Source organism: Hyperoodon ampullatus (assembly GCF_949752795.1).
Source record: "Hyperoodon ampullatus genome assembly, chromosome: 18".
NCBI classification, from domain to species: Eukaryota; Metazoa; Chordata; class Mammalia; order Artiodactyla; family Ziphiidae; genus Hyperoodon; species Hyperoodon ampullatus.
In genome coordinates, this window is record NC_136931.1 from 42,076,455 (window position 1) to 42,147,895 (window position 71,441).

The 71,441-nt window shown below is 47.9% G+C and overlaps 1 protein-coding gene across 2 annotated transcripts; it reads left to right on the plus strand.

The window, feature by feature from the left end:
- The first annotated feature begins 24,137 nt into the window (after window positions 1-24,137).
- On the plus strand, window positions 24,138-32,978 carry POP4 (POP4 homolog, ribonuclease P/MRP subunit). Of its 2 annotated transcripts, none has more exons than XM_079723733.1 (7): window positions 24,138-24,278; window positions 26,014-26,102; window positions 27,730-27,953; window positions 29,341-29,418; window positions 29,598-29,659; window positions 31,352-31,453; window positions 32,448-32,978. In XM_079723733.1, exons 1-7 carry the CDS (start codon window positions 24,272-24,274, stop codon window positions 32,582-32,584), a joined length of 699 nt encoding a protein of 232 aa, XP_079579859.1. In that variant the 5' UTR covers window positions 24,138-24,271; the 3' UTR covers window positions 32,585-32,978. The 2 variants fall into 2 exon arrangements, with proteins under 2 accessions (XP_079579859.1, XP_079579860.1); XM_079723734.1 differs by having other exon boundaries at window positions 26,014-26,066.
- The last annotated feature ends 38,463 nt before the right edge of the window (window positions 32,979-71,441 follow it).

A 71,441-nucleotide genomic window follows, 5' to 3' on the forward strand; every position in this document is an offset into this window, starting at 1 on the left:
ATGGATACCTTGGTGGAGGAAGGCAGGAAGTGGGTAGGGAGAGAAGAGCCCACAGGTGGACGTAGCTGATTCTCATGATCCTAGTTTTCGAATTGAGTGGTGGGGTAGGGAACTTACTGTATTATCTTGAATGAACGAATGATGCCATACAGGAATCAATGCTGAGAGCCTATCATAAACAAGGACAGACCTTCTGTGCAGGTGAAATTAAAAACAAAAGAAGCAGAAAAGACTGAGACCTATCAGGGATTTACATTAAAACCAAAAACAAAATAACTTTCCCTTTCCAAGCCCCCAAGACAAATGTACATATTAATCTCCCACCCAGAGGTTGCAAACTGGCAGTTCGTGGGCCACAGAAGGATGTTTGGCCTGCACAAGGATTTTTATTATTACTTTACAATATTGGGAACTCTCATGTAAAAATCAAATTTCTGGCTTCTCTTGAAAAAAATCATAATATGTGGCCACATGGGGCCCACATTCCCACATGGTGAATGTGTGGGTGCCAAGCAGTAGCTGTCCCCTACAAAAGGACAGTCTCCCCACTTCCCTACAAGTTCTACCACTCCCCATCACCTAACGCAGCCTGCTGTATGCAGATACACAGTCTGTGAGAAACTGCAGGAAAATGAGTGTGCACCCAGGTCCTTTGCCATCTCCATCCCGCCTCTCCCCTCAGCAGCCTCTGACAGCTGTGGTCACTTACAGGACCAGAAAGCAGCCATTCAGAATGCTCCTCAAAGAGGCTGAAGCAAGAGAAGATTCAGGGTTCACAGGAATCCCATTCCCAAAGCAGGTAATGGATGTTTTCAAGTACCATGTATCTAGTTTTTTATTTAAGCACACAGCAAAGTTCAATTGGATTGCAGATAACCTGAGTTTTCTTTTCCTTGCAAATGCTAATTTTTCTGTGCCTCTTATTTTTAGTAAATTCTAGTATACAGAATTTTCCATTTTGCTTTGGAAGGTCTGCGGTGTGTCTGCAACACAAGCTACCAACATACTTTATGTAACTAATTCGGTTTGCAGCTGAACAGATTCCTGCTCCTTGAACACCAAAAGCCTTGGTCTGGTTATTCCAGCTCCCTCCACTCACCCAGCTCTAAGCGCTTCCACGGTGAAAGTTTGATCCCTCCACCACCTCCTTCCGCAGCTTCCCCGAACTGGGCCCTCACAGATCATCGGTGCTTTTAACTAAGGCAGAGCACAGTCACTTCTCAGAACGTTAATTCCCATAAAATGGAATGTCAGTTTTACACAGAAGGCTCTCCTTTATCAGCAAAAACTGATTCCATTTGACTGATTAATTGTCCTTAGAACTGTCAAGGCTTCCAGACTAGAGGTGATGGCTGGGAAGGAGGCGGCCACGCAGTGTTGTGATGTGGGCACTCCTGGCCTGGGGAAGCCAGGAGATTACAAATGCACAAATAATTAATTCAAATCAATACAACGAGGGGTTCATGCTGAGAGACATTCAATTATATTGTTCAAAGAGAAGATGCTCATCTTTAGCTAGTCTGCTCCATGCTGCAAATGATAGAACATTTTTAATTTGTACGGCAGGGATGTTAATCTTTTGCCGTGTAATCCAGTCCTTGGGGCACACCATGAATATGAGGCACTGAGTGCATGAGGCTCCCTGAGGAGGGCACTCAATCAAGCCAGCGCTGGCTTCCCTGCCTGTCTTTTTATCTCAATCTCTCAACACTCAGGAAATATACGATAAGCTAATAGATGATGGATGACGGATGGATGGATGGACGGATGGATGGATATGGAGGCAGAGATAGAGATAGATATTTTCAAAAATTATCAGACACAAAACCCCCCAACCATAAACAGTTTATGACTTCCAGATTTTGCCTGATCCAGTAGCACAAATAAATCCCAGAGGAATTATTCACATCCCAAAAGGAATCACTTTAGAATTCCTTTAAATAGCAAGCTCCTGTAGCATGTTTAAAATAGGATTTGAACCCCAACTTTATTACACAGAGAAAGTGAAGCACACTGCAAATATTACGTTTGGAAGGTTATACATCAAGGAGTTAAAAGTTTATGTCTCCTTGGTGGGTGGGATGATGTATAATTTAATGCCTGACTGTGAGGTTCAACTTTTCTGTGATGAACATTTATTACTTCTGTAATAAGATAAAAGCAATAAAATATTTTTAATTAAAGAAAGGACAATTTCACACACACACACACACACACACACAAAGGAAGATTCAATTATGAAGGTGTAACTTCCCAGTGGTTTTCAGAAGAACGTTTACTCTATGGAGAGGCTCTGCAGGAATGTAATTTTTCTCACACCTGGCTCCTTGGTGGCTGAGAGTGGAGCAGATAGCTGAGGCAGGGAGCCTGAGGCACACCTGGGGTGGGTGATCTACTACACCTGCCACCGCCAAAAATGGATCTGTTTGGCCTAAGCAGGGGAGAGGTGGCAACCAGGACTCAGAGAAAGGGGAGTTTAGGGATGTGGGGTGTCCTGGGGGCCAGGGACCCACAGGGTCTGAAGGACCTGGACATTAGCTACTTGTATTCGTTCAACAAACACATTGATTATTATTCTGTAAACTGCCCCACATAACAGAAAGAGATGACTACGGAAGCATTCACCCCCACCCCATAAAGGAGCTGGTGGTCCAGCAGGAGGGATAACACATCCACAGTTAACTGGAATTTAAGTTGGACCATGATAAGCACAGAAATGGGGTAGAAAGGGGCCCCGAGGGAGGAATAATTAATTGCGAGGAGATGTGGGGGAGGGATAGCAAGGACTCATCAGACGTTAGTGGAATTGAATTGAAGTGACATTTGAGCTGAGACTTATGAGGCCTCCCTCCCTCTCCCCAGTGCTTGGAGAGTCCTATTAGACCAGACACAGCTGGATTTCCCCTACCACCAGAGCTGCTGTCATTTGGGCAAAACTCAGTGCTTTTTCACAAATGGCTGTCGCCAGAAGTAGAGACCTTATTACATCTCTTTCCAAGGTGTGTTGAGATATGGAAACAAGAACCAGTGAGTCTCAGGGTGTCTGAGCAAAAGGCAGCCATGTGGGGGTCTCAGAGCCCACTCATGAGCCTGGGTCTGGACAGGGCTGTGACAGGCAGCAGGTGCAGAGTTGAGTCAGGCACAGGGAGTGGGACCCGTTCTGAGCCATTCCAAGCAGGCAGTGCCTGGGAGAGACAGTGCTGCGCCGCGTGAATCAGAAGGCACCTATAATGATGCAGACAGATGTGGTGGAAGCCAGGCACACCACAAATCAAAAATAACAAGGAAAACTCCAGACAAATAAGACTGAAGGAACGTCAGCTCTTCTGCTCTTAGCTTTGCCAGAGCTGGCCAGTCTGTGCACAGAGACTCATCTGGGAAAACAGAAACAAGAGCCACGTGGAAATTTTGCAAATGAATAGACAGATCCAGGTCCAAAGGATGTATTTGTTGTCTTTGTAGAAAACGAAAATCAGTCAAATAAATGAGAAATTTGCCACTTCCCTCCTAAATTTTTTAAGACAGGGACTAAGAAAATGATCTATCAGGCAGGAAATATTTTAGCAGTTGGTTTTTATTTATTAAAGAGCTGCACGGTGTTTGGCATGCTACAGTGTGCATTTTCTACAAAATAGAAATCGTAGAAAGAAGTCCATAAAACCGGGGAGAAAACTCAGAGATTTTTGTCCTTGCTTGTTACTATAAATAAGTTCTCAATTTCCCAATTTATGCCGTTGGTAAAGATGAAAAGGGAAGTTTCGCTGGAAGATCATTTGCAAATTCCACTTGAGGTGATAATTTCAGCCATTCCACTTTGGGAGCATCTAGTACGTTCCCACACCTGGGTTACTTAGGCACAGAGGGGATGGAGATGTGACTGTCAGTGGGTCCTGACTGTGGCGGGTACTTTCTGGGTCACGTAGGACTTTGCCTCAACCCTCTCCAACTTCACACAGCTGTGGTGGATGCTTCCAGACAATGACTGAGGCCCCACCTCAAGGTGCAGCCTGTGCTCTCTGCTTTTCTACCAAGGGCTTCCTCTAAGCTGTGGAACATGTTTCCATCAAGAGCAGACACAGTAGAAGCACACTGGGGGTGGGCAGTGCCCTGGAGGATCCCATGGGTGAATGCCCCTGCCTCACCATCCTCAGGCGGATCATTCCGGAAAGCATTCTGCCTGCTTCTCAGTGTACAGTCAAGCTACGCATTGTCAAACACATCTGCTTGTCTTCTCTACCAACTGGTTCCCTTTGCTCAGGGCCCTGCAGCTGGTGAAAGTACACCTATTATACATCCACTTACCCAAGGAGAATTTGTATCCCCGCCCCCTGTCTCTCTCTCTCTCTCTCTCTCTCTCTCTCTCTCTCTCTCTCTCTCTCTCACACACACACACACACACACACACACACACACACACACACACACCAGTCCTATTCCAAATTCCCAGAGAAGGGCTCTGATTGGCAAATCTTAGGTCAGATGACCAGCCTTAATCTAAGTGAATGTGACAAGGAGCTGGGGTCATGGTATCCAGTATGGCTGCCAGCCCTACCCCATTCTGCTGGTGAGGGAACAGGCTGCCACTGTGATCTGGTAAGATATTACAATGGATCCATTATTTCTGTGCTTCTCACACTTCTCTGTGCCACAAGCCACTGGAGAATCTTGTTAAAAGGCAGGTCTGGGGTAACAGGTGGTACTGATGTGAGTGCACAGTCCATACTTTGCATAGCCAAGAAGGACACACTCAGCCCTCTGCAGTCTCACTAAGGGCCCACCCTCCCCACACCCAGCAACAGAAATCTCTTTGCTAAATAGCAAAGGCAGAAAGGAAGACTTCTTACTGTTGAGATATGGTAAGAAGTGAATTGTCAATGACATTTTGATGGGCCTTGTTTTTACACAGGGACATTTAACTCAGCCTACAAACCAAACCACTAAACTTATAGCCAAGTAATTACTTTTACCAAGTAATGATCAAATCAGATAACATCAGACCCTGGGCCTGAGCCTTACCCCATAATCTGCCAGGGATCGTGATGGGCACATCACTGATTAATTAAAAGCAGTGATTTTACATTTCAACATAGCACTTTGGGTGCGGTCACATCAGCTGGCCAAGTCAAAGTGATCTGCTTCATCTGTCCCCTTTACCCAGTCCCACGAGTGTTCTCAGCTGTCCATCCTGGCCCCAGCCTCTGGTAAATCTCATTCCCCTACAGCCCTCCTTTGCCTCCATCTGCATCTGTTCTATCCTGCCCTGTCTGTGGCCTCAGTGACAACCAGTACCAGGTGCTCCTATTTCACCTGCTCTTCTTGGCTGTGGCCACATGCCCCTCACAGCCCTTTCCTTCTTAATAGCCAGTCAGGAGATGGCTAAGTTCTCTGGCCAAACCACCATGGGGTATAGGGGGTGCCCATTTAGGGCAGCAACACAATCTCAGTGGAGAGGCTACCACCCAAATGCTGCAGAGCCTGTCTGTAAGGCTCCACAGGGGCCGGGGAGGACCACCTGGCACTGTGCCCCATGGGTGAGGCTGCAGGAGCAGCGCGGCCTTGACACCTATTACTCAACATTTCACATTGCCCCTGTACCCCACCTTTTTGTGCAAACTCTTATATACCTCTCTTCTAGGAAAAGCCACCAAAGGCAAGTTTCCCAGTTCATAGAGTTTAATCTTTTGTAGGCCTGGTACCAGAGCCAGGAGTTTTCTTCTCAGTAACCACACCCAAGAGTAGCCTACACCTCCATTAAGAAAGCCATTTCTGAGAAGGGAACCCTGTACTCCCCCAGGGAAACCCTCTTCCCAGTTCAGCAGCTTGGTCAGGACTGGTTCAACTGCAAGTAACAGAAAAACAACTCATGTGATGAAAAGTGCAGGCATGACCTAGGGTCAAACACCATTACCAGGCCCTATGCTCCCTCCATCTCCCAGCTCTGCCTTCCTTGAGGCTCACATGCATCCTGGGCAGGCCCCTCTCCACGTGGTAACTCCTGTGGCTCCCAGCCTGCATCCCACTGCTTTAGCAACCTGTGGAAAGAGACCACCTCTTTCCTTAAAACTCCAGCAAAAATCCTGGGGTTGCCTCTCATTGGTCTGGGTTGGGTTATATGCCAAACCTAGAGCCAACTACGGTGGCCAGGAAGATATGGCACTCTCACTGGCCAACATGAGTTATAAGCCTCTCACTAGAGCTGAGGACAGAGGGTGGGAGAAGAATGTTCCTGAAGGGGAAGTTGAGGGACTGCTCCAGAAGAAGGCAAGCGCATTATAATTTGGCTAAAGCAACTAGACCTCTGGGGACAATGCATAAGTTGTTATAATTGTAATTATTTTACATAATGTTATATAAGCCATTATCCAACATGCCCAAGAAATAGCAGGTCATGGATAATCCTATATTTCTCGTTAATATGTTGGGACCACACACACAACATCCCCAGATTACAGAATGTCTTAGTTTGAGTCACCCCAGATTCAGCTACTTGGATAAAGATGTGAGCAAAAGTAGTTTGTTTGGGAGATCATGAAATATCTATAGGGGAAAGGGAAAGGGAAACAGGGAAGGAAGGCTGTCGATAAAGGGTAAGTTATCAGGCTAGTTACCATGATGGGAGATTGAAATTAATCTCACTGGGGAACTCTGGAAGACAGCAAGTCACACCTGAGAGTTATCCCACCCAAGGAATGAGGGAGCTGCGGGTTTTAGACACCAACTCCTGTTATTGTTGAGAACTGCTCCCGGAGCTCTTCTGGCTTCTGGCAGTGCCCAGTGACAAAGGAGTCCTCCAGGAAAGAGATGCAGGCGCTGGCTACTGAAAACGAGGCTCACATGCACTAAAGTGAGAAGGGTAACAGGACATGAGCAGGGAACCAACAACATCCGCAATTTCCAAAGGCTGACTAGACTGAACTACATTGTTTTGGAGGTACTAAAGTCACTTGAGAATGTTTCAATTCCTCCAGGTCTGTAATAGTAATACCATGTACCACTGTATCAGACCCTTTACAAAAACATAGTAGAGATTTTTCATAGGTAGAATGTTGAGTAAAGTCACTTTATGAGCTTTAAAAGTTAGAAACGTCTTCCTGAATAATGATACTTTTTTCCTCTTTGATATTACTCTAAGAATTTCAAAACATTTTATAAATAACATGGTCTCTAAGCCACCCCAAGAAGGGAAAACTGAATTTCAAGGTTTTTTTTAAAGTCAGTTTCTTTCTTTTTTTTTTTTTTTTTTTTTGCGGTATGCGGGCCTCTCACTGTTGTGGCCTCTCCTGCCGCGGAGCACAGGCTCCGGACACACAGGCTCAGCAGCCATGGCTCACGGGCCCAGCCGCTCCGTGGCATGTGGGATCCTCCCGGACCAGGGCACGAACCCGTGTCCCCGGCATCGGCAGACGGACTCTCAACCACTGCTCCACCAGGGAAGCCCCAATTTCTTTTTTTAAAAGATCCAAACTGGTTGCATAATCTTCTGGAGACAATGTAACTGACAGATAGATTTTTGCACTTTTAACCCAGTTGTTCTGACTTTTAATGAGATGCCACCATAACAGATACAGAATTTAGCCTCTTGCAGACTACCTGGGCCAGTCCCCAGAGCTGGGCCCCAACTGTCTTCATCCCAAAGAGGTAAAAACTGGAGTTAAAGAAGGAACACGTTGCCCCCAAAAAGTCCAAGCCAAGGGTTTGGTCATGACACCTAAGAATCTTCCCAGGTGTAGGCCATTAACCCACATGCACAGGGCACTTTACCATTTAAAAGGCATGTGACTTGTGAGATGGGAAGGACATGGATTGTGAGTTCCACTCCACAGACTTATCCAGGCAAGGGAGTTATCAGGGTCAGTGGAAGAAGTAGAAACCAAACTCGACTCTAAACCCACCCAATCCTGGCATATAGCTCTTTCCAACTACACCATGGGGCCCCAGATGTTTGGTTTCCCAAGCGTTAGTAAAATTATTAGATTGAATCATCCAAAGTTGCCATTCTTATTGGTCAAATGATGAAATAAAAGCAAATTTGCCATCTTTATAGGTCAAAACAGTCAAATATTAGCAATTTCACATGATTCGACTGAATACAAAACAATCTGGGTAACTGACTTTAGTAAGCAAGACCATTGGGGAAAAAAACTCCATTTCAAATAGGTAAGACTATTTTAACCAAAAATATAGGAAGGTTTCTGTCTCACAATGCCATGAAGCACTTGCTGTGCTGTCTGCACTGTGCTCATCAGACAAGCTTTGGGAGCCAGGGACCCACGTCACTCTGGAGTCTCCAGGGCCGACTTTCTCCATCTTGACAAAGAATGCCAGGGAAGCCCATCCTGGGGCCACTGCCATGGAAACTCTGTGCTCCAGGCATAAAGCTCTGCTTTAATGGCCCCTCCTCCATTGCACTGACTCAGCACCGCCCTCTCCCACCTCCCCAGAAGAGGGAAGAGGGTAGAAAGTACAAGGTAACTGTCATTGGGTCCCCAGGCACTGCATGGCAAAGCATCAGAGGGGCTGCACAAGTGGCAAGAGACATGATCTGCCTGTGGAACCACCCCCACTGTACTGTGGGGACAAGCAAAGTGGACACCACGAGGGCGAGACCCCGATGCATCTCACAGCACAAAGCTGCCGGCTGAACAGAAGTGATGACTCATAAAACCCACAACTGTTTTGAGACAAATTCCTGTTTATGTAAAAAAAAAAAAAAGAAGAAAAAGAAAAAGAGAATTATGTCTGTTTATTCTTTCTCAGCACTGAGCTCAATATTTAAATGAAGCATTTTTATGAACGAGCCCCACAGATCATCATCTCTGCTGCATTAGTTCTAATTGCAGTATTGCTTAATTGCAAAGCAATAGAGTGTGTAATTTGGGAGCTGTAGTGCCTGGGGGGCCAAGAATGATTTAACTGTTCTTGCAAAGTCCAGAGTTGGGAACACTGTCCTGAGGACAGCATCGAGAGTCCAGCATCTCTCTCCAGCTGCCTCATTGGACAGTTCAGCTCACTCCACATCAGGGAGGTGGCAGAGAACAAAGATCCCTTGGATTGTACCTCATGCTACCCTTGCAGCAGAACCTCATGAAGGGATGCAAAGTTTAGGAACAGTGTGTCCACTGTATGCCTGCTGCTGGGCTGCATGAGCACCTGGGATGCACAGATGAATGTGGCTTAGTTCCTGTCTGAAGGAGAGTCAGTCCAGTGAGGGAAAACAGACATGTCAACAGAGCCACTCAGTGATGGAGATGAGCTGAGGAGGTTTCTTCACGAAGAGAAGCCTAGACCTGAGTCTCCAAAAGAAAAATTTAGGTAAATAAGGAGCTGTGAGACTGAGTAGGTGCTCACCAGTTCTTGCTTCTCTTGAATGCAATTGATTTGTTGAAAATATGCTGCTGAAGATGCTAGTAAGGAGGTAGGGGGGAAGCAGGGTAGAGAAGGGGAGAAGGCAAACAAGAATGTGATTGATGTGACTGCACATGAAAGTTCCAGACTCAGCCTGACCCATGGGAAGCTCTGGAGCATAAATTACATCTTGGAGTTTGACCTGCCTCAAGGCAAAAATGCTGGTCTTTTCTTCTCCCACAGCAGTCAGTCATGTCTCATGTCACACAATATTCTCTAGATATATGGGAGGAGGTTCTGGTAAACAAGAGCAGCCCACAGAAGGTTGCAGGTGCCATCTGTAAGCAGAAAACAGACAGATGCTCAGGGATAGGTGCATGGAGTTGATGAAAGTGACCCAAGAGGATCAAGGTGGGCCAACACCCAGTCTGTAACATGAAGTGACTCGACTATGGCAACAAGATGTGGATGGAAGGAGATTTGCCAAATCCAGCCTGGCCATAAAACTCCAGGCACAATTAGCCATTTATCTGCTTCCTTTCCAGTTTGTGCAAGTACTCCAACTTTGTTCATCCTTTTAAGAATTATTTTAGCTATTTTAGGACCTTTGAAATTCCATACAAATTTAAAAATTAGCATGTTGGTTTCTTTAAAAAAAACTTCTGTAATCTTGATTGAATTTTTGCCATGTTGAATCTATAGGATCAAGTTAGAGAGAATTAACATCTTAACAATACTGAGCCTTCTGATCCATGAACATGGTATATCTCTCCCCATTTATGTAGGTCTCTTAATTTCTCTCAGCAGTGTTTTGTAAGTTTCAGTTTACAGGCTTTGCACTTTTTTTTGCCAATCTCTAGGTGTTTCAAAATTTTAATGCTAATGTAAATTATATTATTTTAAATTTAAATTTATGATTATTGCTAGTATATAGGAATACAATGTACTTGCTAGAAGTGAATAGAAATGAAGAGAAGTGCATAGAAATAATAAGAACGGACGTCCCTATCTTGTTACTGATCTTACAGGGAAAGCAATTTGTCTTTCACCATTAAGTATGATGTTAGCAGAAGGTTTTTCATAGAAACCCATTATCAGGTTGAGAAAATGTCTTCTATTCAGTTTACTGAGGATTTTTATCATGTTTGTTTGTGGATTTTATCAAATTATTTTCTACATCTATTGAGATGATCATATGATTTTCCTTTTTAGTCTGTTTAAGGTCAATTACACTGATTTATTTTCAAATGTTAAACTGCTTGCATTCCTTAGATAAGCTCCACTTGGTCATGATGTATTCTTTATGTTTTGCTGGATCCAATTTGCTAAAATTTTGTTAAGAACTTTTGCATCTATGTTCATGAGAAATCTTAATTTGCAGTCCCCTTTTCTTGTATTGTCTTTTTCTGGGTTTGAAATTAAAGGTAATGCTGGCCTTACAGAATGAATTGGGAGGTGTTCCCTCGTCTTCATTTTCTAGAAGAGTTTGGATAGAATTGATATTATTTATTCCCTAAATGATTGGTACAATACCCCACGAAAGCCATCAGGGCCTGGAGTTTATTTTGTGGGGAGGTTTTTAACTACAAACTTAATTTCTTTAATAGATATAAGGCTCTTTGGGTTATCTACTTTTTTTCTTGAGTGAGATTTGGTAATTTGTGTCTTTCAAGAAATGTGTCTATTTTATCTATATTGTGGAATACTGAGTATTTTTCCACTCTGGCCACTGGGAACATGACCTATTCTGTATCAGTTCCAGAGATTGTTCTACCTGTTTCTTCCTGGTGGTTCTTCCAGTGGCCTCAAGTACTTTCCTCACATTCACACACTGACCAATACTCAACTAAAGACTTGAGCAAATTTCCAGGGCCCTCTATCATGCTCTCCCCATCTCTTCTCTGGTATTCTTCCCATAAATTCTAGCTACTTTGCCTCCCTGAATCCTCCACTCACCCTTTCAACTCAGGGAAACCACTGGTCTCTGTGTGGACTCTGTCTCCCTGGAAACACACTCCATGCAGGGAGCTCAGGCAATCTGGCCTCACCTCATATGTCTCCCTTCTCTCATAGATCACTGCCCTGTGCTGCCTTTTATTCAATGGCTGAAAGCAGTTGTCACATCCATTTTGTCTGTTTTTTTTTTGGTTTGTTTGTTTGTGATAAGTTCAGTCCTTTTGCTCTGTCATGGTCAGAGGCAGAAGTCCATTTTGGACATTTTGAAATTGAGGTTCCTGCAGAATACCCAACTGCAGATATCTAACCAACAGTTGTAAGTAATGGGAGAGGTTGGGACCAGAGATAAATATTCGGGAGCAAGCGCATAGAGCTAGTAACTAAAACCATGAGTGCCACTGGAGAGAGTCTGTAGCAGAGGAAGGAGAGTATCTTAAAGGCAAAACCCACAGAGGCAGGAACACAAAGGAGACCATGAAGTAGAGAAGTGGAAGAAAGAGAGAACTAGAAGAAAACTCATCAGAGAATGAGGTCATGGAACCCAGGGCTTGGAGAGTTTCAAGTAACTGAAGGGCTCCAAATATCCAATGCCCCAGAGACCTACACACAGGCACATACACAGAAGGGCATACACAGGCACAAAGCCACCCACGCCTTGAGTACATTATGTGCTGTGGTTTTGTGTATGCTGTTTCCACTGATTTTGCCAATATGGCAAACTGGTCCCCTTTACCAGAGAAGATTGCAGTGGGGGTGAGTGAATGAAATGGGAGGAAGTGGTATAGACCATATTTTCAAGAAACTTGGCTGACAAAGGAAAGAGATTAGTAGCTAGAGGAAGTCAGGACCAAGGCCAGGGTAGAGGACACTTTCTGCTCAGTATCCAAGTCTTCAATCTGTGCATGGGAGGAAAAGGCAATTAACAGGTAGAGCCTGAGAGGTGGAAGAAAGGATAATTGATGGAGCAAGATCCCAGACGTTGGGAAGGAGAAAGGAGGGAAGAATGGGTACCAAAACAATGAAGGTTTAAGACTAGAGAGAGAACAAGTCTGCAATCCAAGTACCACTCTCCCTGTTTGCCAAAAGAGGTTGACGAGACACAGACAGGTCACATACTAGACTATGACAGCCTGACCACAAACCTCAGTTTTGTTTCTACCCGCCCAAGGCTACAGTTCTGAGACCTGTCCTCAAGTCTGGTGGCAGATGTCCCATAAATGCATGGATGCAGTGGACATCCATGCATGGTACTCAAGACCACAGTTTAGGACTATCTTGGGTCACTCAAATGGTGTGACATACAGACACTAAAGAAATCCATTCTCCACAACACCTGTACCTGAAGCATCAGGTTCCACGTAGGAGAGGTGGACCCACCTGATCTCTAAGAAGTAAAAGTGTATCATATTGCCCGAATATGGCAATCCAAACTTGTTCAAGCCAAAACAGAATATATGGGCTGGATTTGGCTGCAGCTGGGTCCAGAGCACAGAAGCATTAAGGCCTGTCCTCTTCTTGCTGTCTCTCAGGTCTGCCTGATGCACAGGTGGCTACACATGGTGGTGAGCCCATGGCAGCAGGTCCACCAGCTCAACAAAAGTACCGGAGTTGGCCTGGCCTGGATCATATGCTCATCGGAACATATCGCCAGGGCCAGCGGGACTAAATGTGCTGGTTGGGTGAGCCCAGGGTGGACTCACCTTCACTGGATGCACATGGGCTAAGAGCAAAGAACAAGTAAGTTATTCCAAGGAGGGAGGCGCATGCTGGGAGGCATAAATAACTAGTGTCCCCTACAACTAGAAATCTGAAGGGGCCTATTCCAAGGTGTCAGCTCTGGAGGGACTGCTCCAGGAATGGAAAACACAGACACAAGGAGCCATGGCCTACATGTGCATCTGTGATGGAATGTAGTCCTCATAGGATATGTGTGAGAAGGAGAAAGAGTAAGCCGCAAGCTTGGAAAACAACAATGTCATTCTAGAAACACTGCATTTTTCAGATTGTGCATCATGTACGCTTAGAAAACAGTGTTCATTAGCTTCTCCTCAACCTTTGAGCCTGCTGCCCCTTTCATTTCACTTCCAATGAACCCATAATCCCATCTCGAGAATTCAACTGGAACTAATTCCTTTATTTAAAAAAACTTCATTTGGGGGCTGACTGTCATGGATCTTGGGAGAAAATGCATCTTGCTTTTGCAGAGACCAATCTAGGTCAGCAATGCAAAACCTTGTTTTAGAGAGGTGAACCTCAGCTTAGATGAAGGGCCGAGGAAGCTTCCACACTGACGGTGCAAAGTGAAGAAGAGGGAGTAATCACATGGAAGCCAGCTCAGGGGGCAAACAGAGTGCACAGCCACCTGCCACTTCCCCTGTGCCCTCCAGGAGCGCCCTCTGAAGCAGGGGCATCTGTGTTCCCGAGCAGGCACCAGCAACACCTCCAGGGCAGACTCAGAGCTCTCCCCACTGGCAGGGACCTGAGGCAGAGGTTCCAAAAGTAGTCCCTGCAGAGGCTGTCAGTTTGATCAGGAGTAAGAGTAGACAGGGATGAACCAAACACTTAAAAATGGTTAAAATGGTAAATTGTATGGTATGCATATTTTATCATTAAAGTAAATAAATAAAAGAGAAAAAAATAGGGAAATTGAGGGCTCGGTTCTCCAGTCCCGGTGCCTCTTCAGGCAGGAGACAGCCCTGTGACAGCCAGCCCCCCAGATAGTCCCTAATGACCCCTGTCTCCTGGTATTGAGTAGTACTGGCTTGTACAATCAGTTCATTGCAGAAATGATGATGTCCTTGGAGGGTAGGTCATAAAAGATACTTCAGCCTCTGCCTTGCTCTCTCTTGCATCATTCACTCTGGGAGAAGCCAGCTGCCATTTTGTGAAGAGACTCAAACAGCGAGTGGAAAGGCACACACAGCGAGGAAGCAGGGACCCCCCCACCCATATCCATGTGAGCCCTCCTGGGAGCAGGTCCTCCAACCCGAGTCAGGCCTTCAGATTACCGAAGCCCTGGCTGACATCTGGACTGCAAGATGAGAAACCGTGATCTAGAACTCCTCAGTTAAGCCACTCCCAAATTCCTGACCCACAGAAACTGAGATCATAGATGTTCTTTGAAGCCACTCAGTTTGGGGTGCTCTGTTATGCAGTATTAAGTAATATAACTCCACTTCCAGTTGCAGGCTAACAAGTCTTGTCTCCTTGCTACCTGTCTCATGTTTGCAGGACTTGCTCTCCCTCGGTGCCACGACCCCTCCTTGCTGGAAGGACACTTCTGGAGGGCAGGGACCAGGGTGTCATTAATGCCCTCTGCCTCTCTACATCCCCAAGTTCCCTGTGCACTGTAAATGCTCAATAAACATGTACTAGATTAACTTAAATTTCTATCTTTCTGTAGGGGAGAAACCTTGTGAGCATAGTGTTTCCTTCTCCCAGCAATCCCTTTCCGTAACTCAAAATGAGAAATGCAGCTGTTTAATTAACAGAAAACATCTGAACCCAACAAGTCAGATCTCAACAAATTTGATGTGATTCAGGGGCTGCATCTTGCAGAGACAACAGCTGCTTGCAAAAGAATCCACAAGTCAATGCAATCAATTTCAGGAAATTGTGTCCAACCAGCAACTTCAATACCCCAAGAAGGACCTCACTGTGGCACAGATCAGCAGCACACGTCTGCTTCACCGTCCCTGCCAAGTCACAGGCTTCAAACAGCCCATCAATAAGGACTTAACACGTTCCCACCACCACCTGCCACTCCACCAAGGTGTCAACGCAGAGCCGTTGGGAGAGATATTGGGAGACAGTTCCTCATGGGCCTCTCACATTTCTGCACATCTGGTGACAAGAGACCCTTGAACTCCAGGTTTTACCCTGCTGGTTCTTGAGCAGGAAAATTACATATGTCTTCAGCCATTGAAGAGTGTCACTGAGAGCATAGGAAAGTGTTTTGATAAAGGGTCATTGATTGATTGGGTTGGGTTTGTTGGGGGTTTTTCCCCAAGATATACAGACATCTCTTAAGAAAAAAGTTAAATTCCTTGGATCTTTTTTCTTAGCAGGAGTTAGGTAAGAGTCTACAGGGCAGAGGGGGGAGGAAACCTGGTGTGCTCAAGCAGAACTAGAGAAAAGTGCCCGTGACTGTGATCCCACTGAAGTCTCTAGGACACCTGCCTGGAGGGGTTAATCAAATTTGCCCAACCTCCAAAACAAAGAGACTACTGACCAAATCACCATGTTCCTCTGCAGACACGGTAGTCTGAACCTCTTTGAGCAGTATCTTAGTCTGCTTGGGCTGCCACACAAAATACCACAGACTTGGTGGCTTAAACAACAGAAATCTTCTCACAGTTCCGGAGGCTGCAAGTCCATAATCAAGGTGTCTCCATGGTTGGGTTCTGGTGAGGACCCTCTTCCTTGGCTTCTAACTGTGTCCTCACATGGCAGCAAGAGAGGGAGCAAGCTCTCCAGTGTCTCTGCTCATAAGGCTACTAACCCCATCATGAGAGCCTCATCTAAACCCAGCTGCCTCCCAAAGTCCCCATCTCCAAATACCCTCACACTGGGGATCAGGGCTTTGACATATGAATGGGGCGCAGGGGGTGTGTGTTGGGGGTGGTGGAATTCAGTCCTTGAAGGCAGCCTGAGGTCCTGATCCCCAAGAGCTCTCAGGACACCCTCACAACTACTGATTCATCCTACAGCACTCCTGGACTCCTCAAGCCCAGGGAACCTTGAAAACCACCTGTCATCGGGTGGGGAATAGCAATATTATCTATGGTAGGTGGCTGGTTATTCCATTTTTTAAATCTCAAGGGAGCAGGAACCCTCCTCACCTTCTCTCAACCACTCACTGTACCCTGATGGTCAGATTGGTCAGATCATCTGAAGACATTCCCTTTTGTTTTCATCTAAACCCAATTTCCTGACATTTTGGTCTCACTAAAAAAAAAAAAACCACACTTGGTTATTCTAACAATAATTTCTGCTTAAAACCCCTCTAAATTGTTTTAAAGTCAAATAGGCAGTTGGAAGAAGGAAATGTGAAGGCCCCCCCATGACCAAGAGTTGTAAGCTAGTCTGCCATTATAATTCAACATCAGGCAAAAGCAGTAAAGAGGTGAGATGTCACAGGAAAGGAACCTACTCAACTTAGTGTCTGAGAATCCAGAAACTTCAGCAAAAACCAGGGACTAGAAAAGCTACTATAGCAAAGGCCAGGCTGGACTAGAGTCTTCGAGTCAACTGGGCCCGCCATCTATGGCAGTTCCCCCTCCATCACAGGGTAGCACAGTCACTCCATAGCAGAGGCTTTGACACTTGAGATTCCCAGAACCCCGGGGAGACAGTGCTTCCTGATCCACTTCCTGGCCAGCTGTCTAGAAACGTTGCACCTTCACTCACACGATAACAAGCATTTCTCAAGAAGGCGAAAATAACTCGGGCCCAAAAACACACAAAAAATGACATTAAAAAAAGCGATAGGTCAACACTCAGACTAAAACCCTAGAAGCCTTGACACAGTTGTCATCTTTCACAGTAAAGTTTTCTCACAACGGTTACTAGATATGGGGCTTAGAAAATAAAACATGCTGGAGGGGAAGAAAGAAGAGGCTCACATCTGGGGTAGAAGGAACAAAGGCTTTCCTAAGCTCTGCTATGTCATTTGTCCTTCTCAGCACTAGAGGATTGGAATGGCCTTTCAACTTGTCTTCAGAGTCCACCTACCATTTTATTATCTGATGAATAGGTTGGTAAAATCAAATCTGGACACCCTTCAAGGGCGTGGTTTACAGGTCTCACCTGGTGATACACTAAACAGGTTTATCCCTTCCAGTTAGCACCTGATGCAGTATCGATGTACTGAAAATTAACATCACTGATCTTCAACCAAGAATATGGTCAACAAGGCATAATTTCTTCTGATCAACGCTGCTGATCAATGACCTAATAAAAGGGGGTAAAGAGGAAGGGCTTCCTTGGCATCAGAGTGAATTTATGTGCCTCCCATGCAGCACTTATATACCTCAGGACTGTTCTCTGCTGAGGATTCCGCCTTAATAACAGATGACTTTTCAAGCCCAATGACAAATTTGTGCTGTGTGTTTCAAGGAAATCATGTGTGTCTCCAGGAGGGAGAAGAAGTCAGCACCTCCTGAAGCAACCAGCCTCGGGGCAAACAGAACTTCAGGCCTGCCACTGCTGGGTAAAGCAGAGTGGCCCACGGTACAGAAGAGGCAGGCACTGCTGGCCCCCACACTTGCCCCTGAGTAGTCTTTGCATACCAGTAACCAGAACCTCCATGGAGAGGAGCCCAGGGATTCGTAAAGAAGGAAAACAACTGACTTCTCCCCAGTTACATCCAAGTGAGATAAGTCAAGCTCTCAGAACGCTCCACATCAGATGATATTCTAGGTCCAGGTTTTCACTGTGAAGATAAATGGGCAAATCAATCGAGTGTGTGGTCAGTCCCAAGTCTCCCCACTTTTTAGGTCTTCTCTATGCCCTCGTCTCCCACCCCATCCTGACTCCTCAGTAATGGCTCAGCTGCCCCTAGAGTTCACCTAGTCACCTGGCAGGGTTAACCCCAATGGGGATATTTGCATTTCAAAATAAAACTCTTGAGAAAGCAATGTTCTGCCTAAAAGAATGACTCTCCATTGTTGGAATTCCAGGCACTCTGATTCCCTGGGGGCAGGAGCTTGTTTGTTACCACAGTGTTGGGGGTGGAAGGGTGGTGCTTTATGGTGCCCCTGGAATCGCACTGCTTAGGAAGCCACCTCTTTGGCCTAAGCATGAGGTGGCCCCTCTCTGTGCCTTTCAGTTGATTTCAGACTTTCAGTCATTCATGCCTCCTTCCACAAATGCTCTCAAGTGCCGCGTCCAAGCACTGTGGATGCACGAGGTCCTGACACGCCTATCGGCCTCTCCTCCACAAGCGCTGGCTGTCCCTTGCTAAGAAGGAGGGAAAGTTGCAATCAAGTGGTTCCTAACCCAGATGTCATGAATAAATGTCACCAGATAGTTTCTAGCGTAAAAAATAAATTGGTAGCAATTCTGCTAAGTAACTTCGGCTCCCTTTGTCTCAATGTCTACCTCTATTAACACAGAAAAGGACACTTTTCACATGAAATTCATGAGCTCATGTCTATACATCACTGCCCAGTGTCATATTATTTGCTCCTCAGGTATGAGTGTCTCTTTCCATGGTAATAACAAGGTCACTGGGCAGATAATCATTTCATAGTAAAAGGAAAAAGGGACACCTCCAAAAACAAAACCCGACAGGAGTGGTACTCCATCCCTCACCTTCCTCTAGGCAGCCCAGTCGGGAACAGGGTCTCAAACTTCTCTCTCCTTTAAACTTCTATCTTATTTAAACCACTTGACCCTGTAACTGTCCGTACTGGCAGAGAGGGTGTTGATCAAAATCAACTGTTTACAGAGAAATAATCCTAGCTTCTGGATGTCGGTGCTTTGTAGTACCACAGGCTGCAGTTCTTTGAAGTGGCCGGTAAACCGGATTTTTAAGGGGCTTGAAGGGAAATAACTCCAAGACTTGAGGAAGAAGTGCCAGGCCACTGATTCAATCCTTGTGTTAGGCTGCCATCTAGTGACAGATGGGGATATCTGCTGCGGACCGTGGGCGGCTTTTACCTCCGACATCCTAAGTTGCGGGAGAGGGGAGTAAACCTATGAATACTAAATGCCAATAGGACCTGTTAGAGGCCAAATGGCCAGGTTGATTGTCAAGCCATTCTTCTTCAAACGTCAAGAAACAGAATCATATAGGAAAAGAGATTTCAAAGCAGACTCAATCGTTGTCAAAAATCCGAAGTATGCCCTATCATTGGCACCTCCAGCCACCCCCTCCCTCAGGTTCTCCCAACAGTGTCAGATGGACTGAGGCCCTCCTCTTGGCTCCTATGGGCAAAGCGTGGGGGCCTCCCTCACAGCCATCAGTGCTCCAAAAGCCAAGGTCAGCAGGCTTTCAGGTGTGTGTGTTGGAGATGTATCCACCATCACTACATTTAGCTCCTGGGGGTCCCCACTGAATCCAAAGACCTGAGACAAAGGAGCCACTCCACGCTCACAAAGAGGGCTGAAGCCCCCCACCCCCGAGTCCTGACTGCTCTGAAGACCAGCACCGTGGATAAAGTGGGGCCTGGTCACCAATACTGCACTGACAGGCAGAGATGGAGCCTCATGAATGTGGGTACTGAGAAGATGGAAAACAATTGAGAGTCCAGCCTAAATGTGGAGCCACTCTCCCGTTGGCAAGCTCCGTGTCCCAACTTTTCTGATGCCTGAGGCTGCTCAGAGGGCTTCTGGCCAAGTAAAGCGGCCCTCAGGACCCAGAGCACACAGAGAACCTTTCCGGGACCTGACCCCTCTAGCACCGGGTCATACAAGAGCTGCAGGGAGGCTGGTAAGAGTCCCCAGGGTTCCCTCAAGCAAGACACAGGGGCCTAGAGAGGCCTCAGGGCCTATGGGAGATAAATATTTATCAGATGATTTAAAAAGAAGGGGGTGTGTGGTCTGGGACCGTATTCTCAGTAGTTATGAAAATGTTAAGTTTGCACATGCAGGCAATCACAGTTGCCATCACAGGGAACAATGAAAGTCTTTTTCAGCTCAGAGTTTCCACGTCTCAGCTGAAAGTCTTCATCTTTACACTCATCTTGTCCCTCTTTTTCTCTAAGCTCTTTGATGTATTTATTGTATAATAGTATTTTAAAGGCCTTGTCTTTCAGTTCAAACAGCTGGGTCATCTACAGTTCTGTGGTAGTGACCATTCTTTTCTCTTGATTATGGTCACAGTTCCTGCTTCTTTGCATGTCATATATACTGGGTTGTTTGGGTTTTTTTTTTCACATCTTAAGCTGTATGGTGTGTATTAAAGAACAGAAAAGAAGAGAGAAGACTATCTGTCCCCTACCTCCCACAGGGCTTTGACTCAAACAATACAAAACCAGGTCTCTTCACTTTTCAGCCCATCCCAATTCCAGTTTGGGGTGATTTTATATCAGCTCCTTCTCCCTCCCACTTTCCCATATTTTGGACCAGAATGGACTCACACATATATAAACACACAGCTCTTTGGCCAGAAGCCAACGACTGCTTCCCCAAAGTTGAGCAAAGGGCAGAACAGGCGAGGAGAAATAGGAGCTGCATGTACACAGGCCCCATGAAGCCTGCAGTGATTTCCCTGTAAATCCTTCAAGTGCCTCAAGAATTACCCCATAAATCCAGTGAAGGAGACCTCTCAGGACCCCAAAGAGCCTCCTGTGCATTCAGATACTCCACCATGAAAACCAAAACCAAGTGTTTCTCAGTGGGTTCAGCTCAGAGTGAAACTTCTTTAGGGAACTGGGCAAATCTATTAGAGATGTATTTTAGACCTTGGGGATCAAGGCAGCCTTGAAGTGTGACTTCTGGATGTTGACTGAGAAACCTGGCTTTCAGATACTGCTATTCGACCACACATGCCAAGTGTGTTGCCAATAGCAACAGTCCTTGCTATTCAGAATCCTAAACGGTCAGTCTTAAACTGACTTAGAGCACAGTGCCAACTCTTGACCAGAAGGGATTGATAGGGCATCCTCCCGTAAACATCAGTCCTTTGCTTCTTGTAGCCAGAGCACCCAACTACCCAGCGGGAGAGGGTTTGCCTGGCAGAAATGCCCAATGTCAGTGCTAGTACCTTACTGCCTAGTCTCTTCATTCTGTCAGAGTGGACAGAGGGCACTAAGAAGCCTGAGGAATGACTGCTGGTGCCAGTGCGTCCAGGTCCCCACCACCACCACCACCATTCCCAGCTCCCCTTGTCAGTATACCACCTCTGGACCAGGGTATAGACCAAAGGTAAAGCAGGGCCAGGGAAGTTCATAATTTTGAGCCTGAGGGACTGTTCCAGCTTTGTAAGGATTAAGATAATGATGGCTATCATCTCTCAAACCTCGCTGTCTATGCCAGGCCATTTGAACATGGGCATCATTGCACTGGATGCTCAAAGGCACCCTAAGAAGCAGGTACTGCTGTCAACCCATTACAGACAGGGCCTTACTGTTGTAGAAAAGCGGCACAGACAGCCCTTATCCCTCTTTAATCAATTAAACACAGAAGAAAGAAAAATGTACATATATATGTGTGTATATATCTATGTATATACACATATATGTGTATATATATACATATATATATAATATATACAATAACATGCTGACTTTAACTTGGAGGATTACAATTTTCATTGAAAACAAAGCTTTCCATGTTCTCATTGCAGGTGTGCTGGTATTTCTTCAGGATCATTACCTTTTCTTACACTTAAAGGAATGGCAGAAAATCTACTAGAAATAATGTTTTTCTTTCATCCAAAAGTGGAGGAAAGGGAGTGCAGAAAAAATATTTTTCCACTGTATTGTCAGAGGCATTAGATAAATGATTTCTATGGATTTAGTTGTGTTTATTTATATGGAGGTCCTAATTTTCATAGATATGCACTTATTTAATAGTTGAGGCTTAATCTTTTTCACTTTACATATAAAACTTTTCTTGAGTACTCAACCTAACAGCCTGAATGTCTTAAAGCAGCATTCAAAAAAATCTGTACAATTAAAGCAAAATGTTAATTGTATAATCTAAGAACATAAGGCTGTTCACTATAGAACTCTTTCCATTTTTCTGTATATTTGACGTTTTTCACAATAAGTTGTTCAGGGGTAGAGGGAAGTCACCTGCAATGATACTAACAAATCTTGACTTCCCATGGAACTTTCACAAGGTCGCTAGTGGGAAAACATGTGTATCCATGTTTGAAAGTTTATCACTGATAGCTATAAAAAAGAAAAAGAAATTTAAGAAAGTCTTATTTTCACTGAATGAAATTTAGAAAATAGACCAAAAAAAGAATCTCTCATAAGTTCACATACACAGCTACAGAAACTTTCAGTATATTGTTATGTCCTTTCCAATCCTTTTTGTGTATATACTATTTGGTTTTATACGTTAATATTTTGCAACCTTTTCAAAAATTGTATGTAATTTGTTAAATGGCTGTAAGGTATTCCATTATGTTATATAAACATACCATACTGTAGTTCCCAAACTGAATTACTCAACAGTCACCTGGGAACATTCTTTGGGACCTACCTACTAAATAAGAATCTCCAGGGATGGCAAGGAATATGAATTTTTGAAGCTTACCCTGCGATTATAATGCATTTAATTAACCTACATACTTCATGTGTTTAATCCACTATTTTCAAACATCAGGAAGTTTTCAAACTGCCGCTTAAATGACAATCACAATGATAACAATACCTGTAAGGACAGGTATCTCTCTGCATACATATACAATTATTTCCTGAGGATAATAAAGTGGTTTGTTCGTTTTTAAAAAAAAGACTTAGTGATCAGGGAACTATAGAGTAATTGCAGCTCTGGGAGTGCTTATCCCACCACAATCAGGGAATTCTAGGGAAGACTAGCAGTTACCCAGGGCTGCCTTGACTACTCGAGAAGGGGTCAATTGGGAGTTAAGAGTCCTAACAACCCTAGAAAAACTCTCAAAGACAGAGGTCTGCCTTCTCCCTTATCTCCATAATCACAAAGGTCCTGCTCAAAAGGGCTCCCTTGAGTATAACACTGAAATTGGCTCTTGCTGTCTTCTGCTATTTTAAAAAACAGATATGGTAGTTCACATAGTATGGATCCCCAAGAGCAGTTTCTCAAACTTAGTTCCATAGACTCCTAAGTATTCTCAGGCATCTGCAAGTGCAGTACGTTTTGGTTTAAATGTTGTGTTTCAATTGTGATGGTAACATACATATAAGGTAAATGCTAGACAAGTCACTCAATTTCAGGGCCTGCAGTCTTATGTTTAAGATCAAAATGGCACAAGGTCACTACCACTTAAGAAACTTAAGTCAATGTTTCTCAAACTAGGATGCGTGGACATACTCCCAGGGTTCCCTGAGAATTTTTTTTCTTTAAAAGGAGTTTATACCATACTGAAAGTTGAGAACCACTAGCTTAGAATACAAACCATACTGCTTTTCTTTCCCGAGCAGCACCCTGCTCATGCCCAGCACTCAGTAAAAGTTAAGGCTGCACAGTTCTGTGCAGCATCGGGTCTCACCTAAGAGGTCTCCACCAGGCCTTGCAGCCACACTTCTTGAACCATTCCCCAGGGCAACGAGAATCAATTCCTCGCCTTTTATCTTACTGACAAAAACTAATGTGCTGGGTCTCAAGAAAACTTTCAGAGACTATCAAGTCCAACCCCACTCACACAGTACACGGGAAAAGTGAGGCCCAAAGATGCGAAGTGCCTTAAGTGAGATGACACAGCTAGCTAGCAGCAGAGACAAAACAAGAACGTAAGCCTCCTATCCCAACTTCAGTGCCTCGGCTGACGTGTAGAGAGCACGATTAGGGATCGCACAGGCCTCATTCCCACCACCCTCCCCATCCTATGTCCACCCTCCCCTGGTCCCCAACCCCCCTCTGGCCTCTCCAAGTCGACTCGCCTCGCTCTATTCCGGGCCTTCACAAGCATTCCACACTCCCCAACTCCAACCCTACTTCTTCTGGCCTTCCCTCGCCTACAAAACACACACTGAGAGAGCCCCACCAAGGAGTGACAGTGTCAGAACCCGCAGTAATCCTCCGCGCTGCGGAGTCCGCTCCAAGGCGCATGCGCCACCCCAAGTCGGCGCGCGCCGGTGACGTCACGGACGGCGCCATCCTCGAGTTTGGAGCTTGCGGCTCCTGATGCCGGTAGGAGCGTGTCAGTCTGTCAGCTTAGCTTACCGCGCGACTTCGGGCAGAAGGAACCTCTCCACCACAAACTTTGACGAGAGAGGCTGTGGTGGTCGAGGGCTGCTGAAGAAAATAGAGAGAGGTAAAGAGTGAGCGACGCCTGAAGAAGACGTCAACAGAGCGCACCGGAAGCGGCCCGAGAATGAACAGTAAGCCGTGTTGAGGGTCACGAGAAATTGGAGAGGGGTGGGATGTTAAAGAGTCGGAGACTAGGTGTAGATACTGGTGAGTGAAAAGGGCCGCTGCGGAGTCCGAACGGATCTGCTGTGGAAATTGTCCCGCCTTACCTAAGTGTAACTGTGGCCCGGAGTCCCGGTTGGCCTGCCTAGTCTCTGAACTATGTCAGAGCTGGAGGCAGGTTCTCTCCGGGGGCTGCTCAGTAGTGAGTGAGTGGTGCTAGAGGTCGGCCCAAGGGCTTGGTGCGACTTGGCCACTGTCTCCCTCTTGGCGTGGTCAAGGCCCTGTTCCTCTGTGCAACCCGGTTTCCCCTTTTGTAAGGTACTGATAATGATGCCTGCCCAGCCTGCTGTTCTGTGAATCACCCTTGTCTGGTGTAAAGCGCAGGGAGCGTGCTGGGGATTGATACCACTAGCCCAAAGCTTTGAGAGTTGAGCAGAGGTGTGCCAAGGAAGGGAGCAAGCACCCAGGGCATTTAGAGGCAGGGGCCTGACACCGTCAAAACTGGATTTTGAGTTCCACCTCTGCCACTCCCTACCTATGTGATCAAGTTAAGTGTCTCAGCATATTTTAGCTTCAATTTTCTCAGTGCATAATAGGAATAATAACTCCTTTAAAGGATTGTTCAGAAAGTATAATGAGATAAAATATATGCAGCTTTTAATCAGGGGCATGACAAGCAATGAGGGCTCAATAACTGTTAGATGTCTATTGTTATAGGAAAAAAAAAAAGACTTCTGGGTCTAATGCAAGTCACCTGTGACAGGTACAGAGTCATTCCTGGGGTCCAGGCCCTGCAAGTTGCTCTCTACAGACAGGTTTTAATCCCTATCTTCCATCTGAGAGAGAACCAGACTCTATATAAAACTTGTAACCCCTTTGGTTTGCTGGTTCAACTGTACTCAGGGAAGCACAGTCGAGCTGGGATGGAATTTATAGAGCGTGAACCAAATTTTTAGTCTTTTGGCCCTTAAACCAGACCTTTGTCTCATTCTTATTCCATTCACGCCCATATTCTATCCCCAATGCCATGGTTTTCTTCTTCAGACAAATTAAGAAACAGGAGTGTGAGTTTTTAAAGGTTAAAACCACATTGAGCAATGTGTATTTTGAGCTTGAAGAAAGATCTACTGTATTTTATCAGTTTAGGACACCATCAATTGTATAATACATCTCAGTTTCCTAGATATTAAAATGTGAAGAGTCTTTTTTAAACATCTATCAGTAAACAAAATGTAATAGTTCCAACTATCTTCATCCTGGAAAGCCCTGTCACATAACTTTTAAATGAGTTACATCATTAGACTTTTAGAGCAACTGCTCAGGCTGCTAACCTGTGGTATTTTAAACCAGGGCAACTCTAAGTATTGTCTGCTGAGCTTCAGTAGCATCTGAGAACTTGTTAGGAATGCAGGATCTGAGAGTGGGGCCCAAGAATCTACATTTTAATAAGTTCCCAGAGATTCTGACACACATTCATGTTTGAGAAGCACTATTTTAAGGCACACCATTGGAACTTCTAGCACGGATGTGGCTGGAGGGTCGGGCAAGAGGCATCAGAAAGCTTTGAAGCTGTGCTCATTGTACTGCCCCCATCTTCTGTCTCTGAATAAGCATAGTTATTTTCATAGTTACAAAAGTATTAGGTCTTATAGCCATAGCCAACAGAGTTGATCATTTCGTGTTTGTTTTCTTTAAATCCCCCAGGTGTGATCTACCATGCCTTCTCTCAGAAAGATGCAAAAGAGTTCGACATTCAGGTACAGTGCTTGGCAGGAGGTCTGGGAGCAACAGAGGTGAATGCAAAGATGGCTCAGTGGCTTCTTAACCATTAGTGCTGTTTTAGATGTCCTTTCCCACATTTCACTCCTCACGTTTCCAGCAGACATGTTAGGCTTAATCAAGGTGTGTTATCCTGCTGGCCTCCTTTCCCATTATACCAGAGTCAAGTTTGATTAACTGGGATTTCTTGATCTGTGGCATCTTCCCCTGTGTAGGGGACACTAGGCTATGCTCACCTGACACCTGCCGTGGCAAGCACTGTCATTTGACCTTGTTACTGTGCCCCTTTCACTCCTGAAGAGAGCAGTCAGATCACATTTCATAAGTGTAATTGATGGATCATATCTGGGTGCTACAAACATTCTTTGTCAGTTTGGCAGAAGCTTCACCGGTGACTCATAATTTCAAAAGGGAGTTGCTTTTGAAATCAAGATTTTGAAAGACTCATACACCTTAATTTGGCTTCTCCATGAAAGATGGGCCACTTAGGTATTTAAAGAATCAAGTGTCCTCTTACAGTAATAATACTGATAATAATGAATTTTTACTTTCTAAAAGTACAAAGCTGAAGCTGACTGCCCTCCTTACCATGGGCTACCATGAAGAGCGTGTGTATCACACCTTTATCCCCACCTCCCAGCCATCCACGTGCCTGCTTCTGCCCATGAAATGAGAGCTTGATTACTATTGACACGTTAGCCGCAAGGTGTTTGCAGCCCAGTTAGTGCAGCAAAGGTCCAGGAAATGGCCCCGTTAAGAGGGAGGACCTCAATAGACCGTGCTCCCCAGGGCTGTGGCAAACACGAAGGCAGAGCATCAGAATGAGGAATAGACTGGTGGAACTCCAACTTGAGAGACAGTGATGCTTGTTCCTTCAAGAATTACACACAATTTATGATAGTTACTTTGCCCAGAAGTCCTCTCTAAGTGCAGGTGCTCAGTCACAGTCATGTGATGCTCTGTTCTATGTGGAAAAGAGTGAACACATGGGGCTAAGATACGCTGACAGTTTATTTCCTCAAGTGATGCCAGAGCAGACCAGGAAAATAGCCATGCTGCATCCACAGGCTGGAAACTCAAGTAAAGAGTATTACGATATGGCCGCAATGTCAAAATCCCTACCTGCTGCGGCTGGGCCCACCCCGGAGTGCTTGGTCATGCCATTTTTCCTAGTGTTGGGGTCATTTCCTTCAAGGCCATAGCCTGGCTCTACTCTGAGCTTGCCTTCATCTGATCATGACAGTTTAAATACCATTGTCATACATTTCTCAAGGATGAGAGAAGTCTTTTCTTCCAAAGGTAATTTGTTTGTTTGTTTTGCTTTAATTTTTTTATTGTTGTTTTTTTGTTTTGTTTTCTTTTTATCCTCAGAATAACCTCAGAGAGTAGGGTAGGAGGTTGGAGTTTTACGTGGCTGTTTTGTATGGCAGTTACGAATTGGCATTTGAATGTGACTTTCACATCTTCCCAGCAGGGGGTAGCAAACACGCAGCAGATGAGAGGCTGTGTGAGCCTCAGTGGGTAGATAGGTGGGTCAGTGAAGGCGGCCCATCTGCTGTTGCAGCGGTGTGTGGGAGGGGCTGGGGGTCTGGGTAGCCCCAACCAGAGCTATGAGCACCACGCCATCTTGTCCTCATGCAGCACCCAGGAACCCAGCGGGCCGAGGCCTTTGTGAGGGCCTTCCTGAAGCGGAGCATGCCCCGCATGAGCCAGCAAGCCCAGGAGGACCACCTGCAACGCAAGGCTGTTGTTCTGGACTACTTCACTCACCGGAAGCGGAAGGAAAAGAAAAAGAAATCTAAAGGCCTCTCTGCCAAGCAGAGGAGGGAGCTGCGGCTCTTTGACATTAATCCAGAGCAACAGAGGTATGGCAAGCCTTTCCTGCCTTTCCACCCTAGAGACTTAATCTTCCTTGTGTTGAGTATGGACTTGGGAAGCTAGGTAGCCCCTGCTCTGTTTAAGCTAAGAGAGCCTCTCCCACTTCTGCCATAAGGGGGCAGGCTTCCTTTACCAATTCGGACTCTTTGGGTTTGGCTTTTCTGCTGGCTTCTGTCCTATCCTTAACTAATAAGACCAGTGCCATAAGCCATGGGCAACAGACTATTTGTCTTTCAGTTTTCTTAGAAAAAGAGAAACTGATATTTCTTAACATATATCTCTTTGTAGCTTCTAATAGCACTAGACAGAATCACCCATTGGGGTCTTACTGCCAAAGAACGTGCTGCCCACATGTTGCAGAAGTTTCTGAAGGAGACACATCACTCTCTGTGGGAGAACATGTTCCTCCCTCCAGCTGGCACTCCATCTCTCCTTGGCCACGGTTCTGCATTTGCATGTCTTAGGACTGTTCATATGCTTTTGCTCCAAGATCTGTAACCAGATAGCCTCCCACATCCCACAAGATAGAGTCTGTCACTTTGTTCATGGCCCCTCTCACAAAATCAGCTGGGCTTTGGGAGGAGGAAGGGACTGCTGCCTGCCCCTGGTGTGCCTCACCCATGTCCCCACCGGTAGAGTCCACTTTGGGTTTGAGCCTGAGGTTCTCATTTCTCTAACCAGTAGCTTCGTTAACTGGACTCCCCGTGAAGCGCCAGGAAGGCCCGTTTGGGGTCGTGTCACCTGCTCCCTCTCCTTCACCCCGCCACTTCTCACTCATCCTCCAGACAGACCCTGTCACCTTGCACAGGGACTTACGACAACCAGCAACTCCTGTTTACTGAGGGTTTACTGGGTTCAGGTTCCTGTAACAGAAAACCTCAAAATAGCAGTGGCTTAACTAAGATGGAAGTTTATTTATCTTGTGAAAAGAAGTCTAGATGAACACCATCCTGGGCTGCTGTGGTAGGCAGTTCCATGGCCATCAGACAACCAGGAGTGTAGCCCTGGGTGCGTCCTTGCTGCTCCACCATTTGTAGGTGTTCCTTCGTGGTCTAAGATGTCTGCTTGAGCTCCAGCTGTCATGCCTGCATCTAACCAGCAGGAAGGATGAAGGGGCAAAGGAAGGCAACGCCTTCCTCTTCTCATTAGCAAAAACTTAGCTTTGAGAGGGTTCTACCCGTGAGGAAACTAAGGTTTGAGAGGTGAAAGTACTGGATTTTAGTGTGGTTATCGGGAGTAGAACTAGGATTTGCACCCAGGCCCCAGTGATCCAAGTCATGGTCCTTTGCATCAAGCCAAGCTCTGTGCTCTTTGGATGTTATAATCCCAAGCTCACATTGCCTAACGTTTTACCTCTATCTGACTTTGCCACAGATACAGTCTTTTTCTCCCTCTCCATGAACTCTGGAAACAGTACATCCGGGATCTGTGCAATGGTCTCAAACCAGACATGTGAGTTACAATTCTGAAGCCTTGCCCTTTGAGGCAGAGTCCAAGTCTTAGAATCGTTGTAAATGCAGCTTTCAGAGCCTGCTATCAGCATTGCCTGGCTGCGGAAGTTTGTAGACCTGTTTACTTCTTTCAGAATTCATTATCATGGTATACATTATGGGCTTTTGTTTACCTCGTAGGCAGCCACAGATGATTCAGGCCAAGCTTTTAAAGGCAGATCTTCACGGCGCTATTGTTTCAGGTAATTTGCCTGAGAGCACATCATCTGGTTGGCCAAGCCATCGTTCAGTGACAAGTCCTTGCTGTGTGGATATCCCTACATCAGCAGCACTTCGGGTAGACGATGACTATAGCTGTCTTAGCCAATTCTGGCCACTCGTTGGATACTCTAAATGGCCTCTGTGTACCTTCTCCACACAGAAGACCCCTGCTGGTATCCCAAAGGACACAGCAACTGCTGGCACTCACCCACAGCCTCGTATCTTGAACAGCCCCATGGTTTTAAATGTCGGCTGTGGACCAACAGTTCCCAAGTTGTCATCTCCAGCACAGACCTTACCCTTGAACTCCTTGAATTCAACTGTCTACTGGACATAGCCACCCAGACGTGCAGTAGACATTGTAAACTTTACTTATCCAAAACAGAACTCTGGGCCTCTCCTCAGATCAGCCCCTCCCCTGGCCTTCATCATCTAAGTTGCTACTGAGAATCACCTTTAGTAATACCACTGAGTACTACTGAGTGCCACTAATACAGTACCACTATTTACCCTGGTTGTTCAAGCCAAAAACCTAGGAGGTATCCACATTTCTTCTTTCCTAATTGCCTACCTCCAATCCATTAGCACGTCCTAACACCCAAATCTAAGCCACCACCATCTCCCCTGGGTTACTGCAAAGCTGCCTAACCCTCTCTCTGCTGACACACTGCTCCTTCCCTGACCAGGCAGCCAGAGTGAAGATTCTACAACAGAAATCAAGTTGTGTCCCTTCTGCCTACTTACTGTGGTCTAAACAGCCTGTCCAACCCCCTTGGGCACCAGGTCTAACCACACTGGCCTGCTTTCTGCTTCTCACCAGGCCTGGCCCTGCCACAGGGTCTTAGCATTTGCTTCTTCCCTCTACCCAGAGAGTTCTGTGTGCTCAGGGACTGATTCTTTCTCATTATTCAGGTCCCTACTCAGATGTCACTTCCCAGGGGTCTACCATAGCTAAAGATGACCCCCCACCCCATTACCCTGCCCTTGTGTTTTTCATAGCACTCATCACTATTAGAAAATACAGTTGTCTGGTTTGGTACACATTACCCCTCCCCCTATTAGAACAGCAACTTCGTGAAGGCAGGACTTAACTGCTGTGCCCAGCACCTACGTAGGACACTGCCAGACACATAGGAGGCGTTCAGTGAATGTGTATTGACTACATTGGGGGATAGGTTGGGGGAGGTGAGAGGCCTACTGCCTGTGGTGGCAGCTCACTGCTGGGTGGCCTATAGTGGGCTCCCATTCTGTCCAGAGTTCAGGAGGTTCTGGGAAGACCATGATGAACAGGCGTTCATTCAGGTCCTGTAAGTGAGACTTGGCCCTGCCAGAGCAACCTGACTGTGGGCCTTGGTGGTGCTAGATACATGTGTGACCTCTTGGCTCCAGAATCCTGCCCAGGACCCCTGTGGCAGCAGGCCTTCCAAAGGACACCTTATCAGAGCACAGAGGCTATAAAGCCACCACCAAGGGATTGGGAAGCCTAGGTTCTCATCCCACTTGGTCCCTGCCCAGCCAAGGAGCCTCCACCTCACCCTGCCCCTGTGGGTGGTCTTTCTTTCTCTGCTGGTTCAAGTTTGGGACCAGAACCCACAGCCCCCACAGGCCTGGCTGCCTGTGGCTCCCCTAACACCACAGAGGCCTGAGCCCTGAACCACCCTTTTCCTTTGCAGTTACAAAATCCAAATGCCCCTCCTATGTGGGCATTACAGGAATCCTTCTACAGGAAACAAAGCACATTTTCAAAATTATCACTAAAGAAGACCGCCTGAAAGGTACGTAACTGGATCGCCGTGGGCTGTGGCCTCCCCAGCCGGTTTATCGGCCCTTTCCTCATGGCTCTAAAGCTCAGTTTGGCCTTTCAGGTCAGCACAGATGGTAGGTACCTGCTGACCTTACATTCCAAGCCTGAAGAGACCGTCCCAGCACCCAGGGCTCTCCCTGAGGTACTCATGAGCCCAGCCAGCAGCCTTGGCCAGATGTGATCAAGGGAAGGAAGGGCTGCTCGGCTGTGCCTCCAGGCACCTGGGTCTGTTTCCAGGACTGGGACCCTCCACCTGCCCAAAGGCTGCTGCCTCCCAGAGGATTGAAGCTAGACAGATAGCAGGGATGAAGCTAAGGTAGCACCTGCCCCTGGAGTTCCCAGAGCCAGCGCCCTTGGTGGTGATTCTCTGGGTTCCAGGCAAGCAAGTGCAAGCTTATCCGCCTGGTGTGCTAGAGCTCACTGCTCTGGCAGAGACGAGCGGCGTGTCTGTCAGGATTTCCACACCCCCTCCTTGCCCATGAATCCAGAGATTTCAAAACCACAGTGGGAGGTTTTTGTTCCTTTAATTTTTTGAAGCTTGGTTTTCTTGTTGCTTTGTTCCATTCCCCTCTATATTGTTCTGCTCTCATTTTAGACCTCAGAAAGTGGTGTACAGATTTCCCCAGTAAGCATAAAGCCGTGAGTCCATCTGAAAGTTATGCGGCAAGACCTGTTTTTGGCAGTTTTTCTGGGGGTTTCTGGTTTTGGGAGTTTGGTTCATAGCCTTTGACCCGGAAAACTAGGTGTTGAGTTATATTTAAAATGTGAATAAATTGGCCTTTTGGCAGAATAATCCCCTTTAATCCTGATGCTGTTACCTTTGTGGGTTCCTCTATTTCTTATTATCTTTTCCTATTAGCTTGTTGTATTTTCTAATACAAACATCTTGGGAATAATAGTCTCCACAAAAGTGAACTTACTGCCAGGACTTTTTCCTTCATCCTTTTTCTCCTGCTTTTTTTTAGTTATCCCCAAGCTAAACTCTGTGTTCACTGTGGAGATCGATGGCTTTATTTCCTACATTTATGGGAGCAAATTCCAGCTGCGGTCAAGCGAGCGGTCTGCGAAGAAGTTCAAAGCAAAGGGAACAATTGACTTGTGAGCTCTTCCTGCCTAAGGGAATCGTTTATGACAGCGAAAAACTGGAAACAACCTGAATTACCCACCTTTCAGGGAAGAGATGGTTGGGCCAGTTCTGGTTATAGACCACCTCCAGCCAGTCTAAATCAGAGTTGAGGACGTTTAATCATCTGGGAAGGAGCACACTGTACTGAGCACAGAAGTCAGGGACCACAGGGATGTGTCTTTATAGATGCTCTTGTTTTTGTATTACTCCCATGGACAGAAAAGATTGGCAGAAAACACCGGAATTAACACAGGTTGACTTGAATAGTGAGTTTATTTGGTTTCTCTTTTTCATACTTTTCAGTGTTTTCAGAATGTTCTATGATGAATGAGTTGTTTATGTGATAATAAAATATGCATGTGGGCATGAACAGGCTACAGGAGTGATTCCTGCAGCACCGCCAGGATGGAAGGGAAGGGGAGGCCTGAGCTGTGCCTGGCTCGTGCCTTTACTTTTGCTCTGTCATCAGGCACCGTGTCTCACTAGTTCAGTGGTGCCCTGCTTCTTTGATACATCACTTTAAATCATGCCTGCTGTCGAACTCTTTGACCTGAGGTTTACTTTGCTGTTTCAAGAAAGTTGAAGAGGAATGAATGGTGAAGTTGCTAAGTGACTTAGGGCCCATTCGGGAGTCTGAACTGAGGTGGACCACAAAGGCAGAATGCCGGGCCTAGGTGTGCTTATTGAAGCTAGTTCCAGTATGGGGAGCTTAATCCTACAAGAGTGTTCTCAATTCCTGAGTCTGTTAGACTCCAAAGGAAGGTGGGCTAAAGGGAAAATAAGACTGGAGCTCTTCCCAAGGCCTAACCTACTAGGAAAGCCTGAGTCCCCAGCAGTGGCACCTTAGTTGACCTCTTAGTCCCATTTTTGCTGCTGGAAGCTGTGGCTCTGCAGGCTCTGCAGTCTGACCCTAGCCCTCTGGGCAGTGTGCCTGTGGGCCAGTAGATGGGCCCTTCTGCGCAGGGCCTAAGTACAGACTGGCCGAATGAGGACGGGGTGGGGACCAGACTTCCAGGGTCTGCTACCAGGAAAGCCACATGGCTCAGAAGGCCCTATCGCCCCTTTCTTTTGAGAAGCAAGTGTTTGCTGACCAACAGGGTGAGGGCAGAAGCATTCCTGGCGACAAACTGGCAGCAAATTCGTGTGCTTTTTCTTCTGCACCAAGAGAAGCAGCAGTGCCAGAGGCTTCACTGTGTCAGCATTTTGCGCTCAGACTCCACACTGGACGAGAAACATCACAGTGGAGGGGAGAGCGTAAACACTGACTTCACATTATTGGAGGAGAAGCAAGAAGACCTAGCGGTGCCTCTGCACCTCCCGAAGGCTGAGCGCGCCCCGGGTCTCCCACGGACGTGCCCGGCGGCTCGACCCCACTTCCGTCTGTGCATGGTGTCCCTCACTTACCAGGAGGGTCTGAGTCTCCTTGGGTGCTCTCCCCAGTCTAGCCATCACTGCCTGTGGTTGGGAGCTCAAGTCCCAGCACCACCTCAGACAGGGCAGCCTGACCCAGTGACAGCCCTCGGGTGTGACCACGAGGTCACTAGTACTCAGAGCACTCGTTTGCCCAAGGCCTCACAGCCTGAGACAGGTAGAGCTGGGATTTGAACCCCATAGTCTAGCTCCAGAGCCACGGGTGGCCACAAGGATGCGAAGATACTCCAAAGTGCATGACGTGGTCCCTTTATTACCTGGGTTCCCACTGAGGGAATCTCTGGTCTTCCGTGTAATGTGGCTTCTGTTCTTCTGGCTATCTGAAAGTGCCACACTGGTAACAGCATAGGTGCTATAATTTCCTAAACCCCACTGCTCTTACCCACCCCTCTACAATGTAAAAGGCAGCCAATGTTGTGTAAATATACAGTTGCTTTTCAGAAAAGTTGTTGGAACCAATTGCCATGTGAAATCTGTTTTTCATTTGGCACAGACTCAAGTTTCCATGTGAGTGGCTGTTTAATTTGTAGACTTCTCTCCCCCTCCCCAGGGAGACTCGGTGAGAACGCTCACCTGCCACGAAGCTGCTGCTGCTATGCGTGTCTGTTTCTGGGACGCCCTGTTGTCCCCAGGCCCACTTAGCACTGGGTCCTGTGCTCCAAGGACCATGCCATCCTCCCAGGCAGAGGAGGGGGCGAGGAGGGCGCAGGCCAGGCTGGGCACTGGCTCTGAGTGAGCGTTCCCAATGAAGCTGCACTAATCGCTGCATAGGGAAGCACACAGGGCTGGCCGTGTCCCCATGGCTGTGACACAGGGCTTGTCATGGAGAGCGGTGTGGTACTTTGCAGTCCAGTCTCTCCCTTCTCCACTGCCCAGGGAGCAGGACCCCAGCAGAGCTGGGGCCTTTGACATGTAGGATACCTGTGAGACACAGCTAAATTTGCCTTGTGTGTAAACCTTCATGCCCGGGAGAACTCTGACCCAGAGAGGCCCGTGGAGCAGCAGAATAGCTAACACCTCAGGACAGGATGGAGGAGGCTACGGGGTCAGGAGACATCAGTCCAGTGACCCACTGTTCCCCAAAGAGCGAGTGGGCCCCAGGCCCTTTACATCCCCCAGGGCCAGCTCTGTGGAGGACACAGCCGCACTGTAGGGCCTGCAGAGGACAGGTCAGAGCCTCTAGGGCAGGAAAAGGGTGAAGCACCTGGAGGGTAAGAAGGACATGACGGGCCACGGCTATTGTATTAGCCCGGCCTGCTGTAACAAAATGCTGCAGGTGGCGACTTAATCAACAGACATTTCTTTTCTCACTGTTCTGGAGGCTGAAAGTCCAAGATTAAGGCGCCATCAGGATTGCTGTCTGGTAAGAGCTTTCCCCTTGGCCACCTCACTGCGTCCTCAAATGGCCTTCTGTGTGCACTCGGGGGCGGGGGGGAATCTCTGGTGTCTCTTCCTTTCTTATAAGGACCCCAGTCCTAAGGAATTAAAGCCCCACCTTTATAACCTCATTTAATTTTAATTACCTCCTTAAAGGCCCAGGGCTTCAGCACAGGAATTTGGAGGGAACATAATTCAGTCCGTAACAGCCGTGGAGCTGTCCCAGCTGGGACAGACTAGTTGTGCCCCCACCCTGACCCCCATCCTCGGACACTGGCCTGGCCTTCCCACCCCCCATATGGAGTGCTTGGACCCAGCCCAGCCGCGGGACCCTGAGCTCCCATCGCCGCAGGACTCTAGGACCTGCTCGTAGAACTTCAGTTCAGCTGCTCCGTCCAGTACCAGGAGCCCTGAGGGGGCTAGGTTCCCTTCCGTTTCTGCAACAGCTGAAATCCTCTTCCCTCGCCCTCTTTTTGGGGCCAGGCACAGTCTGGTTGGGGAGGAAATGCACACACAGGTAGGCAGGGTGGGCAAGGGAGGCTCCCTGGAGGAGGCAGCTCTGGATCCAGGCAGTTGTGGGATGTGACGAGCGTGGTCACACAGGCTCAGGGCAGGGGCCTGCAGGGCCAAGGTGGAGGACCCAGGAAATCTCCTGCCTACAGGGCCCAAGGCCAACAGGAGGGGCTGTGGGACTACAGCTGCCAAACTCAGGAGACGCCTAGCTTATCAGTGGGAGGGGAGAGATGGCGGGAGCTGCTAGCTAAGTTCTAACCCATGGGGCAGAATGTGGAACTCTGCTGATCCAGTCACCCAGTTCTGAAGTCTTTTGACACTTGAGAGCGTCACCATCTGTCAAGTGTGGCCATGAGACTGGATCAGGGTTTCCCGAAGTTGTATTCTAGCACTTCCTGTACGAGAATCAGGATGCGTGTTAAAAGCAGCCAGATCCTGGGCTGCAGTCAGTCTCCAGGGATGGAGCCCAGATAGCTTTGTGTTCCTCTAAGACCCCAGCTGGTTCCTCCAGTCATTGATGTTTGAGGATCATGGACTCCAGATGGTGTCTAAAGTCTCTTCCAGCTCTGACATCTGGACTGTGATTTCAGATTTGGGCCTCTCGGGATGGTGCTTTCTCGATGCCAGAAAAGATGGTCAAATGACAGATCTCTCAGGTTCTGAAGAGTAAACAGGAACATTCCCCCCAAAAGCCATAAATTATGCTAAAAAGCGTTCTTTCTGGACAATGGCTTTAGTTCTAATTTAGTTTGCATTTCTTAGCTATAATGCCTAATTAAGACATCTGTTAAATGTCTATAATATTAATTTAATAGAGGGGGTTCTAATAGAACTGTATTGGACTTGTCCATTTAATTAACCTCATGGGCCTTTAATGGCTGTCTTAAATAGACATCATTAACAAGAGTGCTAGACAAATTAAAATTAGAGTCAATAACCTTCTTGGTAATCTTTCCTGAGCTGTGAAGGGCAAGCATTGCTAAGTAGACAGATACAGAGATGGGCTGCACAGAGGAGTGCTGGAGCTGGCATCCCCAGCGGGGTCCACAATGGACAAGGCCCCAAGCAGGGTTCAACCATTCTGTGTCCTGGTCAGCTTTGCCCAAAGAGGGCGCTGCTGTCCAGTCGTAAGAAGCAGTTCTCAGGAGCACAGCCCTGCTCTGCCCCTTCATACACCTTTCACAGAAAACGTTGGCTGACCTGGCCCTGCGGACTGAGCTCCTGGATGTGGGAGGGAGATGCAGGAAGGAGGACTCACCCAGAGATTCGCACTAAATACCATAGATGCGCGGATCAGGAAAGGTGGCACAGGCTAGGACAGGGCAGGAGTGGCTGGAATGGGCAGGGGGGATGGGATGAGATGGAATGAAAGGGAAACATTCTATCGCTTTTGGCCCTCCCACTCCACTGAACAGCTCTCCACTGCACATCTTTCCAAAGGCAGTAGTCAGTTCTCTTATCTCATTTGGTCTCTCATCAGCATTTGCCATGACTGACCAAGCCCTGCCCCCTGAAACAGCTGTGTAGGCCCACGCTCCCTGACTTTCCTCCTGCCTCCCTGGCCACACCTTCTCAGTGTTCTTTCATGGACCCTCCTCCTTTTCCCAACTTCTAAATGTTGGTTGAGCCCTGAACGCCATCTTTAGGCTCTTCTGCATTTGCTCCGTAGGTGGTCTCATCCACAACTTCAAATACACTTGACTCTCAAAATCGTATCGGCAGCCTAGCTTCCTCCTAACCCCAGACCCGAATCTGTAACTTTATTGCCTGCCTCCCCCCAATTCCAATGTGAACTCCTGAAGGACAACGACTCTGTTTTGATCTCTGCTGTCCCCCTAGTGATCTAGAAGCACCGTCTGACCCCTAACAGGTGCTCCATGAGGGAATGAAAACAAGTGCCCAGTGACAGCTCCACCTGCAGATCTAATGGCCTCCCAGCCTGATACGGCTGCACACAGAACTACTGACTTTCCTCTGCTCCCACCTCAGCGAACGGCCTCACATCTCTCCCGTTACTTAAGCCAGAAACCCAGGCATCATCCTCTCTTGCGTTCGTGCCCCCCAACGAATCTTTCATTAAGTGCATTAAGTGCTGGTGGCCTCCTTCCAGCCCTCCTTGCCGTCTCCCTGTCCTACCCGCTGTCATCTCAACCAACAGCCACAGCCCCTCCCTGGACCCCAGCCTCCACACAGGGCCCCACGACAGCCAACATGACCTTTGTGAAGCATGACTCAGATCATATTGCCCTTTTGCTCAAAACCCACAGTGACTTCCCAGTGCACTTAGAATGAAAGCCAGCTCCTGCCCAGGGTCATCAGGGGCCTCCCACACCCGACCCCAGCCAGCACCTCCAGCCCTGGCCCAGCCCACCTCCCCCAGTGTCCCACCCCCATGCCTTCTCCACATGCCTCTGTTCAACTCACTGTTGGCACCTGTCACTCCCTCTGCCTGGGACTCTCTTACCCTGGACCTTTAACCAGAAGGCAGCCCCTCCTCTGCATTCAGCTCTCCACAACTGGCCTCCCTCTCAGAAGGGCCTCCTCTCAGCAGCCTCCCACACCGGTCCCTCTCTTGTATGACCCCCATCTTACACCTTCTGTAGCAGTTCTTAACATCTAACGTAATCTTATCTGTTGTTTACTGTCATTTTCTTCCACTAGAATGTAAGCTCCTTGAACACTGGGACTTTGCCTGTCTTATTGGCCATTATAGCCATCGTGACCTCAGTGCAATCTAGAACACTGCCTTGCACATAATAAGTGTTCAGTTAAATAGTTGTTGTCTGACCAAGAACAAAAAAAAACAAGGAGCCAAGGGTGTGACCTAACGACCAATATGTGTTGGGACCCAGCAGCCAAGATGCTGGCCACGACCCCCTCTGGCCCAGACAGCACCGCCCCCATCACCACTTGTCCAGAGCAGAGCAGGCCTGTGTCCTGGGACCCACAGGCTCCCCACCTTCCACGCTGTCAGGAACCCCAGGCAGCAGCAGTTCCCTGGGTCATCAGGCCCCGCCCTTCCCGGCTACTCAGCCAGCTGCACTTACACTTCAGCTGTGTGTTGTGGGACATGCAGTGTGTGTGGCCAGCGCTCCTCTGCCCTTTCCAGCTTCGCCCACTGGACCCCAGGGTGTGGGCGGGGGCCACGGGTGGCTGGTGCGAGTGACCCGGCCTGAGAGGGGCTGAGCCCAAGGAGCCCGGCATTCAGTCAAGGAAACTCGAGCTCAAGGTCCAGCTTACAATTGACCTTCAGTTTCAACCACAAAGAACATGAAAAAAGCGTGTTGATGGTAGTTTCATTTAATCTACACAAATTAAACTGTACCCTCTGCCAGAAGAAAGGGCAGGAGAGAAATAACATTGCAGATGGAGCTGCCTATGGCCCTGCCCTTCCGTTAGGTGGAAACTTGCCTTGCAGTGGTGTGAGATGGAAAGCATCCTTAGTTGCCCTCTGTCTCCCCAAAAAGTGTGCGACTGTAATGCTGTTCACAGTAACACAGACCCTAAGCCGCTGCTGTGCTGGAGTGGCTCCCCCACCCAGGAAAGCTGATGTGTGCCTCTCTTCCGGCTTCACTGCACCACTCGTGTCGGCAACTCGAGACCAACCATGGCGGGAATCTCTAGACCACGCCACCAATCAGGCTGGTTCACCATTTACCAGCACGCCACCCGCAACACCGGTCAGCGCCTCTGTGTGCAGGAGAGGCCCTGAAAAGTTCCAGCCCTGTGAGCAGGACCGCCTGAGAAAGGAGGATCTGCCTCTGCAGGGTCCCCCTGCAGGAAATTTGATGACACGATTTGAGCCTGAGGGATTGTTTGGCACCCAGCCCACAGAAGATGGGACACTGTGGGCCGGGGGCTGGAAACATGAGCGCATTTGCTGGCTGATAGTTTACAGGACTGGAAATGAAAGATCTGTGCTCTGTCTGCGTGTGACTCTATTACGTGGGTGCTTCATACATTTCTGAAAGTTAAGCATCTCCCTGAAATCTTGTTTCTTGATGGCGGTGCTGGGTTACCCTAATGGCTCTTGCTCAAGGATCATGGATTGAAAGCAAGGAAACCCAAAGTCCTAAGAAATGTGGTGTGTCACCACATTTACAGTTTTAACACCTCCCTCTCAAAATACTGGCTCTCTCTCTCTCTCTCTCTCCCTCTCTCTCTCTCTCTCTCTCTGCCCTGGACCTCCAGGGACCAATAGGTCAGCAATGCTGTCACTAGGGTGATGGCCACAGATGTCCTCATCCCTGCCCATGAGACGCTCTAGTAGGTGTGACAGACAGTGAGTAGTGGGAACAGGGCCCGTGGGGGCTGCAGCGTGGGGTGGGGAGGGAAACGGGGCCCATGTCAGGGGCACCTGGAAGGTCTGGAGGCGGAACAGGCTTCCCCTGGGACCTGATCTTAAGATGAGGCCAGAGGGCTGAGCTGGAGCCAGGCAGGCAAAGAGACCTCCTGCAGAGGAGCTGGAGGTGGGAGGAGGGGCCTGGAGGGGAGAGTGCTGACTGCAGCTAGAGGCTTTGGACACTGGGCAGGGCGGTGGAGGGCAGGAAGCCAGGGTTGGGGGAGGAGGAGACACAAGGAGTGAGCTAGAGCAGGCCACGGCCAGGCCTGGGAGACCAGCAAGGAGGCTGTGCCTGTGAGGGAGTGTCCATGGCCTGGATGAGAGCACAGGCCTCAGGGATACCCAAGAAATAGGTTTGAAGGATGCACACAATTCCCCACGGACAAGGCCTTAGGTTCTCAAGCCTCCTCCCACGAGCCCTCACCTGAGCCTCCATGCATAGCTAAGTGGCTGTAAGGCGGAGCCCGGCTGAATAAGCAGAGGGTGGCCTCAGCCAGGCAGGCAGTGAGCAGAGGGGCTGGAGCACAGCCGGCAGGGCCAAGGAGGAGGGCAGAGGCGGCAGCTGAGCTCTCTCAGGGAAGAGAGGAACGAATGAGCCAGTGGGCAGGCGGGAGAGGATGGAGGAGCCCTTGGACAGCAGGAAATGAGGAGGAAGATGGGAAAGCTGGGCCAAGAAGAGGGAGTGGTGTGGGCACACCTCCGAGATGTCCTTACCTGGCTTGACTCTGTCGCTTAGGCAAGCCACCACTTTGCAGTACCTCAGTGTCACCATCTATAAAGTAAGCATCACAAGTAAAGCACAATCAGTAAGATTTACTATGCATATCACCTCAGAGAGTTCCCACATTGTATGGTCTCATCTTTGAAACATACAGGAGCCTGTCAGTTGTCAAAGCTGTCCCCTCCGTGGCCACACTCTTGGTGGAGGCTTCGCACTGGTCATCCGTTTGCTGGCAGAGGACACTGAGATTAATCCACCCAGGATCACACAATGGTGGCTGGAACACGTGGTTAGGCCTGTCTCCCCACATCAGCTATTCTTCTGGAATTTGATAAAGACTCCCTTTCCCCCTGAATTTAAAGCCCCGTCATTGCCTGCCAGGGTGAGAACAGGACTGATTTTTGCGAAGCAGGAACCCCTGCCAGCTCCTGGCTCCTGGCGGCGTTTGCTGCAGAATTTAGACTGCAATAACTATTGGACACCCTATTATCCGGCTGCCTAATTAATGTAAATGATAGTTAATGTCCGCTCACGGAGCCTGATGTTACTCAGAGGAGGCCCTGCCAGCCGCCTGGGCCCCATTCCAGGGGCGTTTGTGGTGGCAGCCCCATTCTGGCTTTGTTGAGTAACAGGTAAGTCGTGGCCTTATAATGAGGACGGAGGACTAACGGGCCCCAAGCAGTGAGGAAGCGCAGTTCCGGAATGAGATGAGAGACCACTCCCTCCAAGGTCCTTTCCTCTCAGCCCCAGAGGCTCAACGGTTTTCTGAAACCCAAGTGGCAACATTTCCTAGGCCTTCCTGCAGGGAGACCAAGGAGTGTTTCTCCCAGCCCCTGCACGGAGAATAAAACCCTAAAATCCCTGCCTCCCTCCAGCCTCACCTCAGCCCCAGCTACACGCTAGGGGACCAACCTGTCCAGGTTTGCCCGGGACCACTGTGCAGTCCCAAGCAAACCTGCCAGAATGGTCTTTCCTGTTCACTGTCTGGCTTCTTTTAGCTCCGGGGGGAAGGGGGGCACACTAGATGCCACCCTCTCAGGAAGGCCTTCCCAGGCCACGCCGTCCTAGTGATCCGCCTCCCCCCAGTGCTGGGGCACAAAGCTGTCTTTCCATGCCCGCAGGTCCGTCCCCACCCTGTAGAGAGGGCTGGGCCTTGCAGCGGCTGCACACACTTCCCTGCCCCAGTCATGGGTGGAGCACAGGACAGTGTGGGGCTGGCCTTTCCTAGGGAGAACCTGTGTCCAGCTCAGAGCTGCTCATCCTGGCTGCATGTTTCAACCATCTAGGGAGCTTCCCGAAGAATTCCAAAGGCAAGACCTCACCTCCCCAAAATTAAGCCAGAATTCCTTGGGATGGGGCCCTGACATTGCATGTTTTTAATCAGTGGTAGAAAAGTCTGGGTTCAGATCCCAACTCAGACACTTGCAAGCTGCATGGCCTCGGGCAAGTCACTTGGCCTCTGGGAGTCAAGGCTTCCTCTTTGTACAATAGGAATGTCTACCCCGTGTTGTAAGGAGTGAAAACGGACAGGCACAGTAAGTCTCATTAATATTTGTTCTGTCCTGGCTCTTTCTGTTGCTGAATGGATAGTTCATGAGCATCAGGAACCAGTCTGAGAGCTGGGGCTTTGGAAATAGCTGTGCCTCACCACCCCAGACATGTAGCCCCGGTCTCCAGGGTGACCACGGCTACACAGAGGCCCGGTAGGCTGGGCCAGGTGCCCCTTGGCCCAGATACCAGGGGCCTGGATTTGTCACGACCCTTCCACACTGTGTTATAAACACGCACCTGCCTCCTTGACTGTGAGCTCTGAGAAACCCATGCTGAGTCCCAGGGCTCAGCACAAAGCAGGCTCCGCACAGGTGCCGGGGGAGTGAATGAGGGCGGGAGCCAGCGAATGTGCCCACAGCTGGCATGGCCAGGTGCTCCTGGGTCACTTCAGGGCCCTCTCTGTGACAGGACTGTACTTCCGAGAGGCTTCTCTTGACCACCCCACCGAGTGACCCACCTGCAGGCCAGCACATGTCCCAGCATGACTTGCAGAGGGCACTTTGGACTAATGTTTTCAAAAAGTCTACTCCAGAAACGTTATTGAGTCTTGTAGTCAAAATAGCAGGTGGTGACCATTGTTCTGTTGTTTTTTATTTTTCTTTTTTGAAAAAACAGAATAAACTGTGGAATACAATATCTAAGTAAATTGCACATTTTATAATAATAAAGTCAGGACACTTTATTTCCTCACATTTTGTTCAGTTATATGTGAAAATGGAGGTCTACAGACACAAGGAGTGCTGAGTTGGGTCTATGCTAGGGAGCTCTGCACCAACACCTGGTATGAGGGACTGTGAAGGCATATAACAAGGAAATGGTGTTCAGAGGAGTGAGGGAGCAAGCCCAATGTGTCACGAATTATCCGGGGTGGAGCTGGACTCCAGCCCAAGTTTCTTACTCCATTGCCCGGGCCCTAATTCATCCACACCTCTGCGGAAGCCCAGGGTCTCCTCTGGCCCAGGAGCACTGAGGTGGGTGAGTCTTCTTCACTGTGGCCCTATGCAGACAGGTGTCTGAGCTGCAATTCCAGGAATCACTGACTTTGGCCTGTGGCCACTGAGTGCATCAGTTGGGGCTATTTTGGTTGCAAGTAACAGGAAACCCAACCCAAACTGGTGAAACAAAAAGGGAATTTATTGTACCCCATAACTGAAAGGTCAGAGTAGCACTACCTTCAGGAATGGTTTGATCCAGATGAAACAACGTCTGCAGGACCCTCTCTTGCCATATCTTTGCTCTGTGTTGCCTCCTTGCTCAGACAGCTTCTCCCTTCACAGCAGCAAGCCTCACATTCCCTCAGTCTAGCTGAGGTCTAGCTAGAAAGAAAAGGAATGTTTCTTTCTGGTTGCCCTTCCTCCAGTCCCAGGATTTGACCATTTGGACCAGGTCTCCATCCCTGTTCTGTTCTGTGGCTGGGGCATCCATGGCGCTAAATGGCCAGGCCTGGGTCACATGCTTCTGCCCTGGAAACACCTGGATGGATTATGGGAAAGGGGCTGTTCCTGCAAATGCATCAAGGAGTTATTTTAAAAGAAGGGAGGATGGGCTTCCCTGGTGGCGCAGTGGTTGAGAGTCTGCCTGCCGATGCAGGGGATGCGGGTTCGTGCCCCAGTCTGGGAGGATCCCACATGCCGCGGAGCGGCTGGGCCCGTGAGCCATGACCGCTGAGCCTGCGCGTCCGGAGCCTGTGCTCCGCAACGGGAGAGGCCACAGCAGTGAGAGGCCCGTGTACCGCACAAAAAAAAAAAAGAAGGGAGGATGGATGCTGGTGGCAACGGTGATAGTAATAGATGTCCACTCCACTGAGCTCTTGAAGAAGGGAACAGGTGCAGCATAGCAAGGGGCCCTGGGATGGATCAGTAGCGGTAATTCAGCTGAGCTGGAATTCCATCTCCCAGCATTCCCTTTCATGCACAGTTCTCGGTGTGAGGGGCCACAAGAGACCTTCTGCCTGAGAGTTGGGAGGCGGAAGCACAGTGGCAGCCATCTCCTCGGAGCTCTGAGGTCGGTGCCGGGCACAAGGCGCCACTGCCGCTCACATGGGCAGGATCTGCTGGCTCTCAGGGCTGGCTGGGGCTGCAGCCAGGCCCACGGGCCTCCAGCTCCTGCCGGGTGCTCCTTCAGCTTCTCTGGTCCTGGGCCATGAAGAAGGATGCCAGCTCCTCCTGCAGGACTCCCTCATGGGTGAAATTGGAGGCAGGGAGACGGTGAGAGGCTGATGCAGTGCCAGCCTCCCAGGTCCATTCCATCCTTGCGCCCTCCCCGTTACGTGCATCAGCCCTTCCCAGTCACCTGCCCTGCAGGCTCCAGGTTCCAGGATCAGACACAGAAGTAATGGCTTCATGTAGTCTGTCTAACCAACTCCCACAATAGGATGAGGTCAAGTCCCTAAAAATAAATCCTTTATGATATATAATCTCACAGAGGTTCTGCTCCTCTGATGGACCGCTGACACAACAGTTCTTGAGCTACCGGCTCTGAAATCGTCCTGATGAGCTCAGGAATGATACATAGGACCGATGCCAGGAGCAGCCTTCTGCTCCCTGCCTATGAGGACTCCCGAGTCACCCCAGGCACCATTAGTGGGTCCACTTCAGTCAGGCACCCAAGCCCATTTTGGAAGAAGCTTTGGCCCAGGTAGAAAACCTGGACTAGAGTCACTCCATCAGGACACAGGATCATCTGGGCGAAGAACATCTTCCCCACAGCCGCTGCCACCTCCCTCCCCTGGCTTATCCCAATGAAAATGCCCTCACTAGGTGTATCTCACTATCTAAAATGTGGTCACAGGATGTAGAGGTCTTTGCAGTTGACTAGCCAGACTCCATGCCCCATCCAAGCAGTTGCTCTAAGCCAATCATAGTCATCCTGCTCTCCTTGCCAGGGATTGGTTTATAAGTGGCCCTATTCTGGCCAATGACAGCCATTGTGGCAATTGTTAGCACTGTTTGCTAGTACTTCCATTTCTCCGCACTTCTGGGGAACATTTATTTCCTGGTCTCCTTGTGGTCAACGGGGCCATAAAACTAACCTTGGCCAATGAGTCATGAGAGGGAGGCCTGTGTGTCACTTCTGGGGCAGAGCCGTTAACTGCTGGTGGGAGTCCTTTGGCACAGCCGCCACCAGCAAGCAAGACGGCGGCCGCTCCCTCAGCCGGGTGTCTGAGTGATGCCAGCGAGGCGGCCCTCTACAGACCTGCTCTGGCACATAGCATACGTGGAAATAAACCTTTGTCGTTTTAAGTCGCTGAGACTGTGAGATTTTTTGTTACTGCTGTGTAACCCAATTTTTCCTGGCTGTTACAACATTCTACTGGGGGTTCCAGGGCAGCTTCTTCTCTTCTGAGAATGAGGCACATATAGAAAGAGAGCCAATAACCCCCTTTTGCTCCTCTAGATGGTGCTATGTAGGGATGAGAAGCCTGGAACTCAGCCTCCATCCTGACCCCAGAAGCCAGTCCAAGGGAACCACCACCCTGAAGGCCGCAGGGCAGAGGAACTGAGAGAAACGGGATCCTTAAGGACGTGGCCAAACCACTGAGTCGACCAAGCCCGCAAATTCTGTTGCTGCTCGACTTCCTGTTATGAGAGGAAATAAAATTCCTTCTTGTTAAGCCAATTTGAGTTGGAGTTTCTGCTACTTGCAGCTGAAAACACCCCAGCAGATAATTGGTGTAGACACACTTCTTCCTCAGGTAAGCTTTGGAGGGAGTAGTTTTAAACCAACTTCACCCGTGAATAACCTACACCCAGAAAGGAGCAAAGTTTCAAAGTCACGTATACTCTCCTCCTGATCAGAAGGTTAAGCAGGATGAAACTATGTATTAGGCAGCCGCAAGTACAGAAACCAAACTCAAAATTCGCTTATGTAAAAAAAGCAGGGAGGGCTTCCCTGGTGGCGCAGTGAGAGTCCGCCTGCCGATGCAGGGGACACAGGTTCGTGCCCCGGTCCGGGAAGATCCCACATGCCATGGAGCGGCTGGGCCCGTGAGCCATGGCCACTGAGCCTGGGCGTCCGGAGCCTGTGCTCCACAACGGGAGAGGCCACAGCTGTGAGAGGCCTGCGTACCGCAAAAAAAAAAAAAAAAAGCAGGGAGAGCAGAAAAAATTGGTTCATGTAACTGAAAAGCATGGGGCACTTGTAACTTCAGACGTGGCTGAATTCAGGGCTCAAAGATGCTTTCAGGAATCTGCCTTTCTCCATCTCTTAACCATGTTTTTTTCCAGGTCAGCTTTACTCTCACTCAGGTCAATTGATCCTGGGGAGTGCTGGTTCTCATCTGATCAACCTAAACTTCCCAGTGTCGGGACACCTTTCCCAGGAGCACAGTGAAGGGTCTGAGTTGGATCCTGGCCTAGCTCAGATCGTGCACACATCCCTGAACCAGCTGCAGCTGGAGAACATGGTGCTCTAGTCCAGCAGACTCATATCCCACATCTACCTCCAGGGCTAAGACTGGGGTCAGTCCTCTGTGAATGAAAGGAATGAAGGGAGAGAAAGGCTCAGTTCCTCCCCCCAAAAAACAAGTATTTCTGCCAGAGAAAGGATGCCACGCAGGAGTAAACAGTGGATAAAGACATCTGTGTAGGCCTGGTGTACTTGGTTTTAGTGAGGAGGCTGGGCTGGGCTAGGGGCAGGGGATACGACTGTTATGTCAAGTCTTTGCCAGTCCAACAGCAAGGAGGGGAGGGATAAGACTGGGGGGAGGAACAGTCTGAGTTGGTGTTCACCAGGAAAAAGCCAGAGACAAGGCTTTTAATGCAAGTAGTTTATTTGGGAGGTAAAGACAAACACTGGCAGGGGAGAGAGGAAGTGAGGCAGGAAAGGGAAGTCAGCCAACGAAGGGTGTGTTTTCAGGCAAGCTGGAGCTGTGGGCAACTGCAGGAGACTCCACCTCGGAGTTATCCCACCTGAAGGGTGAGGGAGCTGGGTTATTTATCCACCAAGGCCAAGTGGTGAGGGCTGTCACAGCAGGTTGATTCCTGGCATGTCTGTACCACCATACAGGTGAACACAGGTGTGTTCTGGAGCTTTGGAGAGAGCTCACCGGTAAATAGATCCAGAGACTGGCTGTTGGCCTTCAACTTACAGGATACGGGCAAGACACCAAATGTCTGCTACAGAACTAACATTAATTAGGCCAGTATTGTCTGCTCTACAAGTAACCACTTCAAATCCTAGCAACAGCCCAGTGAGGCAACTTTCAGCATCCTGAAAAGCCTCAGGAAGTGGCCCTCAGCTGGGGAGATGGAAAGGCACAGATTCGAATCCTGGATGGCTGGCTCTGAAGCTACTGCTGTCCCCACACACCCCACAAATTCAGCAGGGCTATTCTAGGCCACTGCCAGGCTCTGCCAACTTCTCAGAGAAGGAAAACCAAGCGGCTACTTCAGAGAGCCTCAAGGGCCTGTCTTTACCAGTAGTCACTTTCTGGGCCCTGTTCTGGGCTCCCTGGGTGCCCACTGTGATCACAGTCAAGGCCTCCCCTTCTGTGACAGCTGCTCTTCCCAGAGTCTCTTTTCAGGAATGTTTTTCTGCACATGCTAATGAATGACCCTTAAATTTCCCAGGAAATGCTACCTCTTTTTGAAGTGGCTGAAGATCTCCGCTCTTGATTGCAATCTTCCCAGAGCTGATTTTGGCCACTTGGCTCTTACTTCTGAAGTGATGATTGGCGGGGGTGGGGGAGGAAAGTGAGGAGAAAACAAGTGTTTGGCGCTCAGCTCTCCTACAGAAACGGCAGTCTCAGGAGGCAATTTTTTCGGGCAATCAGAATTGTAAGGTAGAGAACAAAGCTATTTTCTTTTCAGTTTTGTGCACAATTTCTCCCTGGTTTATACTCCAATATAAGGCACACTACCTGTATAAATCATGACTTGTAAAGACTTGCCACTTTTTTTGGTGATTTTAACCATAGGAACAAAAGTATTTCTAGAAGTCTCATCCCTAATTTTTAAAATTAAAGTCTATGGAGAAATGTGACTTGAGTTGGAGAAATTTATATTACATGTAATTTTTATTTTATTTTATTTTATTTTTTTAATTCTACTTTGATGTTTTTGTTTTTCTTTGAACACTTTAAATGTTTCATTCCACTGTCTTCTTTTTTTTTTTTTTTGAAGATGTTGGGGGGTAGGAGTTTATTAATTAATTAATTTATTTTTGCTGTGTTGGGTCTTCGTTTCTGTGCGAGGGCTTTTTCTAGTTGTGGCAAGTGGGGGCCACTCTTCATCGCGGTGCACAGGCCTCTCACTATCGCGGCCTCTCTTGCTGCGGAGCACAGGCTCCAGACACGCAGGCTAAGTAGTTGTGGCTCACAGGCCTAGCTGCTCTGCAGCATGTGGGATCCTCCCAGACCAGGGCACGAACCCGTTTCCCCTGCATTAGCAGGCAGATTCTCAACCACTGCGCCACCAAGGAAGCCCCTACATGTAATTTTTAGAAGTCACATATACATGCTCATAGATGTCAGAACACTTATGAAGCACCTGCCAGGCAGTGTTCTGAGCACTTTGCCTATATTAACTAATTTTAGCTTCACAACAACCCAATGACGTCAATGCTATCATTATTCCCATTTTGCAGATAAGAAAACTGAGGTTCAGAGAGGTTAAGTCACTAGCCCAAAGCAGAGCTGGGATTTGAATCCTAGCAGCCTGCCCCAGAGTATGTGCCCTTTAATGCTATTGTCCATTCACAGACAGATGCACGGGCCCAGGGAGACACTTGGGCCTCTGCAGACACACTCACACCCACCACACACTCGTACACATGTCTCCAGCCCTCCCGCACACACGAGCACACACACGCTCCTTTCCACAGGCTCTCTCCCACTCCCTGGTGAGTCCTGGCACAGATGAGGGAGAGAAGGCTCTGCACTCGCAGCCTCATCTGGGAGGCTGGGACCCTCCTCTCCTGGTTTAAAGCCCAGTCCACACTCACGTCGTCTTCCTCACCCCCTACACGTGAGAGGGCAGCCCCCGCCTCTCCAGCACCACCGTCCACTCTGATCACCTCGTAAGGCAGGTGGGACCTGTCCTCCTGTTCAGCTGGGGAAACTGAGGTCCAGAAAGAAAAAGCAAGCGGCCCAGAGGCATCCTGGGAGCTGCAGGCCCCGCCCATCTCCGGCCGATTCCCCTGGGCACAGAGTGTACCTTTGCAGTCCGAGCAGATAAATTAAGGCCCCGGTTAAGGTGGTAGCATTTTGGAGGGTCTGTCACAGCACAGGGCTGTCGTACTAACGCCGGGTCAGGGACTGAGAGTTGCTATTGTCTAATAATACACGCGTCCCGCCCACGTGCCACCCTCCACAGCCCGCAGGCGGCCCCACAGGATGTTCCCATTTCACGTGGACCCCGAGCGGCGCCAGCGGCCGGCACAGCAGCCAAAGCTGTAAATCTCCGCTTCTTCTCCCAACTGCTGGGCTCTCCCTCACACTTTTTGCGGCTGGAGTTCTTATGGGAAGACAAAAAATAAAAAAATAATAAAAAACACAAAAAAATAAATTACTCGGGAATTTGTTTTTAATTAAGCAATAAGGCTCGATGGGGCCTGGCTGCCGCCTCATAAAGCTGCTCCTGGGGTGTGGGGAGGCATTTGGTCCAGATGAGTGCCTCAAATCAGCCCGGAATGTGATTAGATGATTACTCCCCGGAGTTAATACAAGATGATCTTCCCCAGAGTTGTCTTATTGCTATTATAAAAAGTCTGCAGGCAGGACGGGGGAGGATGGCTTTGCTGCTTGGAGAAGATGAAAACGCCGATTCTAGCTGTCAGGGCGACATCAGGGCCAGAGCTGCCTGCCCCTGCTTCCCCTCCTTCACCACACCTGCTCAAATGGTGAAACCCACCAAGCTGGATGGATGCTAACATCTTTCAAAATAAATGGGTCCCTGTACACAGGGAATAGGATGTGTCAACAGGGCAGTGGGCTGGGGGGATGGAGGGTAGGTACGAGGAAATCTCACTTTGAGATACTTTCTCCTCTCCTGCCAGGAGCAACAAGCCATTCTCACTCCCAAGGCAGCTCAGTGCACCTCACCAATGCTACAGAGACTAAAAGTGTTAATGTCTGTGAATGTTCAAACATCTCTCATCTCTCCCTCTCTCTCACTCTCACTCTCACTGTCTCTCTCTCAGTAAATGCTTTTAAAAAGATGTTTCATTTTGACAAACTAAATAATTCATCAAAAATATATATAATAGAGCAGTTAACAGTTGGAGAAAATTACTAGATTAATGGCAGGACAGTTGCTTCATAAGAGAATGATTTGAATTTCAATGGGTTAAGAAAATTGATAAAATAATTAAACGTTTTTGCAAAACTGACTCTTATGACCAAGAAGAAAGAGTCAGAAGAGGAGGATGTCATATCAAGTGATTATATTTTGTCTGAATATATATGCCTCCTCCAAACCAACGTGACTCAACCTTTGTTCATTCTAAGAATATTCGGGTAGTTGCAAGCATAACCTACATTTTGTAGTTGCAAGCATAACCTCCAAACCAACATGACTCAACCTTTGTTCATTCTAAGAACGTTTGGGTAGTTGCAAGCATAACCTACATTTTGTTAAATGGAAGATAAACATTTTCATAATTTTATTTCATTTTTGAAGATCAAGGTACTTTCTTCTTTTTAAATTTTCTCTCTTATTGTGTCCCCATCTTGAGATGACTCACTTTAAGGGGCTTTTCTCTGATAGTGGTTGTCCTCAGATAATGAGGACCCCCTGCATGTGTAATAAACAGAGGTATGGATGTATTCTAAGGTTAAATTTCATGCTCCATCAGATGGAGCAGATATTGTCCAATGTCCCCTGGGGAGGAAAATCATTCACATTTGAAAGCCATTGGTTTTAAACATGAATCTTAAAAGGAACATCTCCAGGCTGGTCAAGAGACCCAGGTACCTGACCTGCTCATACAATCCTCAAGGGTTGGTTTGCTCAATGAGAAGTCCTATAAAATTCAAAAGGGGTTGTGTTGTGGGCAGTAGATTAAAAAAAAAAACAACAGGGCTTCCCTGGTGGCGCGGTGGTTGAGAGTCCGCCTGCCGATGCAGGGGACACGGGTTCGTGCCCTGGTCCAAGAGGATCTCACATGCTGCGGAGCGGCTGGGCCCGTGAGCCATGGCTGCTGAGCCTGCGCGTCCAGAGCCTGTGCTCCGCAACAGGAGAGGCCACAACAGTGAGAGGCCCGCGTACTGCAAAAAAAACCAAAAAAACAACCTTCCAACTCCCCTTCTAGACTGACAACTTAAGAAAAGGTGCCCCCTCTGGACTGGTGCAGCCTACAGGACACAGCATGGCAAGTGGAGTGAAGGTTGGATTTCAGCCCCCTCTCATCTCTGCTGAGCATCTTTGTGCAGTGAACAACCTGCCCAGCTGTATGCAATGACCATGAAAAGAAAGCTCCCATCTGGGCTCAGAACTGGGGAATGTTCAAAACCAAAGGAAAATGGAAAATAAATACATTCTGGATTTTTGTTAGATACCATATTGCCCATTGGGAAAGTCTGTTTATGTTTTACATGATGAATTCCAGAAAAATGTAAACTGAATAAGAAGGTTTGGACTCCAGATACTCAAACAGCCTTTGGACAGGTGAAACCCTATCTTAACACTGACTGTAGCCAGAGGCCTCATGTGACTCTGATGCTCATGTTGGCAGGGAGGAAGGGAACAGGAGGTTCAGAGTTGTCTTAATACCAGAGAAGGAAAAGCAGAAGGGACCCACTTTCTTAAACAGGAAATAGATATTCCAAAATCACACCCCGGTCACAATGCAGAAAGCAGTCATAAAAATAACTCATCCTTGCACACGGCCTGCTGTGAGCCTGCCCTGCTGTAGACATTTCCGGTGCATTAACTCACCCACTCTGAGCTTGGCTGATCTCTACCTTGAAGATGCAGAAAATTCAGTCCTTAACTTCATGCTCAGTCCCCTGCCTTGAGGTGCTCGGCGTGTCTCAGATGCCTTCAAGGCTTTTAAAAAGCCTAGATGGCTGAGACAAAGCAGCTAAGAGATATCAAAGTGGCTGACTCAGGGGAGGGTAAGAGACGTGAGGGAGGGATGTCAAGATAAACCTTTGGGTACTGTGTTGTTTACTTTATTAAGCTTTGAATTTAATTTGGTAAAACATTTGGATTTTGCGTTGCTCTTGTTTTTGTTTTGTTTTGTTTTGTTTTTTGTTTGTTTGTTTGGTTTTTCTTTTTGTCTGTTGTTTGTTTTACAGTAAGTATTTTCAGTTTCAGCAAGACACACACACACACACACACACACACACACACTTTAAAGGGCCCTTAGGCAATGCAAAGGCCAGTCTTGACACTGGCCATGTCAAGTTCTCTGTGTAATTTCTTCTATTCATGCCAGACTTTCAGGACAGCCCAGTGAGCGATTCCAGCCTGGGAGGGGGAATGAAGGGAGGGGTCAGGTCAGTGTCTCTCCATTAGGTAGTTAGGTTGACCTGTTGCCCCATAGTTCCTACAGGGGCCAGACCACAGACTCTAGGCAAAGCTCTGAGGTCTGCTCCCCAGTCACCAAATAGGCAATAACCACCCTGGATGTCAAAGCAGTTGAAATGAGAGGCCTGCCACCAAAAGGCGGGCAAAAGAAGGGCACATGGGTCTTGTGCAAAGTTGGTACCGACTTAAATAGGAAATAGGAGCAGTTTTTGCCCTGGGATCTAGATTTTTTTTTCATTGCAATCAAAAGAAATCAAAGTGCAGTGCAGCTCTAGGTGGGGAGACATTCCTACATTTCTTCAGACCCAACAGCAGTCATCTATTTTCTGAATCCCTATGGAATTTGTGGCTGGAGAAAATTTGAGCAATGGTGACATGATTGTTCTGTCTTCCATCTCTAACTGTGCCGCCCGGCCAGGAAAAATCAAAACAAGGAGGGCAGCCAGGTGGTTTATCCAGCCTCTAGTGAGACGCAGGGGATGGTGGGAGTGTGGAAGACAGTCATAATTTCTGCAACTCTTCCCAAAGTCACGGCCTGCTGATAAACTCGGTCTAGTCTTCTCTATTGGAAAGTAGTACTCAGTTGTGCCACTAGGATTTTTTCCTCTCACTCTTTCTTCTCCCTTACAGCTCTGGGGTTTGGAGGTGAGGGGTTAGGGCCGAGATAAGAACTAGGTTCATTTCTGAAATCTTGTTTCTCTTAACTCTGGTTGCTCCTTTAGAAACATTTTTGGCGGGATATTTTGCTCTGGCCTTTGTAAGACCGTTTCTATGCCTACATTGTTTTTTGTTTGTTTTGTCTAGTTGTGTTTTATTTCATTTGGTATGGGAGGTTTTTGCATTTCATTGTTGTTGCTGTATATCTTTGATTTTGCTGATTTAGCTTTACTTATTCTGTGTTCTGCTTGTTAAGATTCAAGGGAGGGAAATTCTGACTTCTTACCTGGGAAATTCCCTCCTGTGACTTTGGAAAAGGGAAGGAAGTTCTGACCCCTGGCCTCCTAGTCAGGAAGTAGCTGAAGAATCCCTAGGTGAATGGAAGAAGGACCTTTACCTAAAGCATACTGGGAAAGAGTTCTTGACAATGAAAATTTGTGCTTGCTTTTTTTTTCTCCTCTCCTAATAGGTAACCTGGAAGTTTTCCCACATGATTTTCTTTAATGTCTGGATGGCCACCAGACCCCCCTCCAGCCATTTCTTTTGAGAATCCAACACGTTAAACTTTTAAAACGCACACACACACACACACACACGCACAAATTCCAATTAATTGACAACCACATAAAGAACAAATGTAGAAAATGCTGTACGTGCAATGAGATTTTAAATTATAAATTACATAATTATGCATTTTACTAATATTTGTTTTTATTTTTTAGTTTACAATCAATGTCACTCTTTTAGTGTACAATTCTACATGTTTTGGCAAATGTACATAGTATATAATCAGAACACAAAAGTGCTTCCCTCATCCCAAAAGTTCCCCTCATACTGCTCCTTTGTAGTCACCCCACCCCTAACCAGAAGCAATACTGATCTCTTCTTCATCCTTACAGTTTTACCTTTCCAGAATGTCATATAAATGGAAGCATACAGTATGTAGCCTTTTAGTCTGGGAGTTTTTTTTTTTAGCATGGTGCATTTGAGAGATTTATCCTTGTTGCTGGGTCTACAATAGTTTATTCTCTATTATGACTAAGTTCTTTTTCATTTAATTGTATGGATATACATACTTTGTTCATCCATCCACCACATAAAGGACATTTAGACCATTTCCAATTTTTCGTTTCTATGAATAAATCTGTTACAAGCTGTTAACATATTTTGTGTGAACAAGTCTTTACTTCCCTTGGGACTTCCCTGGGGGTCCAGTGGTAAAGAATCCGCCTTCCAATGTGGGGGACGTGGGTTTGATACCTGTTCGGGGAACTAAGATCCTACATGCCGAGGGGCAACTAAGCCCACGTGCCGCGAACTACAGAGCCCACACGCTCTAGAGCCCGAGCGCCACAACTAGAGAGAAAACCCGCATGCCACAACTAGAGAGAAGCCTGCGTGCCACAAAGAAAGATCCCACAAGCCGCAACGAAGTTCCCACATGCCTCAACTAAGACCCGAAGCAGCCAAGAATAAAATAAATTAAAAAAAAAAAAAAAAAGGTTTCCCTGGTGGCGCAGTGGTTGGGAGTCCACCTGCAGATGCGGAGGATGAGGGTTCGTGCCCCGGTACGGGAAGATCCCACATGCCGGGCCGCACAGCGGCTGGGCCTGTGAGCCATGGCTGCTGAGCCTGCGCGTCTGGAGCCTGTGCTCTGCAACGGGAGAGGCCACAGCAGTGAGAGGCCCGCGTACTGCAAAACAAACAAACAAAAAACAAAAAAAAAAAAACTTGAATGCCTTCCATTTTAAAAAAAAGTCTTTATTCCTCTTGAGTAAATATCTATGAATTAGGTTGCTGGGTCACAGGTGAGAGTATGTTCAACTTCTTAAGACATTGTCAAACTATTTCTCAAGTTTTTTTTATTATTTTGCATTCCTAGTAGCAGTGTATGAAAGTTCCAGTTGATCTACATTCTCACTAGCATCCAGAATTATTATGTATTATTATTTTTTTGTTCTGGTTTGGTTTTTAGAGCCATTCAGATAGTTATGTAGTGGTATCCCATTGTGGTTTTAATTTGCATTTCCCTAATGTCTAATGATGTTGAGTATTTTTCATGTGTGTATTTGCAATCAATATATATTCTTTGGTACAGCATCTACTGGAATATTTTGACCATTTTTTAGTTGGTCTATTTATTTCCTTTTTGTTGAGTTTTGAGAGTTCTTTATATATTTTTGATCTATATCCCTTTGTCAGGTATGTGATTTTGCAAGTATTTACCCCTTGTCTGTGGCTTTTCTTTTTATTTTAAAATTGTCTTTCACAGAGCAAAAGATTAATTTTGATGAAGTCCATTTCATCATTTTTTCCTTTATGGAGCATGATTTTGGTATCTATCTAAGAACTCTTTGCTTAGCCCAAACTCACAAAGATTTTCTCTGTTTTCTCCTAAAAGTTTTATAGTTTGACATTTTACATTTAGGTCAACAATCCATTATGAGTTAATATTTGTATAAAATGTAGGTCAAGGTTCATTTTTTGTGTATAGATGTCTAGTTATTCCAGCATCATTTGTTGAAAACATTGTCCTTTCTCCTCCTCCTCTTTCAGGAGTCTAAGCAGGGAGGTTTCATGGGGCATTTATGAAGATGTTGCTGTAGTTTTTCTTAAGAAACAGGAATAGAATGCATCTTAAAAGAGATGATTTTTCTGTCTAAAGAAAACTTCCTGATAGCCAAAGCGATCTTGAGAAAGAAGAACAAAGCTGAAAGCATCATACTTCCTGATTTCAAACTATATTACAAAGCTATAGTAATCAGAACACTATGGGAATTCCCTGGCTGTCCAGTGGTTGGGACTCCAAGTTTTCACTGCTGAGGGCCCAGGTTCAATCCCTGGTCCAGTAACTAAGATCCTGCAAGCAGCATGACCAAAAAATAAACAAACAAAAAAATCCACTATGGCATGTATTTGCATAAAAACAGACACGTAGATCAATGTATCAGAATCGAGAGTGCAGAAATAAACCCATGAATATATAGTCAACTAATTTATGACAAAGGAGTCAAGAATATACAATGGGGAAAGGACAGTCTCTCCAATAAATGATGTTGGGAAAAGTGGACAGCCACATACAAAAGAATCAAACTGGACTACTTTCTCATACCATACACAAAAATTAACTCAAAATGGATTAAAGACTTGAATGTAAGACCTGAAACCATAAAACTCCTAGAAGAAAACATAGGTAGTAAGCTCCTTGACATAGATCTTGGTGATGACTTTTTGTATTTGACATCAAAAGCAAAGACAACAAAAGCAACAATAAACAAGTGGGACTACATCAAACTAAAAAGCTTCTGCACAGCGAAGGAAACCATCAACAAAATGAAAAGGCCGAACAGGAAAAAATATTTGCAAATCATATATCTGCCAAGGAGTTAATATCCAAAAATATAAAGGACTCATGCAACTCAATAACAAACAAACACAATTTGATTAAAAAATGGGCAGAGGATCTGAATAGACGTTTTTCCAGAGAAGACATACAGATGGCCAATGGATAGAAAAGATGTTCAACACCACTAATCATCAGGGAAATGCAAGTCAAAGCCACAATGATTTATCACCTCACATTCATTAAAATGGCTATTATCAAAAGCACAAGAAATAAGAAGAGTTGGTAATGATGTGGAGAAAGGAAATCCTTTTGCACTGTTGGTAAGAATGTAAATTGGAGCAAACACTATGGAAAACAGTATGGGGTTCCTCAAAAAATTAAAAATAGAATTACCATATGGTCAAGCAAATCTACTTCTAGGTATTTATCCAAAGGAAATGGAAACACTAACTCAAAAAGATATATGCACCCCATGTTCATTGCAATATTATTTATAATAGGCAAGATATGGAAGCAACCTAAGTCTATCAATGGATGAGTGAGTAAAGATGCGATATGTACATATACAATTGAATATTATTCACCCACAAAAAAAGGAAAAAATCTTGCTATTTGTGATGATATGGATGAACCTAGAGGGCATTAAACTAAGTGAAATAAGTCAGAGAAAGACAGATACTGTATGATCTCACTTACATGTGGAATCAAAACAAACAAACTCATAGATACAGAGTACAGCAAATTGGTGGTTGTCAGAGGCATGAGTGAAGGGGGTCAAAAGGTACAAACTCATTTATAAAGTCCTGGGGATGTAATGCACAGCATGGTGACCATAGTTAACAATACTGTATTGTATATTTGAAGGTTGCTAGAGAGTGGATCTTAAAAGTTCTCATCACAAGAAAAACAATTTTGTAATAATGTGTGGTAACGGATGTTAACTAGATTTATTTTTGTGATCTTATCACAATTCGATACAAGTATTGTATCATTGTGTTGTACACCTGACACTAATGTTATACATCAATTATATCTCAATTAAAATTAAATTAAATATTTTTTAATTTAACAAAAAGAGGAACTTCCCCGGCGGCCCAGTGGTTAAGACTTCACCTTCCAATGCAGGGGGTGCGGGTTCGATCCCTGGTCAGGAAGCTAAGATCCCACATGCCTCAGGGCCAAAAAAGCAAAACATAAAACAGAAGCAATATTGTAACAAATTCAATAAAGCCTTTAAAAATGGTCCACATCAAAAATATATATATCTAAAAATATTTTAAATAAATAAATAGAAAAAGAAAACTTCCCTAAGATGTAAAGATAGAATGTATTAAAGCCCTACCATCACCTCAGCTGGAGCGGAAGAGAGAGATGAGGGTTTGGGAGACAGGAAATAGAGGGAGGGAAGAGGTAGGATGTCTAGACAGTTTAAAGGTGTCTGGAGATTGGGTCTTGAGTAGTGGGAAAAGAGACCACTGGTAATCTGTGTCTTAGTTGGGGTCTTCCAAGAAGCAGACACCGAGACAGGAACAGACATGCAGGAGATGTACTAGAAGGAAGACCTGTGAAGGAAGAAAAAGAGGTAGCCAGAAAAGGTGAGGAGAGCCTGCAGACTACCATGCCAGTCTACCACCTGGTGAGAGAGGGAGAAGGCAGAATTGCATAGCGTCTCAAACTTCAGTGCAGTTCCAAGAAAGTGTACCCCGCCAACAGGGAATCCTTGATCCAGGGCGGCCTGTCATGGACTGAGCATGTGCCCTATAAAATGCATGCATTGAAACCTAATTCTTTATGGGCCCCCTTTAGGAGGCACATAGGTCATGAATGAGATTACACGAAGAGGCAGGAGAGCTAGCTAGCTCTCTCCTTTCTCCATATGAAATACAAGGAAAAGACAGCATCAGCAACCCAGAAGAGGGTTCTCACCAGAACCCAATCATGCTGGTACCCTGATCTCAGACTTTCAGCCTCTAGAACTGTCAGGACTAAATTTTTATTGTTTAAGCTCAGCCTATGATAATTTGTTATAGCAACCCAAATTGACTAAGACATTGGCCAAGATCCCGCATCTCACAGGAACGGACCAATATTTCAGCCCTGCATGCTCAGACAGTGGCTGGGAGCAGTCTCTAGAGGAAGTAGGGCCTTGGCATGAAAGGAGTGAAACCAGAAAAGCAGCTTCTGGGGCTATCAGTTAACCAGGCAGCTGGAGGCTGAGCAGTGCTTTAATACTCTGCATCCGATCCAGACACTGTCTACCTGGAGATAGCATCAGGCCCCACAGGTTAAAGGCTCAGTCCCACAGGACTGCCAACCACCCACCCTCCCCAGTTCAGACGCCAGTCCAGGTTGTCACCTGTGCTTCCAACTGACTGGCTGTAGATGGGAGCTTCCCAACATCTCTTCCTTGGGTTCAATTAATTTACTAGAGCAGCTCACAAAACTCAGAGAAATGTTTTTCTTACTAGATTACTGGCTTATTATAAAAAATATATCTCAGGAGCAGACAGATGGAAGAGATGCACAGGGCACGGTATAGGGAAAGGGCAGGGAGCTTCCATGCCCTCTCCAGGGGCACCACTCTCCCCAAATCTCTATGTGTTCAACAACCTGGAAGCGCTCCCATTTCAGTCCTTTTGAGTTTTTGTGGAGGCTTCATTACACAGGCATGCTTGATTAAATCATTGGCTGCTGGAGACTGATTTAATCTCCCGTCCCTCTCCTCTCCTGATATGGGGTGGGGGGTGGGGGTGGGGTGGCAGGGCACTGAAAGTTCCAACCCTCTATTCCCAGCGGTTGGTTCTCCTGGCAACCTGCCTGCACACTTAGGTGCATCCCAAAGGTCACCTCATTAACATAACAAGAGACACCTGTATAGCTCCCAACACTTAGGAAATGCCAAGTATTTTAGGAGCCCTGTGCCAGAAACAGGGGACCGACCAAATATATATTTATTATAAATCACAATATCACATGCATTTTCTTTTTTTTTTACAACTTTATTGGAGTATAATTGCTTCACAATGGTGTATTAGTTTCTGCTTTATAACAAAGTGAATCAGTTATACATAGGCATCTGTTCCCATATGCCTTCCCTCTTGCGTCTCCCTCCCTCCCACTCTCCCTATCCCACCCCTCTAGGTGGTCACAAAGCACAGAGCTGATCTCCCTGTGCTCTGCGGCTGCTTCCCACTAGCTATCTACCTTGCGTTTGGTAGTGTATATATGTCCATGCCTCTCTCTCACTTTGTCACAGCTTACCCTTCCCCCTCCCCATATCCTCAAGTCCATTCTCAAGTAGGTCTGTGTCTTTATTCCTGTTTTACACCTAGGTTCTTCATGACATTTTTTTTTCTTAGATTCCATATATATGTGTTAGCATACAGTATTTGTCTTTCTCTTTCTGACTTACTTCACTCTGTATGACAGACTCTAGGTCCATCCACCTCATTACAAATAGCTCAATTTCGTTTCTTTTTATGGCTGAGTAATATTCCATTGTCAACCTCCACTGTAAGGGGACTGGGCACAGTGTAGGGAAGAAAATCCCAGTAAGATTGCTGTCCTCTGTCCCTAGCTGCCCGCCCCACCCAGACTCCAGGGCTACTCCTCCGGGAGAGGCACCAGTAGAGGGCACATCTTGCAGGAACTGCACTCAGCCTTCAGAGTCCAGACGCTGGGAAGGAGAGAGCCTGTGGGGAACCAGGATGTGCATGCCCTCTAATAGCACTCAGCGCAGATTTCTTTAAAGTTACTTCTATTTTATTTTATTGAGGTATAACATACATACAATACAGAGCATAAATCTTAAGATTTATGTTCACACTTAAGTGAACTGTTTATATATGTATACACATTTGGAATCATCACTAAGATCAAGATAAATAAAATTCTATAAAACAGCCCTAAAGGGCTCCTTCCTACCCTTTGCCAATCAATACCAGCCCTTTCCTAGATCGCCACTACCCTGATTTCTACCACTGTAGTTTAGTTTTGCCTTTTTTTTTTTTTTTTTTTTTCTTTTTTTGCGGTACGCGGGCCTCTCACTGTTGCGGCCTCTCCCGTTGCGGAGCACAGGCTCTGGATGCGCAGGCCCCACGGCCATGGCTCACGGGCCCAGCCGCTCTGCAGCATGTGGGATCCTCCCGGACCGGGGCACGAACCCGCGTCCCCTGCATCGGCAGGCGGACTCCCAACCACTGCGCCACCAGGGAAGCCCCTCACACTTACTTTTTTTGCACCTTACTTTTTTCACTCAATATATCTTGGAAATCCTTCCACATCAGGACATGAAGACCTGCCTTCTTCCCTTTAAGTGTGATAAACCACTTCACTGCATGCATAATTTATTTAACCATCCCCTATTGATGGTTGTCTGGGTTGTCCTCACTGTTTCCCTACTGAAAGCAAAGCTGCAATGGATAAATGTAAGCATATACCCTTTTGCACTAGCATAAATGTCTAGAAGTGGACTAGCTGAACAGAAGAGACTGGGCATCTTTCACTGTAGCAGATGTTGCTGCATTGCCCATCATGGAGGTTGGATAGAACAATTGACTTTCCCACCAGCGAGGGTGTGGATTTTATGAAGCATTGAGGGGTAATGGCCAAAAATGTGGGGCATCTCGGGCAGCTCAGCAAGTAATTAAAAATGGAATATCAGGGCTTCCCTGGTGGCGAGTGGTTGAGAGTCCACCAGCCGATGCAGGGGACACAGGTTCGTGCCCCAGACCAGGAAGATCCCACATGCCGCAGAGTAGCTGGGCCCGTGAGCCATGGCCGATGAGCCTGCCCATCCGAAGCCCGTGCTCTGCGACGGGAGAGGCCACAACAGTGAGAGGCCCGGGTACCGCAAAAAAAAAAAAAAAAAAAAAAAAAAAAGGCATATCACCCATCTTCGCCTTTTGGAACTTTCCTCAGTCACACTCCTCAGCCAGAGAGTGTCCCCTGGCCCTCTCTCACACCATGAGCTACGCCTTTTTCTCTCTCCAGCTTGCTTGCTCCTGGCCCCTAAAATTCTTGTTCTTGACTTAAATGCAGCAGGTGAAGAGTTCTTTGCCAGCCAAGCCCCAAACGCTGACATTTTAATGCCAAAATGGTGCTCCAAGATGTGTTATCCAACAAGATGGTTCTCACCAGAGATGACCTCTGCCCTCTGCCCTCTGCCCTCTGCTCTGGGTAAGCTGTTCTCGCTCCTCAGGGATAAACCTGTGTTTGCAGGTCTGCCTCCTGCTTGACTGTGAGCTCCTCAAGGGCAGAAACAGTGCCTCATTCATCAGGGCATCCGCTGCTCGAGGTGGCAAAACGAGCGTCTAGGAACTGTTCGTTGAATGAATGAATGACGCAGATGGAACCTTGTCAAACCAGTGTTGTCAGAGGCCTCTTAGCTTTACTCTCTTTGAGAAGGTAGGTGTGTCTAAATCACTGTGAAGACTATATTGAGATGAAAGCATTTATTTCCTCCACCTGAAGCATTTCTCAAAGGGCAGCATTTCTTTTCGTCTTTCTTGTTTTCCCCCTTTGGCCTAGTCAGAGCCTCATGGAGACATCTATGATGAGAAACAGGCACAATAATGCCCACAAACACGAAAAGGATGTGCAGACTTGGAATGACAAACACGGGGCAAACTTAGACAAAGAACAGCATAAATATTGATACTGCAGAGGGAGGGATGGGAAGCCACTGCAGTTCCAGTTCCATGATTTAGCAGAGGGTAGATGTGGTCGTGGTTTCAAATCCAATACTTTAGCAACCCCAGATCCAAAAATTTTGAGAGATATTCTTTTGAAATCATAGTTTCTGAACATTCCAGGTGTCTTCCTTTAAAACAAATCTTCGTAACCATTTGAACAGAAATCTTTCCCCAATGTCCCACATTTCCATGGCTTTGAGACAGCCTCAGGTGTGTAATTGATAAAGAAGGCAGCATGTAGAATCATGGAAACTTGACTAGTTCAAAGTCTGCCTGTTATAAGCAGGATGGCCTCTGTTTCCTTTTTTTCTTTATTTGTTTTCCCTACTTTCTGTTTTGAATATCTTCAAACAGACAGAAGAGTTGCGGGAAAAGTATGATGAACAGCTTAAATCAGGGCTCAGCAAACTCCAGCCTGCAGCTTGTTTTGGTACAACCCGTGAACTAAGAAGGGATTTTATATTTTTAAGTGGTTGAAAAAAACTCAGAAGAAGCTGTCACAACACATGAAAATGACAGGACAGTCAGACGCGTGTCCCTCAGTGACGTTTGCCGAGTGCTTGCGCACTATCTATGCCCTGTTCACTCAACAATGGCTGAGTTGAGTAGTTGCCACAGGGATCCTGGCTCCCAAAGCCCAGAATATGTACCATGTGACCCTTCTCTGACCCCTGACCTAAGGTCATCAACTGATACTATTTTGCCCCCTCTGTTTTCTCTCACTCTTGCTGAGACAAGAGTGACAGAAAGTATTGCATTAGTCTCAATACTTCACCCTTAGATGCTTTGGCATCTGTCTCACTTTCTCTAGCCCAAAGCTGGGAATCACAAGTCTAGCCTGGGGAAAGATAAGATGATGTGAAGTGTGTAGCACACACTGCTTGGCACTTAGACAGAACTTAAGAACCGATCCAGGACTTCCCTGGTGGCGCAGTGGTTAAGAATCCACCTGCCAGTGCAGGGGACATGGTTCGAACCCTGGTCCGGGAAGATCCCACATGTTGCGGAGCAACTAAGCCTGTGCGCCACAACTACTGAGCCTGCGCTCTAGAGCCCATGCGCCACAGCTACTGAGCCCACGTGCCACAACTACTGAAGTCCACGCGCCTAGAGCCCGTGCTCCACAACAAGAGAAGCCACCGCATTGAGAAGCCTGTGCACCGCCACAAAGAGTAGCCCCCCACTCGCAGCAACTAGAGAAAGCATGCGCACAGCAACGAAGACCCAATGCAGCCAAAAATAAATTAAAAAAAAAAAAAAAAGAACTGATCCAATAAAAATTCCTAGCATTTTCCACAGAGGTCATTGCCGTGACCCCTAACCTGAAAACCCTGAGACTGGCGCTTTCCTGAAAGCCTGGTTCCCAAAGTTTAGAAGCCAGCTTTCCCTCAGAAAGGGCTCCTTACCCGAGGAGCTGAAAAAGCCTCAGGGAGACTTCATTTTTTCCACAGCTTGTGGCTTGGCTGACTCAACCTCTGCCTTTCCCTGAGTCACGAGTTTTTCCTCTTATTTGGAGGAGCTCAGCCCTCCACCCACGGCTGGTCTCTGGTGGGAAGGGGTGGACAGCTAGAGGATCAGAGCTTGTGCTGCCCCCAGGGGGTTTCCCGGAGCTCCACCCACTTCCATAGAATATCAGCACTGAAAGGAAGGACAGATGAGGAGACTGAGGCCCCAATGGGCCCTGGACCAGCAGTGAGAAAAGGCTAGTTGGGGGGGGTCTCCTGACTCCAGGACCAACAGCTGTGTATCTTCTCTCTGGTTTTCCAGAATCATGAAAAGGCCTCCTTTTCCTGGACACCTGCTCTGTGCCAAGCACAGAGTCAGATGCCAGACAGCTGTTTACAGGGCTTTCCAGCTCCCTTTCTACAGCCACCTCACCCCAGGCAGGACCTGCCTTCCTGGAGAAGGCCCCTCTTGCTAGGGAGGTAGGGGATCTGGCACTGAGGCAGTCACAGAACATGGCCTACAAGGCTAAGCTCAAAGTCCCTCTCCATCTCCCCCACCCCGGGCAACAAGATGTGTACACTTGGGATGGCATTTCCCAGTGTCTCAGTGTCCCAACTGACCTTCCTTGTTTTAACTCAGCCTCTGGGATCTTGGGGTCTTGTCTCCCCCACCCTCTGTCTGGTGTATACCATCAGAACTCATAAACTCAAATGCTTATTCAACTGCAGGTACATAAATGTGTAAACAGGGGGTGAGAGGGAAACCACGGAGAATGGTGGGGACTGTGGTGAGTGGGAGAACACATGCCCCATCTAAAGGGGACAGCTCTGTGCGGAGATGGGGGACCAGCTCTTTCAAATCCTCTGATTTAAGAGAAGCTGAAACTCCTGAAATTTTTTTGTAATCTCTCAAGACGAAACGTTGGCAATGCATTTTATAAACGTTTAAATACATTTGTGAGGCTGTGGCTTATGTTGGGTGAGGGTAATAGCCATGAAGGTGGTGGAGGTGGGGATGCCATGGTGGGGGGATGTGGACTCTCCAGGGTCACAGCTGGTGGCCCTCTCACTTGCCTATCCACCCCTCCTCTTTCTCTTAGCCTCTCCCTGCTCTCTCCTCCCTTGCCCCAGCCCCTTGCCCTGAGGCGATGTGCCCATGTCCCGGCCCCACTCCACTCGGGCTGAGAAAGGCGGATCCCCAGTACCGGGCCCCACCTCACAGCCTCTGCCCACACCACCCAGGAGAGTGGGTCACCCCTGTTCAGCTCATGCCTCCCAGCACCAGCCCTTCAGGCCCCAGCCCTGGGCAGAGTCGGAGGTCTGGACCCAGGCACCTGGAGCTGGGTCAGCTCTTTCTCCCGCCGTTGTCTCTTGCCTTGGTCCTGGCCCAGCAGGCACTGCCCTGGACTGAGCCAGCCCCTCTTCACAGTACCCAGGTCTCCCCTATTTGGCAAGACAAACTCACCCCTGCGACAGACATTTACTAAATGCTGAACTCAGTTCTCAGCACTGGAGAGAGAGAGGAATAAACAAGATGCATACTGTCCAGCCCACGGGGCTCACAGCCTACCTAGGTGGGGAAGATAACCCATGAACATGTAAACAAGCGACCTAATCAGATGACTTCGGGTTGAGAGAAGTGCTTTGCAAAATAATAAAACGGAGTGAGGTAGATGAGGGTGATGGGGTGGGTCAGGAAGCCTCTGAGGAGGGGACAGTTTGAGTTGGATCTAAATGCCAAAAATGCAGCCATGGGAAGATCAGGAGGCAAAAAGGAAGTGCAAAGGCCCAGAGGTGAGAACAACCTTGGAGTTTTGAGGAACAGGAATAAGCTAGTGTGAAATGAAGTGTTGAGCGGAGGCCAGAGGGAGGTTGAGACAGCCCTCGAGGAGTGGTGATGCTGAGGCTTGGACTTTCATTTCATTTCAGTGTTGCTGGCCGGGGGGGGGGCGGCGGGGGTGGGGAGAAAGGGGACGAAACCTGCTGGTAATGTTGGAGCTGGGTGATGGGTACATGGAGTCCATTAAATTAGTCTCTTGCCTTCAATGTATGTTTGAAAGTTTTCACTATAAAAAGTTTAAAACATAAAACAGATAAAATACTGATTTTTCATATTATGATTATCAATCTCTCGATTTCTGAGAGTGGACTATGCCAGCCAGCAGCAGGAAATCCCGCCAGAGGCAGCAGAAGGCACAATAACGCCAAGGCCTCCCTCCCCCTTTCCTGGCTCACAGGCCCCAGTCCGGCGAGTTCAAAGTCTGCTGCCTGGCGAGAACAGCCAGCGTGCAGAGCGCGGCGTCGGAAAGGGAAACCGGGGCGCTTGAGACGGGGTACCCAACGCCGGGAGAGAGCTGCAAGCGAGCCCCGCCCACCCCTGGCTCGCAGCAGGGGCGCAACACAACGCACTCAAACTCTGGCCGCTCCGCCTGCGCACTTTTCCCGGGAACTTGGGGTTCTGGAGTTGGAGTCCAGGCTCCGCCCCCGCCGCGCGCCAGGGCTCCAATTGGCGGAGCTGCCGCGAGGGGCGTGTCGGGGAGAGTTGGAACGCGTCGGCTTGAGCGGTTGGGGTTAGCCCCAGCTGGCGAGAGAAACGGCGCGGACGAGTGCGGTCTGACACGGAGGCTGCTGGGCGGGGCGCGCGGGGCCCCGGCCGAGGAGGTAAGGGTCCCCGGCCGGGCTGCGGCGAGCAGAGCTGGCGGGCTTCCGGCCGGCCGGCCGCCTCCAAGCTCCCCTGGCCGCCTCGACTATATGGCCCCGGGGCTGGGGCGGGGCGGGCGCGCAGCCAGGACCGTCTCGGACTCTGGCCCGGAGCAGAGGCGCGGAGCAGGGCGCTTATTGCTGGCTGGTCGGGCTGGAGGCGGGGCGGGGGCTGCAGGGGCTCCAGGGATAGCGGGGTGACAACAGGTAAGGGGTCTCCGGGGTGAAAACAGGTTAGGGGTCTCCGGGGTCGAGGCAGGGTCCCCGGGGTATGCGCGACGTGAGAGCGGAAAAGGTCAGGAGGCTCCCGTGGGCGTTGAGCCCTGGGGCAGCAGGGATCTCAGCGCTCCCGCTGTCCGGAGATGGTTCAGGGTTTCCTGACTCACGCCGTCGTCGTTCCCAGTCTGCGGGGTGTGGAGAAGTGGGCTGAGATAGTTGCCCTAGCTATGGGGGGGAGGAGAGGGAGGGTGGAAGCGGCTCCCCCGTGACCTAGGTGCTCGCTGGCCTCTCTCATTTAGGAACCGCCTGGCCCCTGAAGCGTGTGAGTTTGTGACTTTTGGTGGGAGTTGTCAAAGGAAACAGGGCCGGGCTTAATCTCCCATTTCACAGAGGAAGTAACTGAGGCAGGCCCAGCCTGCAGTCACCTGGAATCTCCTTCCCTTTCTCTCTCCCTGAACACCTGAAGAGCTGTGCAGGGGGAGAGTTGTCATCAGCCCCTTTTGCAGGTGGGAAAATGGACGCTTTGAGTCACACTGAAACTGTTTTGTTTGTTTGTTTTTTAATAAATTTTATTTATTTATTTATTTTTGTCTGCATTGGGTTTTCGTTGCTGCATGCGGGCTTTCTGTAGTTGTGGCAAGCTGGCTTCTCATTGTGGTGGCTTCTGTTGTTGCAGAGCACGGGCTCTAGGCGCGCAGGCTTCAGTAGTTGTGGCTCACCGGCTCTAGAGGGCAGGCTTCAGTAGTTGTGGCGCACGGGCTTAGTTGCTCCGCGGCATGTGGGATCTTTCCAGACCAGGGCTCGAACCCGTATCCCTTGCATCGGCAGGCGGATTCTTAACCATTGCGCCACCAGGGAAGTCCCTGAATTATGCATTTGACAGCATGTGGTGGTATAGATCAGGGGTCTGCAAACTTTTTATGTAAAGCGCCAAATAGTAAATATTTTAGGCTTTGCAAGCCAGTCCCCATTGCATGTGGCTGTTTTCCAATAAATTGTATTTAGAAAAACTGGCAGTTGTTCAGACTTGATATAGATTTGCCACTCCTGGTGTAGATCATGTGTGACACCTCGACTGTCAAGCACAGAACCCTGGCCACCCAGTGACACTTAGGGCATGGCTCACTCACTGAGAGCACCTTTGGCCCAGCTCAGGTGGTGGGATCACCTGTGTTCAGGAAGGCCAGCCCAGGAGACTGCCCTCCTTCCAAAACCTGCAAGCAGGAGCAGGTCTGTTTACTTCCCTGTTCCCAGACGCTGGCCCTTCGGGAGTATCCACCTTCTGTCAGCATCTGGGGTACCACATGGGGGTCAGCACAGGCTGTCCTGAGGCAGGCGGCCCCAAAAGGAGTGGGCACAGGCTCAGCTCTCTCCTCCGCTGTTCTAAGGGAGGATGGTTCACTTCCCTAGTGAGAACAGTAAGAACAGAATTCCCCATCTGCTGGGAGGGGTGGGGGATGGGGAGGTGGGGATGCTGCCTCATCTACCAAGAAAATCTCCAGGGGACTTCCCTGGCGGTCCAGTGGTTAAAACTGTGCGCTTCCACTGCACGGGGTGAGGGTTCGATCCCTGGTGAGGGAAAGAAGTGAGGGGCGCGGTCAAAAAAAAGAAAAAATCTCCAGGCCATGTTATAGCAGGTGTGAAGTTCTGGTCGTGGCAGATCTGGTAGGCAGATGTGGGGGAGCCCCCCAGGAGGATGCTGTCTGCCCAGCCCCTCACCCCAGCTGGTACTCGCTGCAGGCCCACGGAGGAGGGGGCACAAGAGCCTTCCCACTACCCCAGTCAGTGTGTGGAGTCAGCACGGAGCCCAGACCCCTTTCATTGTCACCAGGTACTCCCCACCCTTCCTGCGCCATGTTTTGCTGCCAACAGGGCCTGGAGGGGGTCTGTAAACCACTGACTAGGGACAGAGCAGCGTGGGGCATCCTGGGGCCTCCTACAAGGGACGGGGAGACAGCGTTGTAGGCCTCCCCTGCCAAAGCTCTCCCCTCCCTGGGCGCTGTTCCTCACTTCCTCCATGGCGCCCACCTGGGTAGCATCTAGTCAGAGGTGGACCTGGGCAAGTCTGCCTCCAGCGCTCACCCACTGTGGGGGGCATCTGCTCTTCTCTCCACGTAAAGTCTGTCTGCTCAGTGCTGAATGTGTTAGGCCTCGGCGTGTGGCTGCAAGATTGGGTTTTCACCCAGTTCTGCTAGGTGGCTGCCAGGTGTATTGGAGGGAACAAGTGGCATTCCGTCCTCAGATGTTCATCCTGGCATGTCCTGCAGCCTGGGCCCTGCTGCTGTGCGGTCAGGGGAGGCCCAGCCTGGTGACCTGCTGCGAGGCCAGTAGAGCCCAGAGCTCTTGACCCAGACATTGTACTGCAATTCTTTTCTTTTTGAAGACCTTAAATTTAGAAAGAGAGAAAGAAAAAGCTCATGTTCCCACTTCCCAGAACTGACTGGTATTGGGATTGTATCACATTTGCTGCTGCCTTCTTTTAAATGAAAGAAATAAAATTTTCTTCTGATTTTGCTTTGTATCTATCTTTTTTAAAAAAACATCTTATCTATTTTTAAGCTTACAGTTCAGTAGTGTTAAGTATATTCCTATTGTTTTGAAATATCTCCAGAATTCTCTTCATCTTACAAAACCGAAACTCTATACCCATTAAATAACAACTCTCCTCCACCACCACAGCCCCCGCCCGACCCCGTTCTTCCTCCGCCTCCACCCCCAGCCCTGGTAACCACCTTGCTACTTTCTGTTTCTATGAATTTGACTACTATAGATACATCATATTAGTGGAATCATGCAGTATTTGTCTTTTGGGGACTTGCTTATTTCAGTTGGCATAATGTCTTCAGTGTCCATCCATGTCGTAGCAAGTGACAGGATTTCTTTTTAAGGCTGAATAATATTCCATTGTATGTCTATACCACCTTTTGTTTATCCATTCATCCATCAGTGGACACTTGGGATGCTTCCATTTCTTGGCTGTTGTGAATAATGCTGCTATGAACATGGGTGTGCAAATACCACTTGGAGATCCTGCTTTCAATTCTCCTGGATAAATAAACAGAAGTGGGTTGCTGAATCATATGGCAATTCTATTTTTAATGTTTAGAGGGACCTCCATACTGTTCTCCATAGTGGCTGCACCAGTTTACATTCCCACTAACAGTGCAGGAGGGTTCCAACTTTTCCATGTCCCTACCAACACTTACTTCCTGTTTTTTTGATAGCAGCCATCCTCATGGGTGCGAGGCTCCATCCTATCCATTTTTATTCACAGATATAGTTCTTGAACGCTTTTTAAATGTTGCGTAGCTTCTGCATACGTGGTGTCACACAGACCATTCTGCAGGTGGCTTTTTCCACTCAGCGTTTGGTGTCTGTTGTCGCTCCATGTTGGCCCACGTGGATCGGGTGGAGGCACTGTAAGCGCCAACAGTAGCCCATTGTGTGAGTGCGCCCAGCTCACCCTTTGTTCTGCCCTTTCCCCTCTGCCAGGCATCTCCATTGTCGCTGCTGTAGGTCCCAAAGTCCCTGCTCTTGGTGTCTCTCCCTCCTTTGCTACACTCTGAGCTCCTCCAGTGGAGTCCTCATTCAGCCCATCCCGGGGCCCAGCACCCAGCCCAGCGGTCCTGGGGGTGGCCTCTGGAATGTTACCAGACTGTCCACAGCAGGGACGCAGTGACTGGTCCTAGCAGGACAGCCCGGGGCTGTCACCCACCCATAATCAGCTGGGTTTGCAACATGCAGCCGAGATCAGCAGCCTAAAAATAGTGGTTCTTACATGAGGTGGTGTGGACAGCACTTCTCAGGATGGCTTGTGGTCTGAAAGGGGCACGGGGCGCGTGAGTCGGGGCCGAGCACCCCTGTTGTGTCCTGCATCCAGCCCCCGCGCTGGCCACACTTCAGCTTCCCACAGCTAGCCTGACTTACGGAACTGCAGTGTGGTGACCCAGAAACTCTGCGTGTGTGATCAGTTTGGCCAGGGGTGTGCTGTGTGTGCCTGTACACTTGTGCGCACATGGTGGTGGCAGCAGCAGCAGCGGCTGTGGGGTCAGCTGTCATCTACTTCCTCTTCAGATATAGGAGGTGCTGGCTCCTTCCTCCTGTGGTGGGCCCCAGGGAGCTTTGGTTCATTCATTCACTAGCCACTCATGAAGCACCTACTATGTGCTCGGCACTGTTCCAGGCATTGGGGATATAGCAGTGAACAAGAAAAGGCTCCTGCTGTGATGGAGCTTAGAAGTGGGTGAGGGAAATAGAAAACACTCAAGCAAAGGATGGATAGACAAGAAAATATCGGGTCCTGGTAAGTCCTGTGAAGAAAAAGCAAAATAGGGTAACATCCTACAGAAAAGGTTAGCAAACTTTTTCT

Excerpts from the sequence above, each read along its gene's own strand:
- POP4 (XM_079723733.1), top strand. Across the intron at positions 26,103-27,729 it reads GAGGTCTGGGAGCAACAGAG|CACCCAGGAACCCAGCGGGC; the intron begins GTGAATGCAAAG and ends GTCCTCATGCAG. Across the intron at positions 31,454-32,447 it reads TAAAGAAGACCGCCTGAAAG|TTATCCCCAAGCTAAACTCT; the intron begins GTACGTAACTGG and ends GCTTTTTTTTAG.